General features: G+C 33.4%; 1 long non-coding RNA gene and 1 other non-coding gene across 2 annotated transcripts; one reads left to right on the forward strand and one right to left on the reverse strand.

Annotated features, from left to right (window-relative positions):
* Positions 1-17816: 17816 nt before the first annotated feature.
* Positions 17817-44442, forward strand: LOC108315094. Its single transcript, XR_001829824.1, has 3 exons — positions 17817-18029; positions 42505-42509; positions 44405-44442. It is a non-coding gene; the product is annotated as an uncharacterized LOC108315094 (long non-coding RNA).
* Positions 40068-40171, reverse strand: LOC119473571. The gene has a single exon (XR_005202780.1). It is a non-coding gene; the product is annotated as a U6 spliceosomal RNA (small nuclear RNA).
* Positions 44443-72089: the final 27647 nt, after the last annotated feature.

Below are 72089 nucleotides of genomic sequence, written 5' to 3' on the forward strand. Positions count from 1 at the left end.
AATATCATGTTTCAAGATAACTATTAAGAACACTTATGAAATCTGGAGCTAACTATATTACTAAGTTATCTCTGATTAATAAAACATATATATAGACATAGTTAAACACACTGACATAATCATACCCACACACAAACATACACATATGTGCATATACAGTATCCACTTACCCATGTCTGGGTATATGACCAATCAATCTAGTTTTTTAAGTTACACATTCGTTGTGATAAATATGATTATGCCAATAGATCTGGCAATACCTAGACTTCAGTTTAATTTCAGAATAATATATAATAAAATTGATAAGAATTTAGTAAAATATAGTGAGGTAACTACATTTACTCACTATACTATTACTATTACCTCATTATATTTTTAAATTCTTATCAATTATATTTATTAATCCTTTCGGTCTATGGTAGAAACTCAACCTATTTAAAATGTAGTAAACACAAACTAAATGCTCCTATGGAAGGAAAAGATCTACCGTTTGCTCTTGAGTTTATATAAAAGTTGATGTGTGCAGCATTCTAAATCATTTTCCCTATTTCAATTTCCAACTAAAAACGAAATCTGAAATTAAAAACCAACAACTACAGCAACAAAAACCTGAAAGACACCTAGCCACATCAGAATTTTTAACTGTATGTTGAAGGTTTTATATTCTTTTTGCTGTTCTGAAATGTTCTACAGATTTGAAAATAAATGGCATTTTAGTTAGAAAAATATGTTCTAATGTCAATTTAACTTCTATGTTTTGAAGATATACAAGAATTATTCATGTCCTATCATGTTCCAATAGATTTTAATAGGTTTTCTTCAAAGAACCATTACTACCTCATAAAGAAAACAAATAGATTCTACAAAATACACTTCCAGCATTATTTTGAGGTTATAAACTTACACAAGTAAATGCTTTGTAATTTTTAGACAGAGTGGGTTTTTTTTTGCAAACACTTGTTGATACTTAAATGCTGCATGTCACATGATTTTGCCTCATTACTAATTGCCTTTTTAATAAATTATGTTAATAAAATATATAGACATCTACTTTAGTTTGTTTGGGAAACATTTTTAAAGTGATTTTATTTAGACAATCTCCTCCTCCAAAATATTTCCGCAATACCAAAGAAGAACACTTTCTTTTATCCTAGGTTTGATTAAGAAATAAATGTAAACTAGCCTTACAGCGAAGAAAAACTTTTCTCTCTTGTTTGTTTTTGCTAAGAATTCTATATTAAATATAAATATCATACTCTTGGAATGGATGGATTTCAGCTGAGTATGAGGTATTTTCTTTCTTGGAAATTGTTTTGGGATTCTTTAAGATAAAAGATCTATATAGAAGTTATTATTATTGGTTACCTGTCTTGGTTCTTTGACTCCTATATTGACTATTTCCCAAAGATAATTTTCATTAAGCTACAGGCTGTTATCCTGCTAGACTTTCACCTCTTTGTGTTCAGGTCAGTCAGTACTCTCAGGCTCAGAAATGTATAGGGAAAGAGCCATCTTGCTTTGATTTAGGGAAGCAAGTAGAATATTTTGTGACCTGACTTTTTTTCTTCCCCTGCAAGTCTTCTCTTTCAAGTCCCCCAATCTGATATAAAGGACATGGTAGTCTTTAATCACACTCTAATCTCTATTGGTCTAAATCCAAATAATTTTCTTCTACACCCTGCTCGGTTGAGACTTAAATCCCTTATTATTCAATGATCCTCTTTTTAAACTCTGCTTGGGAAAGCAGTGGTGACTTTTGATGCTAATCCTATTCAGTCCACTGACTCTATCCCCTTCAGGGAAATGGCCAAGGATTTTTAAGGGGGTAAATATACAGCCAGCTGCATAGCAAGAAAGAGAGAAAAGCTAAGTTAGAATTTTCCAAGCTATAGAGGGTGATAAAAATGGAGCAGTCATATTAAAACCCAAGTATATGTATTCTGATGAGTTGTCTATTAATTCCATTGGAAATAGGTAGTTAAATCCTTTAGTCACAGTTTTCATTGCCTAGGACTGAAGGATAAGCATTTGGTTTCATATTCAAGGCAATAGCACTAGCAAATCCTGTCAGATCCTTCAAATAAAAATTGAACCCAACCATATTTCTTGTTCAAAGTATAAATAAATGTATCAATTAATATGATAATTCTTAGGTTGTTTATTTTTGGCTTTCTCTTTGGAAGTTAAAAATGGCCTGAAAAATAAAAACATGTAGCAGAGAAAGCTCTGGGCTGAGAAACAGGACATCTGACTTCGACATTTGAAATTTCCTTGATGGTCAGGCGGGTATTTAAAGTCTAGATTTTAAGCCAATTTTAAATTAAATAAGAGTTCAGATAAATGATCATGATGCCATTTTAGCTTTAAAGGTCTACTAAATTTACCATAGGATAATGCCGTTCTGGACCTAACACAGTTAATGTAGTAACAATCCATTCTGATAATACAACCCGCTCACTTATCTCTTCTTGCCAAGAGAATAGTAATAATGTTGTCCTTTATTTTCTCTTTCATGCTAATGCACCTGTGGGATCTTCCTCATGGTATAACTTCCTGTTCCATATCTATGTTCATTCTCATTGTTTAAGGCCAAGGTCTTAGTAAAATTTTCTCTAACTTTCCCTCTTCAGGAAGAGAGAAACCTTGCCATTCTGTGGTGTTTCTGAGCTTTACACTTAGCTTTGCCATAGCACTAATCATACGGTCTTGCAATTGTGTATTGACTTGCAAATTCACCTTTTATATTACAGTATGAGCTTTATAAGGGTAGTACTCATGGCTTATGGATAATACTAATATGTGAATCATAAAGGTAAATATGTGAGTCATTAATAATAACATTAATACGTGAATCATAAAGCCCCCCAAAGTATTTCAGACTGCCAGTGTAGAGTTAAGTCTGCATTTTCTGATTTCTGGCACTGGCTAAAATGCAGCAAACCCACCATAATCCATTTCCCTCCACTGACAGCAACAAAAAGTCTGAATAGAATACAAAAAGTAACTCCACAAGGACTCTGAAAAATAAACAATAGCAGACAGATTGAAAAGCCAAAACCTAAGGAATGACTGGAAGAGTAGTCAGGTTACTCTTGTTGTTTTCTTTCTTTATTACTTTGCTTTTACCAGATGAATTGCAAAATTGCACAGTGAAAATCTCTTAGGGAAAACCCCTCTGCCTGGCCGGAAGGGTAGAAAAGGCAGATTTTTAGATCCCAGGGGTGTGAGAGAAATCCCCTTTTGTTTTTGTCTTAGTTTTTTCCCTGTCTCACCTGCTCTGAGGCCAGAACCAATCACAGAGCTTTGCTGCTACGGTGCTGGCAGTGGCTTGGGCTCCTGAAACCCCTGAAGAGAGAAAACCTTTATCATTAGCCATAGACACGGGAAAGACACACTTTAGAGGGTAGGTGAGAAATTCCCACTACTTTTCTCTCTCTCTTTTTATTTGACATCTTGCCCCAAAGACAGACTTAGTCTTGTAGAATTGTGTGACAGCACAGCGACTTCAATTCTGGGAGAAGCTATTTTTCCATACACAGGGTCTCAGTGATTGCATACCTCAGAACTGAAAATTGTGGAGAAAATATAGACAAAGACAGCACTAGAGAAGCACATCCCCAATCCTGTGTGTAAACAAACGCATGAACATGGGCTCACTCTCAAGGTCATCATACACGGACCACAGCAAAATAAGGTAGAGCAAAATATTTGAGAATTGAACTGTACTATAAACCACCAACCAAATTGTTCCCAGATGAACTCCTGAGTGGCTCAGAAACAGGCTATATACAAGTCACAGAGCAAAGTTTGAAGGTGCACTGACATTGTAGCTAATCCTCATAGAAGGTGAGATACAAGTTTCAGCCTTAACCTATCCATGTAAATCTCCTTCCAAAACAACAATAACACTGTTCCAACAAATATTCTCCATTGGATTTGACCAGGGCCCAGAATTTCACAACATAATATTCAAAATGCTCTAAGTACAATCCAAAATAATAACATAACATAAAAGAAGCTGATTCAGGAAAAAATCAATTAGATATTAACTTCAAGATTGCCTTGATGATGAATTTATCACACAAAGATTCTGCAGAAAACTTTAATACATACTCCATGAGGTAAAGATGAATATTCTTAAAATTAAAGTAGTTAATGGAAGAGAAATCAGAATAATGGAAAACATCTAAATGAAAGTTTAGAAAGTAAATACATGACATCTGAAATTTAAAAAATACTAGATGACCTCAGTAGCAGAATAGAGATAGCAAAAGAAAGACTTAGTATACCTGCAGGTAGATTAGTAGAAATTATGCGATCTTAAACATAAAGAATAAAAGATTGAAATAAATTGGCCTCTCCAGCTCTCATTCAATATCATGCTGAAAGTCCTAGCCTGTGCAGCAAGGAAATAAAAGGAAATTAACACAATAGCAGATGGGCAAGAGGGATTAAAACTGTCTCTCTTTGCAACATAAACATCTATATGGTAAATTTCATATGGAATCAATGCAAAAGTCTCCTATACCTGATAGATGAGTTTAGCAAGCTGGCAGGATACAAGGTCAGTTATAAAAAATCTATTGTGTTTCTAAATAACAGCACTGAACATTTGGAAATCAAAATTTTAAAACAGTATCAATTACAAGAGCACACAAAAAAGTACTTAGATGTAAACCTTACATGATATGGCCTGGACTGGGATGCTAAAAGGCATAAAACACCAATGAACAAAATCAAAGAAAACATAAATAAATGAAGAGATACACTAATTTTATGATTGGAAGACTTGAGGGTATTACATTTTACACCTCAAATTTCTCTATATATCAATGTAATCCAAATCCAATTCCCAGTATATTTTTTTATTGATATCAAAAAAGATTCTAAAATTTATATCAGAAAAAATGTTAAAGGATTCATACTGTCTGATTTTGAGACTTACTATGAAGCTACAGCAACCAGGGCAGTGTGGTATTATCAAACGAATAGGCATAAAGATCCATCGAATAGAATCAAAAGTTCATATATAACCCAACTGGTATGAACAATTAATGTTTGAGAAAGGTGAAATGGTAATTTAATGGTGAAAGGGCAGTCTTTTCAACAAATATGCTGGAATGATTGGATATCCATGTATAATAAACTGAACTTCCACCCATACCTCATGATTTATGCAAAAATTAACTTAAAACACATGGACACAGGGAGGGGAGCACTACACACTGGGGTCTGTGGGGGGAAATGGAGGAGGAATGGGGGGGTGGGAGGTGGGGAGAGATAGCATGGGGAGAAATGCCAGATATAGGTGAAGGGGAGGAAGGCAGCAAATCACACTGCCATGTGTGTACCTATGCAACAATCTTGCATGTTCTTCACATGTACCCCAAAACCTAAAATGCAATAAAAAATTAACTTAAAATATATCATAGACTTAAATTTAAAACCTAAAGCTTTTAAGAGTGAGTATACACAGGAAAAAATATTTCTGGCAAGCAAAATATACTTAGATGTGACACAAAAAGCATGACCCATTCCTCCAAAATTGATAATTAGAAATTTATCAATAAATTAACATTTATTTTTATCAAAACAAACAAATCAGTAAATATCAAAAAATTAAGTAATACAATAGCAATGGCAAAACTGACAACAGAAATATGAGTGAAGACGCGGAGCAACTCAAACTTTCATACACTGTTAGCGGGAATGCCAAATAGTACAACCTCTTTAGGAAGGAGTTCAGTAGTTTCCTATAATGTTAAACATATACTGACTATATGACTCAGTAATTTTGACTGTGTATGTACACCCTAGAGAAATGAGAAGCTGCATGTGAATGTTTACAATGATTTTATTCTTAATTGCCCAAAATTGATTACCACCCAGTCTTGCTTCAACTGGTGAAACATTAAACACCCTGTGGTACATTCATGTAATAAAACACTACCCAACAATAGAAAGAATGAACCATTATTACACATGACGTACATAAACCACAAATACATTATAACTGAAATTATACTAAAGGGATTACAAGCCATATGAGTCCATTTTTATGCCATTCTAGAAAAAGGCAGAACTCTAAGAATGAAGAACTGTTCTATGATTTGCTAGGAGTGAAGAATGGGGGGACTGAGAAGCCACACAAGGAAATGTCTAGGGCTGATGGCGCTGATCTGTTTTTTTATTATGGTTGTGATTACATAACACTATGCACTTATCAAAATTTATAAAATTACACAAAATTGGTGAATTTCACATTCGACAAATTTTTAAAATTGCATCATCTTAACAGCAGTACCTGCTTTTACATAGGTTTTCTAGCTCTATCTTCTTTTGCATTTATTCATTGAAAAAGCAATTATTAGTGGCTACGAGGGACCAAACATTGGAATTAGGGATAAAGATTAAAAAAAAAAAGATGGAAGTATGTTTGCTATCATAGAGCTTACTTTCTACTGGGAGGGAATAGGAGTTATTAAGCAAAATAACTGATGATACGGGTTAAGGAGAAAAATAATGTAAGGGAAGGGATTAACACAGTGGTTATATCATTACAAAAGGTGGTCATGGAGGATATCACTGGCCAGAAAAAAACCTCACTGAGAACATAATATTTTAATTAATCTTGAATCATCATATACTCTGTATCAGTTGCTTCTTTAGGCAACTGAGATACAGGAGAAAAAAATGTAAGTACATATATATAGATAAAATTCATGATAATAATGTAGAAAAATTCAAGAAACGGTAGAGGATTCAATACCTAATGTTTATAGATAATACTTTCATTACTTTTTTAGAAATCAGACTAAAAATCACTTTGAAATTCATAGCCATACTTTCCGCTAAATTGCTCTGAAAAGTCTCAGATGGTCACATCTCCTGTTATTAGGAAGCAGTGGTGTAGAAAGAAACAAAGTGTTTCAATAAAATATATGGACACTTTGACTGCTGTTATGACATTTACAAGACTAGAAAACAATGTGATATTTTATATTGTTGCATGATAATCCTGGCAATTAACATTAATAATATCAGGCAGTCCTACTAAATCCCTATGAATAAGAAAATGTGTAAATTCAAAATTCAAATAAAAATCAAGTCTTATTTTGAAGCAGCAAGTCTTTTTTAATGTGGTACTTAAAAAAGTCTGTAAATATCAAGGTTCAAAGGCACAAGAAACATGAATCTCTACCCAACAACCAATATAAAAACATATGAATTAATTGTTAATTTTTTAAGTGAAGGCAGTTTGAAGTTGTCAATTTTAAGCAATTTTTTTTGCTATATATACTTGATGTTATTTTATAATACTATATCATAATTTCTGTTATAAATAAAGTATGATAATGAATGTCACCAAATGTATTAAACGTTCATACATCCTATTGACATGTTAAAAATGGTCTTTGTATTTGAGTTTCAAAGTATTAAATTGTTTGTTGAATATAGTAGTATAAGGGTAACCTGGGCAGGATAATTCTCTATAACATATTTGTATTTGTTATTTATAATCTTTTAAACAATAAATCCATTAAGAATATACATATATATTTATGCTTTTAAGATTAAAGCATAAAATTAAATTTACCCTCTTCACAGAAAAACAAACAAACAAACAAACAGAGGCTTCTCTTTTCAGTGGGTATTACACTGGGTCCTATGTCTTAATAGTTGAGTAAAAGGCGCTTTATTGTTTAACTGCCTTAAGGGTGCTTCTGGCTGTATCATTTCTATTCTGTCTGAACTTTGCCTCATTTTAATTTTCACGTTTTTCTACCGAGATTTAATTTAATCTTTTATTATTAGTGCCTATATGTGCATGAATGGAGGCCCATAAACTTCTGGCTCTTATAGTTCAGATATATATATCTCCCTTACTTTGTTCAATTTTAAAAGATCATGTTTATTTCCCTGAGTCATGTATCAACTGGAATATTAAGTTACTTAAAAGGGCAAAGTAATCATACAGATCCCATTTTTATCCATTGTTTTTTTGATCACATAACCCTCTCTTCTTTCAATGTCCATAGCTTTATTCCCTGTACATCTGATTCATAACATGCATGTGCACTATTAATCTCAGTGTGTCAATATGTTAAATTCCCAAATAATTATTACTTAAGAACAGAAGCAATGTCTTATGTTTTCTGACACATTACCCCAAAAATGGGTTAATCGATGTATTTAAAATAGACATGGCAGCATAATGAACATATCCATATTTGCAGATTTCATTTGCCTTAATTCAATAATCATTTATTGAGCACAAATTCTCTTATTTATGTTTGTATTTATAAGTGTTATCTTTATTCATTTTCAGGGATATTATAACCAATTAATAAAAGGAAACATTTAAGACAACACATTCCTCTATGTTTACATCAGCATACATTTTTGTAATTGAGTATGTATATTAATTATACTATAACAAACAATAAGTATACGAAAAATAATTTAACAAGTTGAATTTTTACATTCCATACTGTAAACTCACATTTTCAGAGGTATATAAAGTTTATGTTATGAATATACAGCAGTTACATTTTCCCTACATATGTCTCACATCATTTTAATGTCATTTGCTTTATTACAGTCTGCACTCACTTGTTACTGTGGCTATTACTCTGCTGCTGTTTAATAAAGGTCTTGTTCTTATTAATTTTTATGATATCCTTCACTGAGAGAATTAATTTTCAAACACACACAAATGCACACATAAAGATTCTATACTAGTATTGGCACTTGAATCCTTTAACAAACTTGAATCCTTTACCCAAAGTATTGTACAGTAATATCAGAAATCTTTTGAATGATAATACAATTTTTACTATGCTAACAGAAAATAAAGAATAAATTGTTAAAGAACTGAATTTTGTAGAGAGATCTCAGTTTAAATCCCATTTAAATTATTAATTACCTATACCAGTAGATAAGTCATACTCTGAGCTCCTTCATCTGTAAAATTAGTGTGTTGAATGGGAAAAAGACAGATTACTTAGAAGGAGTTTGAAGATGACTACCTAATTATTTGTGAGAAAATAAACATGGATACCAAACTCCTCAAACCAAAATAAATCCTTGTGCTTAAAGATTTAAATCTAAATACAAAAACCAATAAGTAAGTAAAATTATTTTCCTTTGGTTATTATATATGCATATTTTAGAGTTGAGATCCTTTATAACTACAGCAGAGAACACAAAAGCTACATAGAAAACATGCATTTGATAAATGTGACTATATGATTTGTAAAATATTCTTTAACAAAATGTATACAGTTTTAAAGGACAAACAATAAACTGGATAAAACATACAGAAAATAATATAAGCAATAAAGAACTAATGTCTTCAATACATCAAACACTCTTCAAATCAATAAAACAGGGCCAGGCACGGTGGCTCACGCATATAATCCCAGCACTTTGGGAGGCCGAGGCGGGTGGATCACATGGTCAAGAGATCGAGACCATCCTGGTCAACACGGTGAAACCCCATCTCTACTAAAAATACAAAAATTAGGCAGGCATGGTGGCGTATGCCTGTAGTCCCAGCTACTTGGGAGGCTGAGGCAGTAGAATCTCTTGAACCCAGGAGGCGGAGGTTGCGGTGAGCCGAGATCAAGCCGTTGTGCTCCAGCCTGGGTAACAAGAGCCAAACTCCATNAAAAAAAAAAAAAAAAAAAAAAAAAAAAAAAAAAATCAATAAAACAAAATTTTAAACTCAGTAAAGGAGAACAACATTAATAACAGATATAATATTAATAACATACAGCAAGAAGTAAAAGAAATATATTAAAATATGTTTATTTTAAAAATGAATAAGATGTTTAAAAGATGCTTCTTTATCATTTAAATATAAATCATTTGGCAAAAATTTTGCCCACTAAAAGCATCTGGAAATTGAAGATAAAATTATTTTAGAATCATAACTTAATTCATAAAAAAGAATAAGAGGAGGAGGAAGAAACAGGAAAGAGAAAGGAAACACAAGAATAGAATGGTAGAATGTAAGCAGGTAACTCTCCTTACCCAGGGAAGCATATATTGCCCTAGGGAAACTAAAGCATTAGTTTTGACCTTACACAGGTAGATGAATAGGCCATAAGTGTGTAAAGGATGAGAAGTAGAAATGTGATCAGCCTTGAAGAGCTTGCAAGTAAGCAGATGGCTTGAGAAAAAGCAAAAACAGCAATAACAATCCCCACAGCAGGAGGAAAATACCAAAGAGCCTTGTATCATTTTGTTGAGAATTTGACAATTTTTGACGTGTAGCTCTGCCAGTGACACCCACAGGCAGGACAAAACTTTACAATAATCTTCAAGGTCTAGAAATCTTCAAGTTAAGAAATCAATATAAAATTTTATTCTAGCAGGTGTGATAGTTAATTCTTGAGTCATCTTGGCTAAGTCATGAAACCAAGATACTTGGTCAAACTTCACAATGTGTCTGTAAAGGTATTTTTTTTTTTTTTTGAATGGGATTAATATATAAGATAGCAGAGTTTGAGTAAAGCCAATTGCTCTCCATAATATAGATAGGTCTCATCTAATTAGTTGAAGGCCTTAAGAAAAAGACCAATCTGCCTCAAAGAGGGGAGAATTCTGCCTAGAGACTGCTTTGGATGTGAACTGCAACTCATCCCTGGCCTGTGTTCCAGCCTGCTAGCCTACCCTGCAGTTTATGTACTTTCCAGCCTCCACAATATTAGTCAATGCCTTAAATTTCTCTCTATATACATGTCTTATTGGTTCTGTTTCTCAGGCGAACTTGACTAATACAGCAGATGATATATTTGGCAACACAGGGAAAAACATGCAAAACCGCTCTGAGGTGATTATCCAAGAAACGGACACTCAGAAAAAAAAACAAAAAATCAAACAGCAATGACAAAAAAGTACTCTAAAAAATTCTGCTCATACTGGAAAAAAAAACCCACAAAAACAAAAGCCAACAAACAGGCTAATAAGAAAAAATGTGCTTTTAAATATAAATAACATCATGATAAGTATGATAATATATTCTATGTAACATTATAGTAATCTGAAAAAGAACATAAAAGAAGTATATTTAATATTATTACAGTCATAAAAAATACTTCAATGCTTAAGAGGAATAAAAACTACCAGGAAGATTTGAAAAGGACCCAAATTGAACAATTATAAATAAAAATATATGGATGGTGAAATTAAAAAAAAAAACAACTTAAATGTATGTTTGCAATATGTAAATAATAAACAGTTGAAAGAGAATTGGATAACTGGGTCATTGCACTAATCAGCTAGAATGCAACAGAGAGAGATAGAAGATACTACAGAATAGTGAAAAAACATTGAGGCTAAAATGAGATAATTCAACAAAACAATTTCTGAAGGAAAGTATGAAAAAGAGGCCAAATGCGAAAATAACACAAAAGGCCCACACATTTCTTATTACATTATATTCTTTGTCACACCACAGTGAAACTACATAATAATAAAACATACAAAATGCTATTGAAGCCACGAGAGAATAAGACCACTTATTTGATTTTTAAAAAATCACACTTAGATTCAAACTTGAACCTCAATTACAACATTAAAAGATGAAGACAAAAAAAATCTTCTACTAACTAAGTGAAAAAAAAATGTAAATCGAGAAGTCTGTAATCTGGGAAACCCACTAAAAATCTGAGATTGAAATGTAGTTTCAAATGGTAACTGTGTAATATTTACCGTTTCTGGATCCTGGCCTGCTATTCAACAGGTACATATCAGAAAAATTGTATACTTGTTAGAATACTGAAAAAATCCCATATTAGTTGGAAATCTACTGATGCTCCAATCTTGTGATGGTTTCTATGTGAATAAAAGAATGAGACAGGAGAAAAAAGTTAATTTTATAAATTGTCAAGCATTTAGTTAAAAATAAATCTGTAACTGACTGAATAAAGCAGGAATATTATAATAACAAATATTTCGATTCTAAAAAGAAGATGAAATTAAAACATGGGTCAAGAGTAACATGTAAGATTGAAGAAGAATTAACATCATTATAATATCCTTGTATTTTTGAGTTAATTTTAGAGATTCTAAGCTTATTCTTTGCTAAATCAAGTATTCCACTTAAAAAGTAATAAAAATTGACTGCCAAAACCCACATCTCAATAAATGGTAAAGAATCATCAAATAGACCTCATTATCGGACACCAGAAAATTAAGAAATCAATAACAATAATACTGATAATGCTAAATAATTCTATGATAATTTATCTTAATGTACGTTAAAAATACTCAGAACTCAATCATGAAATCTCTACACATCAATGCCTATAAAATGCAAATAAAGAATACATGGAAAGCTATGGTAGGAATGGTTCAGAAATAATATTGGCTTAAAACCAAATGGTTTATAAATACAAATAAAATAGGGCTTATAAAAAGCAAGTACAAATAACGTTGGAAATAGCAGAAGTTAATGATTTCCTGAACAAAATAGAATTATCCACAACTTACTTAAAAAGCTATAGGGAACTCTCAGCAGCCCTGTGCCATTAAAAAACTCAAGTCATTGTTTACAATTCTTCATCCTTTCTTATATATCTTCTACAATAAATATTTCAAAAATATCTAAATGCAGCCATTTTACAAGGAAGTATCTTAAATTCTTTTAGAAAAATATATTTGTCTTATTCAAACTGCCTCAGACATTAGAAAACAAAAGGAAATATACCCAACTAATTCTTGCTTTGATATGAAAACTAGATAAGGACATTTTAAGAAAAATCGCAGATGAGTTTTATGTAAAAATACAGGTATAAAACTTTTATGCAGATATAATATAAACCAATAAATATTAGCAAATTGTCACTAAGAATTATTTGAGGAATACATTATTTTATATTAAAAATATTTAAGAGACAAAGAGTACTATTGACTCATAAGAGGGCAACTCTTCTGTTTTATAATAGTCAACATTTCTTTTTGATTAACAAAAAATATTTTATAAACGTAATTGTGGTAGATCAAATAATAGTTCCAAAGTTATTCACATCCTCATTTCTGGAATCTATGAATTATACCTTTTATGGAAGAAAAAATTTTGCAAAAGTGATTAATTGACACATTTTGAGATGGGGAAATGATCAAGATTATCAAGTGGGTCTTATATGTAAACAGAACTATCCTCGTAAGAGGGAAGCAGAAGACTTTATTACCATAAAAAGGAAGATAATATGATGATGAAAGTAGCAACTGGAATGTTGTATTTTGGCGATGGAGATGGAGAAAGATACCACAAGCCAAAGAATACAGGCAGTCACTTAAAGCTAAAAGAAAGGCAAGGAAATGGACTCTCCTACCAGAGCTTCCAAGAGAAACCAGCCTGCCATTACTCTGACTTTAGATGGTGAAACTGATTTAGCACTTCTGTTTGTGGAGCTTTCAGACAGTGTGTATTCTTTAAAACTCTAGGATTTGTGGTATTCTGTTGCCATATCAGTGAGTAACTAATTCAGAAATATGTGGGTGCTTTGTATGTAATCTTGGGAGCATTACAGATCAGATGACAAGATGGATTGATCCGTGAACATTCTAGGACAGATGAAGAAACTGTCAGATCTTCATCTTCTTCAGGTACCTCTTCACTTTGTTTATGAAAATAAGGGAGATGTACATTTATCAATAATAAAGGTTTATTGCAAGCATATAAAACTTTTTAGATGAAAATAAAGCAAGACATTTATGTCCTTGGGCAAGAAAAAATAAATAGCTTTAAAAAAGAAAAGAGAAAATTCTGAAAAATGATCATTTTGCGTCGAATGTTCTATCACCAATAAAGACTATTTCTAGATAGAGGAATAGTATGCAATACACACACACACACATGCACACACGTATACGCATATATTTACTATATGTGATATATTTTCACTTAGGAAGGAAAAGAAAATGATGTGGGGAAAGAAGACAAGAAATATAAACGGGCACCTAAAAATAACAGTGTATCCAAATGACCAATACAAATTTGAAAGACCCTCAATCTGACAGCGAATTAAGAAAAAAAATAATACTTATGTGCAGTTCAGTCTCACTAGTTTGGCACAATTTGGATTAAAAGAGTTGATGAAGATACAGAGGCACGCAAATTCTGTAAGGATATAAATTGATACAAAAACAATAAAGAAGAATGAGCACTACTAGTGTAATTATTCTATGGCTTGGCAATTGTTTATTGGCTATCTCATTTATAAGTCAAAAATTAAGTAACAACCTAAATAGAAATACCGAACTACTCCTTAATATGGAAATGAATAAATCATTCTAATGAGAATAAATATTGTAATAGTAACTAAAATTTTATATGAATTAACTATATGAAAAAGTATTAACACAGCTAGGTTTCAAAAACCTAACATCAAAAAATTTTGCAAAAATAAGCATACAGTATGATTACATTTATAATTTTGTGTAGAATATACAAAATATTATTGTTACAGATACTTATGTTTCTGGTAAAAGTACATGAGTACGAATACATACCTCCATTAAAGCATTAATTATTCTTTTGACATTTATTTACTGAGTATCTACAATATGCCATTCTCATCCTAGGTACTGGGGATTCAAAGTGAGCATGAATCACTGCCATAATGGTGCTCACATACTAGTGGAGAATGAAGACAAAAAGATAACTGTAAGATACATATGTGTTAACAAGAAAAAAAAAAAATTCAGGATAACGTTTACCTGTAGCAAAAAGAAAGTAGAAAATGTATGGTGAGAATTAAGCTGCACATGGAAATTCTATTTTTCAAAGGACATTAAATTAAAAAAAAAAAACTAGAGACCTAAAACAGCAATCGTTAACTATTAGAATCATTTCAAGCTTATCAGTACCTACATGTATTTCATATAATTTTTTGTATATTTAAAATATTTCATAGTTTAAAAATGTAAAACAAAAGTGGTGCTCAAACTCTTTATAACAATAAATATATACTTAAATGAATTATCATTTTTTAAAATATCTAGTGTTGATGTGAATGTGGAAGAGAATAAACTCTTATGCTTTTTGGCTATTCCTTTAGTAGCAATGGTAAAATAGTGCATATTCTTTGACTAAGCAATCCTTCCTCGAGTAATCTACATTAGAGAAATAATACAAGGAAAAATAAATAAACTTCTGTGAGTAAGGATGTTCACTTTTGCATTACTCATTATAGCAAAAACTGGAAATCACCTAAATCAAAAAGTGATTATTTAAATAAATTATGCCTCACAAAAACAGTAGAATATTATGTCGCTGTAGAATGAGATAGATCTTTAAGTGCTAGCATGGAGTTTGTGCCTGTGATATATTGCTGAGTGAAAAAAGTAAGTACCAGAACAATATGAATAGTGTGAAGCAATATTTGGCCTAAAAAAACTACCTGTTTATGTATTCATAGAAAATGTCTAGAAGGATAGACACAAAACTATTTATAGTGGCTTCCTCTGAATCCTGGAATTAGAATGGGTTTTAATGTGAATTTGTTTATTCTACCTTATAGCCCTTTATAGTGCTGAATTTCACTATGAATACTATTTAAAGAATAATAATACTAGAATGAACAGTGCTGAGTGGATAAGTTATGCATGTGGAAAATTGATCACTGACCTTTCATTCTCTATTCCTGCTATTACTCATCATACTCACTTAGTAAAACTCCACCTCTAGTTAAACACAACTCCCTGTTTATTCTATGTCCGTATTAATACAGTTGAATATGCCTGGAGAAAAATAGCCAATCATAATGCTGGGCTCACTGTAAATTCATAATCACTAAACTTCCAGTGTGCACTTTAGCGGGCTAAACAATCAAGCCACATTTTCCTAAATCCAATTAAAACTCCATGCTCTCAGAAAGCTAGGTTTTTATTTTTTGTTTTTTTTNTTTTTTTCATTTTCTCTTCAGATGTCTAGCTCTATATCCCAGTCATCACTCCCAGCTGATAACCTTCTTTCCTATTTCACTGAGAAGGAAAAGAGCAATCAGGAAAGAATTTCCACCAGTGGCAGGCAACCAACCCACCTGCTCCATGCTCCTTCCCTTCTACTATTATGTGTGAATTATGTTCTGAGATCAATCCTTCCCACACATATTTCACTCTATTCTTTCTCATCCACAAAAAGGCATGACTTTAGCAATTCTTTTCTCCTTCTGTAACAAAATTATTTATTAATATATATTGAATTACCTTCAACACATGTCAATTATCTGTAAATCTCCCTATTTCAAAAAATAAAATCAAAATACAAACATCTTGGCTCCATAACTCTTTGTGACAATACTCCACTTTCCTGCTGTATTTTTCCAGCCAAAAATCTCAATGTTAGTTCCCTTTACTGTTTCTCTACTTTTGTTTTCTTCCATTTTCTCTGGAATTCATTGTGTTCAGCCAGTTGTCTGCACCACTTCATTTAAGATTATTTTTATGAAAGTCAGCTACCTATCACCAGTTCTCGATTCTCTTATGGTCTGGCCTATCTTAACATGCTTTTGGCTTTGCTTCCAAGTTGACTTTGCTTCTTAACGTTTTCTCCTACCTCCCTGGCTATTTTGTTTTCTTCTTGAGTACTTACTTCTTCATTCTCTCACCTTGCCATTGGAGGGCTTTATAAATTAATTTTTTCTCCTCTTTAATTCTCTGTCTTCACTGGCTTGTTAATTTTATTCAGTGTCATTTCCTTAAGACCTACTCCATGCTGACAACTCCCATACATGCATCACTGCTTCAGACTTCTCTTCTGAACTCATATTGAGTTCTGGTTATCAATTCAATATTTCCATTTAGAAGTCTCATAGTCATCTCCCATGGCCCTTCCCCTTTCTCCAGTCTTTGCTTTGGGTGTGTGTTTGTGTTTGTTTTTTTTTAATGGAAACTACCTGTAGATCTCAGTGATTAAGCTAAAATATTTTTGTCATACCCCACAGCCAGTCTGTCAGAAAATATTGTTGTCTCTATTTTCAAACATGCCCAGAAACTGACCATTTCACATTGTCTCTGCCATGAATACCCTGGTTCCAACCATTGTTACTGCTTATCTGGATGACTGAAATAGATTCCAATTTGTCTTTCTAGTTGTCTTTTCTCCTCTACTGCCTATTGTCAACAATGTTCAAATTGTTTTCATATAAGTCAGATAAAGTTATTTCTCTGCACCAAGCCCTCCAATGGCTTCCCATCTCACAGTAACAGCCAAAGCCAAGTTTTTATTGTTGCTTGTTTGATTTTTGTTTGTTTATTTGTTTGGAAACGCCCTACAGGGCCCACATGATCTATTTTCCTTTTTATCTCTGTTCTGATCTGTTCCCCAACTACTCCTCCCCTTACACAGTTCATACCTGCTGCTGTTTGAGAACACTGGACAAATTTCCTCCTGGGTGACTTTGTCCTTTCTTATCTTCTCCGTGGAAATATTCTTCCACTACAGAGACATACAGATGCTTGTTTTCTTATCTATTCCAGCACTTTGCTCAAATTCTACCTTCTAATTGACAACTTCCCCAGCAATTCTACTTAGCATTGTACCCTACTCTGGAACTTCCTTGTCCTCTTCTCTGCTTTATCTTTTTCCAAAATATTTATCACTATCAGAAATACCAGAGTTATTAGATTACTTCTTTATAATCCAATTCTGTAACATGCAAAATACTCACTTTATAATATAATGACTTTATTTTATTTCCCATTCTATGCTCAGCATTTAGGATATGCTTGGAAATCATAGATTTTTAATAAATATTTCTTGAATTAATGTACAGGTATTGATCGGCTTACGACCTATGCAACTTACGACCATTTGACTTTACGACCACAATCGCTAGCCATGACTGCTCCGCGTCTGGCAGCGCAAACGTTGCCCAGCTGGGCGTACGACAGTGTGGACCAGCTTCTAGCAGCACTACCATCTCTGCGTGCACCACTTCAACTGTTATCCCAAACTCAGTATAGCAATTTGTGTTTTGTGTCTTGGATATTTTTCATCAAACCCCTCCCATGATGTCTACCAAGAGGAAATTGTCTTTGTCTATGCCTCAGCCTGCCAAGAAGGAAAGAAAGGCTATCGATCTCGACACGAAAATTAAGGTAATTAAGCAGTACGAAGGAGGAAAGAAAGTGAATGTGATCGCATGTGATACGAAGTTATCACACTCGACTGTGTCGGCGATTTTGAAAGATAAAGAAAGAATTCGTGAAGCTGTGAAAGGTTCTGCACCCATGCGATCAACAGTTATAACAAAGCAACGAAGCGGGCCCATCCAAGAAGTGGAGAAATTGCTATATATTTGGATGGAAGATCAAATTCAAAAACTGCCAATAAAATGTTTCATACATGTTTACATATTTTGATATGTTTTGCAATTGGGAAAATGTTTCCTATGGTATTTTTTACACCTGTATTTTGTATTTTTGTATGCACCTGTATTTTGTAATTTTGTATGTTTTGCAAATATTAAACCAGTTATACTGGTAATGCAGTGTTTTACTTAAACCTGACGAATGTAAAAATAAGAAAGAAAATGGTGTAGAGATGATACAAACGGCATAAAATGAACAAAGAAAATTATGATATATAAAAATAATGAAAGAAAATTATGATAAAATATGACTTAAAAATTTTTATAACATCATTTCACAGCACTGTACATATAGCCTACTCAACTTATGACCAAATCATGTTACGACCGGTCTGTTGGAACCAATCGTGGTCGTAAGTCAAGCACTAGCTGTATAAATTGATCCCGTTCTATCAGACCCGAGACAAACTTTTTCAACTGTATTAAAGGGCAAACAAAGTAGGTAACCAACTTATTATTTTAGACAGCCAAGCTAAAGAAAAATATAAACCAGTCACAGATACTCGTATATGTAATAAAATAATCTTAGTTATTAAAAGATTCTGTTTTATTATTAATATCAATAGTTTAAATTCAAAAGCATTAGTTTGCTCAATCAATGATAAGTAGATTTGGGACTTCATGTTCTGCTGAGGATCTAATATTTGTTTTTAGGTCATTTAATGATACTTATTAAGTTATACAACATAAAACCAGATATATTACAGACATATTACCATTTAATTTTATGTTTGTTCTTGGCACAAACATAAAAACACTTTAAATGAACATCGAGAAAATCTCCTACCTATGCAGTAAATATCCATATTAACAGCAGGTAGTAATATTAAAAGTTTAAAAAAATGGGAATTATTATTATTATTATTTTATTTATTTTTTTTTTTTTGAGACGGAGTTTTGCTCTTGTTCCGCACGCTGGAGTGCAATGGCGCGATCTCGGCTCACCGCAACCTCCGCCTCCTGGGTTCAGACAATTCTCCTGCCTCAGCCTCCTGAGTAGCTGGGATTACAGGCACGCGCCACCATGCCCAGCTGATTTTTTGTATTTTTAGTAGAGACGGTGTTTCACCATGTTGACCAGGATGGTCTTGATCTCTTGACCTCGTGATCCACCCGCCTCGGCCTCCCAAAGTGCTGGGATTACAGGCCTGAGCCACCGCGCCCGGCCGGGAATTATTTTTTAAGTGGTCTTTATATGTGATCCTGTAGAAAAATAAAGAGGTAGCTTAGTCAAAACATTGTAAAACTCTGCATTATATAGACTCCTATTCAAAAGACACAAAACAAATTATAATAATATGAGAATAAAGATATTCAGTATTTATCTATTTAATGGGGTTTAATTTATAATTTCCTGAAAACATTTGAACCTGGAACTTTTTTACTTTCATAAAACTAGTTGATATACCATAGACTTAAAAGCCTATTGAACACACAGGGATATATTATTGATTTGTTTCCTACATTGAGAAATTTGTATTCAGTATAAACTTCAAGAAACAGCTGGATGAGAAAATTATTTTAGAGCGGAATGTGCCATCAATATCATGTTCAGGGAGTCATAATTTTTGTAATAGTTAGCATTTTATCGTGGAGACTGTGAATTTGTTAATATGTTAGTTATTAATGATATGGACAGGAAGCAGGGAAATACTTGGTAGAAGAGGCCACTTGCCTGGCAGAAGCCCCACCCTCAAACCTAGAAACCCATAGCCCTCAATGAGAATAGGTATTCTTGTTTTTATGCCCAAAATTTGCCTGTTGGCCCGCCACACCCCCTTATCCTTTACCCATGCAAACGCCAGTCCCTTGGCTCCTGCACCTGCTCATCTGAGTGCTACCCCTCCTGTAAGGGGTGTGAGCACTCACGGTTGCCTAACAGAGGAGACACACCAATGTCTCACCTCCTGCAAGCCGGGTCAGGGAACTCTCCCGTTTTCAATAACATACATAACAGTTTCTGAATAACTTTTTTTTTTTTTTTTTTTGTATTTGGGATCTGGGGTTCATGTGCACTTCCTGCACACTGCAGGATTGTTGCATAGGTACATACATTCCCCCCCCCCCGCCGTCGCCTATGTCAGGCATTTCTCCCGGTGTTATCCCTCCTCATCCTCCCCGCCCCCACTCAACTGTCCCTCCCCTTCCCTCCACCCCCCACCTAACCCTGTAAGTGTTGTTCCCTTCCCTGTGCCCAAGTGTTCTCATTGTTCATCACCCGACTGTGAGTGAGGACATGCCACATTTGGTTTTCTGCTCTTGTGTCAGTTTGCTTAGAATGATGGTTTCTAGGTTCATCCATGTCTCTACAAAGGACACAAACTCATCATTTTTTATGGCTGCATAGTATTCCACGGTATATGTGTGCCACATTTTCCTTGTCCAGTCTATATCATCCATGGGTATTTAGGTTGGTTCCAGGTCTTTGCTATCATAAACAGTGCCACAATGAACATATGTGTGCATGTGTCTTTATAATAGAATTATTTATAATCCTTTGGGTATATACTCAGTAATGGGATTGCTGGGTCAAATGGGATTTCTATTTCTAGGTCCTTGAAGAATTGCCACACTGTCTTACATAATGGTTGAACTAATTTACACTCCCACCAACAGTGTAAATGTGTTCCTATTTCTCCACATCCTCTCCAGCATCTGTTGTCTCCAGATTTTTTAATGATCGCCATTCTAACTGGCATGAGATGGTATCTCAGTGTGGTTTTGATTTGCATTTCTCTAATGACCAATAATGATGAGCATTTTTTCATGTTTGTTGGCTACATATTTGTCTTCTTTTGGAAAGTATCTGTTTATATGCTTTGCCCACTTTTGAATGGATTTGTTTGTTTTTTTAAAAGGAAAAGGAAATCAATATATCATTTCTGAGTGGATGTGTACCAAGTTAAATTTATGCTCACATATATGTGCACACAAAAAATATGTCAATATTTAGCAAGAGAATTCTATCTAGTAGCTGCTACTGAATCATTTTCTAGACCTCTTTTTCCACAAGCAAATACGCTGTATATAATCAAGTATAATAAATTTATAAATTTTACTGAGAGTAGGGTTGATAACCAATTTTTTAAGTACTCAGCAAGAACCAGAAATTTGAAAAAAGAGCTACACAAATCTTTACTAAAAAACTGTGTTTAACATGGAAAAAATAAGTGCTCCCAGTCATATATATTCAAGTGAATATTGTTTTCTCAAAATAGAGTGACTGCAGACTCATTCAAATTTCACTGCTCTGCTGATCATGCTCAGTACTGAAGTGAGCATTTTCGTTTTTTAAAGATAATTTGTTAACAAAAGTTTGGGGATTATAAATAATGGAATTTATCTTCTCTCACAACTGTAAGCCATTTTAAAGGCAATTCTACAAAAAAAAGGATATAATAATGTGGCTTGAATAACAGTATTTAATGGTGCTACTCTCCCATGGTGAATCAGCTAACAACTACTTGGATATTTAAATTATGTATTATCCATCAAATATATCATGAGTTTAGAATTATGTTTCTTACATATATGTGCAAACTCTATCTACATTCACAGGCAATTCTCTTCTTAAAACTAAAAGCTGACTTTGTAAACCTCCAAGGACTTTAAATGACTCCTTGTTGTCACTCAGATATCATAGAAAGAGTCTAGTGTAGGGCCCAGCAGCATTGCCCATGCAGGAGCATCTGCAAACTAAGTCACAGGAAATTCAAAGCTTCCCTATTATATTTTACAAATATTCTGTTTTCATTTTGATATAATCTACATGATTTAATAAATCTGGACCTTCCTAGTAATTGCTTATACAGCCAAGAACCAACTGAAATGTTCGTTGCTTGAATTTGTTAAAAATCACACTGACGCCTTATTGAACTATTATAACTTGCAGATAACTGATTAAATAAAAGTGGTGACTCCATATAGAAAAAATCCATTCTTGCCTAGAAAGAACAAATGATATCACTATGAGGTTTACTAGCAGCCATGTAGTAGTTTAAATCAGTATGTTCCAGATGTTGAAATGAAAGGAACATGCTCGGAGAAGCCAAGTTTTTATTCATGCTTCAAATACTGGTTAAGTTTAAGCTAAACATATTCATCATGTCAAATGTAAGATTATAGGCACGTAAGTGTTTTTATACAAGTGTGCACTTGTGTGGTTCTCATAAACGTATAAGAGCTACAAGATTGAGAAATGTGCAACTAGGTTTATGCCACACATATTTAATAATGTACATAAAATTAATCAAATCTAAAAATAATTTGTCCAAATGGGGGACTCCAGAGAATATTTTTTCTTTTATTTATTTAAACACTTATACACATTTATAGGGTACATGAGAAATTTTGTTACATGTATATGATGTTTTTTCTGTTAAAATGGATCGCTATGCTATCTTAATTAAGGGACTATGTCATGTACTATTAACAGAACTGCCCAATGAGGCAATCATTAAAACCACGTCTAAAGGGCACGGAAATACAGCTGGGCAGAATCAAGATGTGCTGTAAATAGAAACTACAGTCAGATTTCAAAGACTGAAATCCAAAAAGTGCATTTTGTTTCATTAATAATTTGTGTATTGACTCTGTTGAAATGACAATATTTTGGGAATATCGGGTGAATGAAATATATTCTTAAAATGAAATTTATTGGTTTTACTTTTTACATATGGCTTCTAGTTAACACATACCTGTGTGGCTTGCGTTACGTTTCTATTGGGCAGCATTGCTTACAGTTATATCCAGCCTCTGTGCCAAATGTACAGCTTACCCCAGTTACAGCAAACGTTAGCTCATCTTTAACATATCGTTGTATTTTTTTTTCATTCCTTTGTGGTTTTTTTTGTTTGTTTGTTTGTTTGTTTTGAGACAGAGTCTTACTCTGTCACCTAGGCTGGAGTGCAATGGTTGAATCTCAGTTCATTGCAACCTCTGCCTCCTGAGTTCAAGCCATTCTCCTGCCTCAGCCTTCCAAGTAGCTGAAACTACAGGCACGTGCCACCACGCCCGGCTAATTTTTTTTTTTTTTTTTGTAGAGATGAGGTTTCACTGTGTTAACTAGGTTATGGTCTTGATCTCCTGATCTCATGATCCACTGGCCTTGGCCTCCCAAAGTGCTGGGATTACAGGCATGAGCCACCGTGCCGGGCTCCTTTGTGTTTTTGCCCGACATTTCTTCTTCTTGAATTGCCCCTCCTGTATTATATTCTTAAAGAATCCCTGCTAATTCTTCATTACCAAACTCAAAAGCTAATACCTTAATAAAAACTCTGATTTTTTCCAAATTATAAATTTTCAGAGCTTCTCTGACCCTCAGGCATGTCCATAATTTAGCACCTGTCACAACTGTCACTATCTTTCCACATGCTTCTTCCTTGTTGAGATGTGGAGGATAAGATACTGTTTTCATTAGCTTTTCATTCACAGGCTTTAGCAGACAGCAATGTTCTGTAGACATTTGTTGAATGAATTATTAATTATTATTTTAAAAGGACAAGTATTTACAGTTGAAAATGTATTCTTTATTTTGATGTATAACTCTGATGTCAGCTGGGTTATCTCCGCCCTTCAGATCTGTGAAAGGTAGGCTAAATCTGAAAAATTTACAACCCTCTTTATGAGAGATATGAATTTCCATGTTGCCTAAATTTTTGATATTCTGCTTTGTATTATCCCACTTAATAGACTGCCTCTCCTTTTTATGAATGCTAATCCTATTCCTAATTTTGTCTATACATGAAATGTGCCCCATTTCCTAAATTAAAAAAACACACACACACACACACAAAATGACACAAAACACTTGTGTTTGTAATAGATCTTGTTTTGGGCTTATGTCAATGAAATGAGTTTAGAATACAAAAATGAAACAGCTTTGAAAAAATAGAAATAACCACTTAAACATCTTTTTAGATATTCCAACACTGGAATATATGTATGTGTGTGTGTATATATATGCATAGGGTACATGATAAATTTTGTTACATGTATATGAGGATTTTTCTGTTAAAATGGATCTCTATGCTATCTTAATTAAGGGACTATGTAATGTACTATTATGTATATATATGTGTATATATATATTCATATATATGTATATATATGCATATACATATAAATTATATATATAATTTATATATATAAAATATATATAATTTTATAAATATATATATAAATATAAATTATATATAAACATAAATTTACATATATATAATTATATACATATAAAATTATATATATAAATTTATATATACTTACATACATATATTTATACGTATCTAAATATACATACGTATATATGTATGTATAGATATAGGTATATATATACACATGTATATGTACATACAGATATACATATAAATTTTTTTTCCCACAGAGTCCCAATCACATATCTTTTTTTTCTTTTTGGCTCCTTGTATCCCTTCTCTCTAAAACACTTTTCTTCTTTTTTTCATTCTTAAATATCCAGGCATTTTCTTTGACTTTTTTGACATTCATTTACATTTCCTGACCTTACTTTCAAGCTCAGCTCAGATGTGTCATAACTACTAGGAGAATACAAATAATAGAAAGATCTTTAGTGTATCTCTAATCATTATTTATTGGATGCACATGCTTGTGTTTCAGAATACCAAGTTTTGTATGCTACAACACATAGAACATGGAGTGGTTAATACTAATCTTTTGTTGTTGAATTGAAAACTTTCAAGTGAATTCAGTATTTGTAAAAGCAGTTGTCTAGGAAGAATACTGTAAATTTCCATATTATTTTCCTGGATTCTAAAACTAATTGTTGTATTCACTTTAATGCTTTTTGGGATAAATGTGAACTATTCCAGATTTAGATTTTGTATCAGTCTGCAAAGAATTTAGAGTTTGTAGCAACTAGTGAATGTACTATTGAATAGTACGCAAATTCTGGTAAGTGAATCAACAACAGGGTGAAACAGTAGCTATTTTCATAAAGTAATTGGCATGAAAAATTCTAGAATCTTCATATGTAAATACATATTTAGAGTCCACATAAAATAATCAAGAGTTTAAAAGAGCAAGTAAATACATTGACTATGTCCACTTAGTGTTAGCTATATATTTAGAACAGATAAATATAACATTTATTCAGAGGAAATTAAACATCTATTATTCTATTGCAAATTAATTGCTGTCAAGAAAAAAAATATATATATATATATTAAAATATTTTTTTTTGCTTTTACTCCATTCTGTTGAGCATCAGAATTAACTCAATTTTATTTTTTTTTATTTATTAATTTATTTTTGAGATCCAAGGTCTCACTTTGTCACAATGGATGGAGTGCAGTGGCATGAACATGGCTCACTGAAGCCTCAACCTCCTTAGCTAATGTGATCCTCACACGTTAGCCTCCCAGAGTAGCTGGGACTGCAGGCACACAACACCATACCTGACTAATTTTTTTAACATTCTGTAGAGAAACGGCCTTGCTCTGTGGCTCAGGCTAGTCTCAAACGCCTACCTTCAAGTAACCCTCCTGCCTCAGCCTCCCAAAGTGCTGGAATTACGGGCATGAGTCTGGCCTAATCCAATTTTGTTTTAAAGTCCATGCTTCATTAATACTGTCCAACAGTAATATGGGGCTTCACTAAGTCAATAGTAAGATGTTTCAAAGAGAAAAAAGTATTTATGATATACTTAGACAGTAGAGTTGGTATGACATTAAAACAAATTGAAGTATGACTCATCAAAAGATGAGTCTCACCTTTTGAGGTGCATACAAATAAAAGATAGATATGAACGGCAGGAAACATTCTCTGTATTTCTCTTTTACATGAAAATTAGAAAGTGAAGTCATGTGTTTTGAGACATGGAGGATCTGGTGGGACAGGGTGTGAACCAGCCCAGTCTGCTATAACAACATATCTTAGCTTGGGTGGCTGAAACAACAGAAATTTTTATCTCACAGTTCCAGATGGTGGAAGTGCAAGATCAAGGTGTTAGCCAATTTGGTTCCTGTGAGAACTATCTTCCTGGCTTGCCAATGGCTACTTTTTTACTGTGTCCTTACATGGCAGAGATACAGAAAGAGCTCTGATCTCTTAGCTTGTTATAAGGACACTGATCCATGGGGACTCCCATGTCATGGCTTCATTTAAACAGAATTGCCACTCAAAGTATCTACTTCTAATATCATCACAATCACATTGGGGATCAGAGCTTCAACACATACATTTTGTGGAAAAGCAAATATTCAGTCACAACATAGAGTAAAAAAAAAGTGCTCAGAAGAGATAAAACAGTGGCAGACATTAGTTTTGAAGACATGGTAGAAAGCACCTCCACAGGCAGCAGATCTGTGGCTGTGGCCAGTGAGGAGGGCTCTGAGAGCTCACCCCAGAAGCTGGAGTCTGGGTTAGGAGGAACAGCGAGACCTTTCTCAGGTCAGGATTGTCTTGCAGCCTTGGACAGATATTTAACTAAAAATCAAAGAAGCTGGAGAAACCTCTACGATTTATCCCCCTCCCACCTCTTTCTCCTTGAGCTTCCCTTGCTCTTTCTTCTCCCTTATTTTTGCTACCTACTTATCACTCTTCATCCTGTCTTTTTCTTTCTCCCTTCATTACCTTTTTACTACTTTTCTCTTTTCCTCTCTTCCTCGGCTTTTCCTGTTTCTCCTTTTCCTTTTTCTGTTTTTTTCTCTCCAGCCCACCTCCTTTTCTATTTTTATTTAATTAACGTTTTAAGATTTTCTTCATTCTCTCTTCTAGGACATTGCTGACCACCTCCCATAAAAAAAGGAAGAGCTGTGCTCCATGTTTTCAGCCTGTTCTGGTCCAAGGAGCAATATGCTGCTCAGAAGTTCTCTACATGCACTATTTAAAAATCTTTATTTCCAATAACTGCTGATTGGCTTTAATTCATGTGACTATGCTGAGATACTGGTCAGTAGGTGGAAGAACACTGACGTGTTATGACCTGGTTCATAATTTATTGCTGAGTCCCAATTTAAGAGAATGATAGTACAAGTGACAGTGTTAGAACCTTAATAATTAAATCTGTAATGTGAATTCCTCTAGATCATTGATCTGTATTAATTTTTCTTTTGGCAACTGAGTTTCTGACACTAATGTACAACCTGAAACCACATTTCTTTTCATTAAGATCCTTACTCCTACTTTAATGCATATTTCAGAATAGGCACCTTCATATTATTCGATCTACTCAGAACACGACCCCTCTAAACAATGCTGTAATGACCACTGAAGTGTGAAATAATACAAAATGTACATTGTCGTGCAATAAAATATCCAATACTGTTCCCCAAAAATCTTGTTGAAAACTTCAATGTTTATGGGTTTTCTTGTATTTTGTCAATTAATTTTTTTATGTTTACTTAGGGAAAAAGAGAAAAAGACCCCAAAGTGAATTCACTTAAAACAGTAAAACTCATCCAATTTAGGGTTTTAAGTTTGGATTATTAAATGTTGGTGTATGTTTTATTAGATTTTTTTTTTAGTACTTCCTATTTAAGTTAATCAAGTAACATAATGCCCCCAAGTTTTCACTGCAAAAAAGGGGCATATGAAATTAGAAGAAAAAATAAGTTTCACAAACGATTGGAATTTTTCTCAGTGCTCTTTTATTTCTAGTTTGGGGCAGAGATTCAGGCCAGTTCTTATACATATATATACATATTTTTTTTGAGATGGAGTTTCGCTCTTGTTACCCAGGCTGGAGTGCAATGGCACGATCTCGGCTCACCGCAACCTCCGCCTCCCGGGCTCAGGCAATTCTCCTGCCTCAGCCTCCTGTGTAGCTGGGACTACAGGCACGCGCCACCATGTCCAGCTAATTTGCGTATTTTTAGTAGAGACGGGGTTTCACCATGTTGACCAGGATGGTCTCGATCTCCATCTCGGCCTCCCAAAGTGCTGGGATCATAGGCGTGGGCCACCGCGCCCGGCCTGCCAGTTCTTATTTTATCCAAACTAGTGCATCCCCAATCATAGCGCTAGCAACTAGCTGTGTTGATTCACTTGCGTTTAGTACATGTTTTATTGGGTTGCAGAGGAAAATAATTTGATTTTATTATGTGCTCAAACAAGGATATTTTTCAGTCAAAAACAACATAGAACAATCTCTGATTTTTGGCACACTTCATATGACAGTAATGAATGATCACACAATTTGCATCTTTTATGATAGTCCAAAACCAATTTGAAATAGACATTTTTCCTTACTAGAATATAAAAATACAAGCCTTTAATCTGTTTTATTATGTAATAATTTAAAATATCAAATTAACAGCCTCTTCCTTAAGTCATTGGTTAGAAGAATAGGTTGAAAGATGCCCAAAACAGCATTATATTCTATTATAAAGTCATCTAGCCCTTTATATTTATTTATGTGCATTAAAGAAACAATAATGAAAATGTGGAGATTGACAACATATGAGTTCACATATATAAATACACACAGGCACAGGTACACACACACAATTCAGCATTAGTTAAGTATCAGTCAATTTGTTTCCACATTATTGAAAATAGATATCATTTTTAAATTGACTTTATACATAAGTTCAGCTGACTTTGATTCATTTATAAATAAAATGTAAAGTAGAGGGAGCTAAATAACTGACAATACCCCAGAATATTTTACCTCACCACATTATTTTAAGATACAAATTTAAATATGTATGACCATGGACAAATTACCTGCTCAATTAGATGCTCCATACACACATCATATTTGAGACTAGGTCCAATTAACTTTTAATTAAATGCAATAAAATTATATTGTATTCTTCAGATACTCCAGGATTGAAAATTAGGAGAATTGTTTCTAAAAATGAATGCAAATATATCTATAGATAGAGGGTTTCCATGATATAATCTAAATAAAGTAGACAACATATTCAGTTAGAATCTATACTTTGTAGTACTTCAAAATGTTATATATTGTGTTGATTTAAAAAGTTATTTTAATTCTCTTGATATATAGAACTAGACTGCATAAAATATTATGTTCCTCCAGAATTGTTTTATGTAAATACATTTCTGAAACATCAAGGAATACATATTATATTCCCATTTTATTTTTATAACTAAAGCATGCATACCTGTTTGATGAGCAAATGATATATATTGTATAATGCATAATTCAGCATTTTAATATCAAAATAAGACTCTTTACATGGTGCAATTAGGACTCAGAATCTAAGAATATAAAATGATAAAACCAGTGTCTCTTGTTACTATGCAGTCTCAAACTACGAAATTATTCATCTCGTCAAATTACTCACATACTGAATAAGCCAATATTAAGAAAACAGTTTTGTCCGTGCATGTACATAATTCTAATTTATTTTCTTCACATTTTTCAAGTCTCTGTCCTAGGAATCCGGTCAGTGAAGGGCAATTCCAGTAGGTGGAGTAATAGTAAAGCAAATCCTCTGTGTGTCTATAACTCTGCTCCTGTTGTCATCTTGGGCAAAAATTAGCATAAATCAGATGAGGTTAATATAGAATAGAAGCAAAAAGGATATGTATAGATAAACACATTCCTTTGCAGAGCAAATGTATTGCTGTAGAACAAAACATATTCCCTTTAGTCTTCAATTTTCTCTGTATTTTTCCTGTGCACTTTCAAAAGTTTCCTGGAGAACTTGCATTTAATACAAAAGTCTGAGAGACTGGCACATTATTGGCAGCACCAAATTTGACAGAGAGCTCCTATGTAATGTGTTGGGGGAAATCAGAAAGGACAGGCTCAGGCAAATTCAACCTTGGTATTAGGGTCATTTGAGACTTCAGAGAGAGGCGTTTCTAATAAGGTCATGGCCTTGCCAAGCCACACTTATTTAGCCTGGTCAGAGCCTTCACTGTCCTACACAAAAGCATGACAGGGAGATCTTTGCCAAGGAGAGTGGAGAGAGAGAGAGAGACACACACACACACGTACAGAGAGGATAGGGATGGATGCTCTCTATGCATCGCATTCTATTTCTCCTAGGAAGCATATTGAGCTTCACCAGAAGTTTATTTACCAAGCAAATATCAATAAAGATAAAAATATTAATTCACTTTATATCTGTTTTCAAAGCTGAAGAATATAAACTTTTATACTTGACTGCCATCTTCCATGATTCAGAACAGAAGTCCCCCCACCGCACACCTAAACTCTAGTCATGAAATCTTACACAGAGCTCCACTTGACCAAGGAAATGTGTGTCTGGTGCCAAAAGGAAGGCCTGGCATCACTCCTGGAATGGACAGCAATTTACAGAATCTCCTGTGTGCCTTTTAGCTCTTGTAGATAAATGTAGAGAATACTTCCCAGTATTCCAGAATATTCTGGCTTAGAATCATAAAGGTCTGATGGCTAGCTTGTTTTTATGTTTTATCTTTAGCCTGGGAAGCAGAGTATGTTAGTTAATGTCTTGAATTCTAAATTACATATACTTCTGTAGTGATACACAGAAACATGAAGCACCTTCAGTCCTTTTATATCGTCAAAGTACTACAAATAAATAATTGAGATGAATTGAGAAAACATACATTTCATTAGACTAAATGTTGCTTTTTTGTGTTATGTCAGAAATTGTCCATTAACTGGATAAATGCATGTAGGCATTATTTTACCAGCTATGCGTGTTTGGGAAAACATTACTATAAACAATGGATCCCATACTCTATAATAATTGTTTGTTATCAATTATTTTCCTTTAAGATAGTCTAGTAACATTATAATTCTGTATCATCATAGAAATAAAAAAGATAATGAAATAGTTAACTAATATTCTACTGAAATTACTCAAAATAAAACACAAATACTTAAATTCATCTTTTCAGTTTTATTCTCTTTATCTTTCTGTATGTAGGTTCACAAATTTAGGGGAAAATATATAGGATGTGGTTTGTACGCTTCTACAATCTGTCTGAATTTACCTCAGTGAGAATCATTACACAAATGAGCACAGGATTCCAAAAATCCCAAAGCACCTCATAATGGGGATTTTCATTAGCATAATTAAATAGCACAGAAGTTAACAAAAAATGTTTTAAGATCTAAACAAAAGTAAGCCTTTAATCAAGACACTCTTGATTCCTTTTATAAACGTTAAACAGAGAGAAAAATCAGTGCTTTCATGTAAATATTTTTCACATCATAATCAACTCAATTTTTTGCTAATTTCTCTTGTCTGTGTAATTCCATATCCCTCACAAGCACGTAACCATTTTTGAACAGCAGAGCTGTAGAATCCCTGAAAACACATTGACATTTTTTTCCTCATGTTGAGGGGATAAAAATTTTATGAGTTACTACCAGGAGGATAAAAGTATCTTATCAGGGAATAGCCAATCAATTAAGTGAAAAAGTTTTATTGGAATATATTGTGGTGTTTGGAACACTCCCTCTCCCTGATTTCATATGAAGGTGCTTGTGTTAGAACACTGCCCCTTATGACTCTCCCCAGCTTTTATTTCTCTATTTACTGATTACTTCACTGGTGGATCACAAGTTCCAGTCATTCACTGATGGGTTCCTATTTCTTGAATTTGTAGAATTAAGCGTTGAAAGTTTTCAATTGCAGACCCTTTGCTTTTTTTTTTTTTTTCCCACCTCAACCAGATGAGGCAGCTGCCTTGAAAACTTGAATTGTTTTGCAGAGTCTTTTCCTCAGATAGACGGGTAGTTCCAAGGTATTCACAAGTGTAGAAATGGGGACAATGTAGGAAAAGGAAAGAATAATACTCAACCTCTTTGAAATATAAATCTAAAGTGACTTATACATTTTTGTATTTATACATTTATACCTATCTAACTGGTTCTTGCATCTTATTTCTCAATTAGTCTTTTATTTAGAAAGGAAGGAAAGAAGTGCTGTATATAGACTGACACCCTCAATCCCTAGAGCGCTTGAAGACATTTTGGTAACTGCTCTGCCGCTAAGTATGGTATCAATTTGAAATAATTTGTTTGAAATACCTCATTTTGAGTAAATCAAAATATCAGAGAAAATTTACATGTTATCAAATTATTTAACTAGTAGCTTGTTATAAAATTATCTTTAACCAGGAGATAGTTCTAAAATAACAGTACAGTCAGCTGATATGACAAGTTTTTCCTTGATGAAGGAGCTATTTAAATGTTAAGGCCTTCTTATTAGGCCAATGTAACATTAGCATGTTGAATCTTTTCTAATAAATTTTAGTTACTAGATCATGAAATGAATCTTTTGATAACATATTTCAGTTTAGGCTATGCAAATAGAAGAATTCATTTTGTCAAAAGATGTCATACTGTGGCTTCCTGCAGACGAGGCTTTAATTTACGAAAAAGCTTCAATGAAAGCATTAATAAAATAATATTATTTAAAATTATATAAAGGAGTGATACTCTCAGCACAATTAGAAGTATAATTTTGTAAATAATTTGGTCAAATTTCTCTAATGTCTTTCACTTCAAACTGATATGCTACATTATCTTACAATCTCCTCTAGAAAAAAGTGGGTAGTTCTGAAGACTTTTATAATCTCTACTTAAAGATAGCACCAGCAGTTTAACTGGCAAAAAATTTGGTCTTATGGTCCTATTAATATATGAAGTTATAAAACTCAACAGAATTAGCTTACAGTAATTGCACATCTATATGCAGACTATTGTTCAAGAATAGAAAGCAGACTTTTTTCCCTTACAAATAAATGTAAAAGATTAATGTGTTTGTAGATAGGAAAGAAATTCTAGAGACTCTCTTCCTAATCTCTCTGGCATATAGACACACACTTGTACAATTTTAAAGGAATAACATGGTTTAAAGTAGAAGATTATATATGGCACATTGTGACTTGAAAATGATGTTTCCAGTAGCAATGTAATGCTAGCACAAATAAAGTACATTCTGGAGAAGGGAAACAAATCATTATGTAGTGAGTTCCATCTTATCTAGATGGCAAAAGAGGTCATGTCAGTCATGAAGGACAATTCCAAACTAGCGGCTGAGCAAAATTCCATTATGAATCATCTCAATATAACATCTCAATATACATAGAATCAATTTTACAAAGTCATCAAATCGTGACCTCATTTTGATAGCAATATATAAAGTAACTGTAGACCTGGTTTTACTGCTGACTAGTTGTACAATCAGGGATTGATGCTTCCCCTTTTTGAGTATTATTTTTCCCAACTGTAAAATATGAGCATTAGAATAGGCGATCTCTAAAGGCCCCTGTAGAGTGAACATTCTGTGCTTGTTTTCCTAAAAGCACAGAGAATGCAACCAAAATGTTATTCTTGTTTCTCAATATCTGCACTCTTGAATGTGATTATATTGTATTTTAAAGGAAGAATAAACAAACTGTAGGTTTAGTTAAGCTACATACATCAATTATCTAGAAATATGAGTGAATTCTCCACCTGCCTAGAAAAAAAAAGTCATTTATGAACTTATTTATTAAAAAAGGCAATTATTTTTGCTATTTGGAGGCTTCTAATTCAAAGCTATATGAGTCACTAGTTCTCAACATATATACATTATATACCAAAAGTATGGATATATAATAACCTCAAATCATTAAATGGTTTAAGTTATAAAAGTAACTTGCATGCTTATAAAATAATCTATTGTTGGATTTCTCAATGTCAACACTATTGACATACTGGGCTGGATAATTCTTTGCGGTGGAAAAGTGTCTTGAGTATTGTAGAATGATTAGCAACATCCTTGGCCTCTAGATGCTACTATCAACCCCTCCCAATAGGTTGTGGCTACCAAATATGTCTCCACGGAAGCAAATATCTTCTAGGAAATAAATGGTCCCTGACTGAGACCCATTGGTCCTTGGAAATGCTGTCTATGTATGTATGCTATCAGGAAAGCGTCCCTTAAAATGCTGTCATCCTAATGGACTTAAAAAGTAGAATAATAGACATTGCCAACTTAAAAAGGTTGAGAGGTATCAGGGGAGAGATCAGAAATTACTTAATGGGTCCATTGTACACCATTTGGGTGGTGACTACATTGAAGCCCAGACTTCACCTTTAAACAATATATCCATGTAACAAAACTGTACTTTTATCCCCTAAATCTATTATTTAAAATAACTTTTTAAAAATTCTCATCCTAATTTTCCAGTATATATACTTCAATCAATTGTAAATGTTTATCACATTTTGTGTGGAATTCTAGCAGTATAACAGTTAAGAAACAAAACAAAACAAAACAAAAAAAACCACAAAGATTATTTCATCTTGATTTTCCTAAAACTTTAAGTAAAATTATAATGAAGCATATAAAAAGCCAAATAGGGCTTCTGCTGAAGAACTGAATTCAACAGAGTACTTCCCTTTACACAAAATCTCCTCATTACTGAACAAACACTCTTATGTTCCTGTGTCCTGTATAACTGAGAGCAGCTGATTGAATTCTATGCCCTTCTTCATGACCTCTGCACTCAAAATATTTTATTATGCTAAAGAAAGTCATCCTTTTTACTACTGGTTTTGAGCCGGCAAGTTCTTTGGTTTCTAATGAAAATGCTTTATCTACCAAAGTTTTGCTTTGTTTTGCCCTCCTTGTGAATCTCTGACATCTCATTATTATTTATTTGCATATATGGAGGCTTATTTCATATATATTAATATTTTAAAAGTAAGCCAGATTACACCTACCATGCATCTATGCCCTGGGGAATTCTACTGAGGCAAAGTCATAACTGGTATTAAACCTAGAGAGAATTACCCAAGTCCATAGAGAGAATGTTATTCACTCAGAGCATGGCCACATGGTGACTTCAATCAGGTTTACTTTTCAAGTGTTAAATGGACTGAGTGACGCTAAAGGCTTTTGGATCCCGTCCAAAACTGGAGTTGTTTAGTTTCTGTTGTAAGTTCAAGCTCTGTGGTTAAATTGGAAGAATATTTAATATGAAGAATGTAGGTCTAATTCCTAAAAGAAAATGTATTAAGCGACATTAGATTGTAATTTATTTATATGCTAATTAGTAAAACATGTTGCAAATCCAAAGAAGGTCATGGAGTTTTTTTCTTCTAAGCATAAAGAATACAACCAATGGTACTTATGCGCTAATAAGGTTTATTTTCTTTAATAGTAATCATCTTTATTCCTACATGCCTCACTCATCTATTGTGAAGCATCTCAAATAGCACATTTTCCTATCAAACGCATAATTTCTAAAACTTACCTGCCATATTCATTCTTATAAGAAACCAACCAAACAAAGAGAACGTTTAAAACTATAATTGCGATAGATCTAAATACAGCTTAAAAGAGTGAACTGAAACGTTCCTCTGCAGTTTTAACCTTTATTCTCCCCACTGTCCAATCAGATAGTGAATTGAAATCACCACTGATACATTATTTCAGCTACTATTTATGCTAAAATTCCACATATATTTCATAAGCTGTTTTCTACTCTCCCAGAATCCAAATAAAACATATGTCTGATAGTGGACTAAAACGATAAAATAATCTAAAACGTTATTTTCCTAATTTCATAAGCTGTTTTCTATTTGTCATTCAGATATGTAATTTTTACCAAATATTGTAAAAATAAGGCAAAGTTAATATTTAATGTTTTTTGTTCTGCTTTAACCTAGAGGGGAATAAAAAGTTTATTTTAAAGACTTCTTCTGAGTTCACATAATTTAAGGTATACGAAGAAAAGGGTTAATAGAATATTTGCAACAATTGGTTAATGTAGATAAATAATGAAGAGAATTCAAGTTTTGAAAGCTGACATTGCCTAGTTATAAGGATAATTACTCACTTTTTTCTATAAATATTTTTAGAAAAGGTGGCAGTATTTCAATGGGCTAGCAGGTCTGAATCAGACTGCCTGCATTTATCTTCCCACTTCTATTTCCTTGCTTTCGATCACAGGCAATTTAATTAAACTCTCTGTCCCTCGGTTTCTCTACCTTCTTTATTCTTCTTTTTCTCTAACACATATGTGTGTCATTTGAATCAAATCAGACAGTACGTGTATAGTATTTTGAACAGATAAGCATAGTAAGCACTCAATAAACGTTAGCCCTATTACCATGTAATTCTCACTTTTGCTGAAAATTATGAAACTGTTAATTCATCTTCAAACACCCAAATCTCAACTTAAATTTCAGGTGGGAGGTAATTGAATCGTGAGGGCAGGTATTTCCTGTGCTGTTCTTGTGTTGGTGAATAAGTCTTGCAAGGTCTAATGGTTTTAAAAAGGGGAATTTACCTCACAAGCTCTCTTTCCTTGCCTGCTGCCAAGTGAGAGGTGCCTTCACCTTTTGCCACTATTGTGAGGCCTCCTCAACCACGTGGAACTGGGAATCCATTAAACCTCTTACTTTTGTAAATTGCCCAGTGTTGTGTATGTCTTTCTTTATAAGCAGCGTGAGAACGAATTAATACAGACAATGAAATATATTATGTAAGGGCAATCATGCAAATTATTGCGCATTTCATCATAATATATATATTTATTTGTATATGTCGACACAACTTTGATATTTAATGCATACTTTTGCTCTGCAAAGAGTAATAGATTCTAAAAATGAAAATCAGTTATTCTAACTTCGTTTTTATTTCTAGTTGTTTATAAATCATGAAAATAAATGTTTATCTTATAACCACTTCTGAATGAATAGTAGCCGAATATGCCACCCAAAGCATACCTTTTGGCATAAGATAAAGCATACCTTTTGAGCTGAAGATAATTGAAAAGAAGCAGATACAAAAAAAAAAAAAAAAAAAAAAAAAAAAAAAAAAAAAAAAAAAAAAAAAAAAAAAAAAAAAAAAAAAAAAAAGCTCTTCTCCCTCAACCCCATTTGCCTAAAAGAAAGGCACAAATTTACAATGGTGTCCCTTCTTCCCTTTATACTAAGAAGGACAAAATTTCATCAGCAAAGACAATCCTAGACCCTTATTATCCTGAAGACTTATTTAACCAGAGGAATCTGTGGAACAAATCTGATTATCCTTTACCTGCCATTAGTTCTCCTTATATAGGTCTTGCCACAATTTGTTGCCCCTAAAGCTCAAGGTCGTTTGCCTTTGTCTTGTCACATCTCTAAAATTGAATTGTCTTTTGTTGAAGATGGTATATATGCTGATATTCTAAGCCAGGTCTTTGAGAATTGCTTATTGCCTGGGTATCTCCCATATATATAAAAAATTATTGTCAACAAAACTCTTGTTTTTCCCTTGTTAATTTGTCCTTTGTTGTAAGGGTCCCAGATAAAAGCTCAGAAGAGTAAACGACAGTTTATTTTTCCCCCTATTTATATATAGGTATAATCTCCCCACCTTACTTTAAACTATAATATACACTTAAAATTGATGGCATCTCTTGCATTGTTTCCACTTGCCTGGAAACTTCTATCTATTTTATAATTCAATCCTCATGATGACCTCATAATTTAAATATTATTATCTTAATTTATAGTATAAAAAAAACAGAACCCACAAGTTCTAGGAGGAAAACTATGATTCAAAATCAAATCCGTGTGATTCCTAACGTGTCATAGCTTGAGTGAAATGACAGCCCTAAGCTTCCAGGAGCCCTCTCACTTGAATGCATGTATTTGCTTGGAGACATGATCCCCGGGAAGAAGATAGAGAAAGATAAATACCACTTAAAATAAAAAGGTAACTATCCCCAGTTTTTCTGCCACGTAGAAGCAAAGTAAAATTAGCCTGGGGTGACTTACTGACTTTTTTCACCTATTTTTAACTCACTACTCCAATTTATTAGTCTGTAAAATATTCCTGTCTGAAATAAAGATGTGGGGGGAATGAAATCTTTGAAAGTAGCTGAGACACGTGCCAGGGGCTGTGCTAGGAATAATATCATTAACTACGTGTTATAAAAAGGAAATCTTAGGGGAGACAGGGAGACTGAGGCTTAAAAAGATGAGGAAAGTTACCCAAAGGCTTTGCAAGTTGGGTTGAGATTTGAAAGTGATTCTGTGTAACACTAAAACCCAAACTTTGGAAGCGAAAATTCCTTCTTTTCAGTAAACGAATTTAAGGATTTTCTGACCCTTTGCACATAGATCCTTATTTTAAAAGAGAAACGGTCAATGAAAATGATTGTATTTATCCTCCGTAACTCGCAGTCACGTCCCTTCATTAGCCAATGGTGGAATTATATACATTGATTTCTGAGTTAAACTTTGATGTCTTGAATGAAAATTCATACATAATAAATATTTTTTACACTATTTGCACAGCAACTTTATGCTATTTAACTCAACTTCAAAATACTAACACATAGGAGTATTAAATATCTTTAAGCATGATAATTTCCAATTTTTAATGCACCAATAAAATTATGAATCATTGCTTTGCTTAGTGCAATTCTTCAAAAATATCAAAGATATTTCAAAAGATGAAATAAGTGTTACTTTTTTAAAAGATAAGCTAAAATATTATCAATGAAACAAATTCACAGTAAGAACAGCTTACAGTGGGAGGCTGAAGATTAAAATTGCTCTCATTATAAAGGATTCTCAATAGGAAATTGGGTTATTTCTGAGCTTAGTACAATAGAAACACAGCCTGACATGAACCTATAAGCATTAGCAAAAATGACTTTGGGTAAGTTTTAACTTTGCAGCAATTTTCAACTACCAGCTCAATACTTCAAGGAAGCCATTGAATTCTGCTTAACCTACTCCTGGTTTCCAAAAAAATCTAAATATGAGAGTTTAAAAACATAGAATACCATTATATATACATTTACAACTATTTCCCCAACTGTAGGTATTTTCCAAGTAATTGCTTTATATTATAGTCATGTAATAAAACTATCATTTTCTTTACTTTTTTTTCCTTAATTGAAGGTGATTCTCTATTATAATTATGGCTCATCTCTTCAGTAGGTGTCAAGAAATCCAAGAAAGCAGTCATAGATTCATAGTCTACATCATGTAATTAATACACACTTACTCAATAAATGAATGAGTGCATGAACTGGTCCCAGGATTTTAAGACAGTGTTTTGAAATGGAGATGTTGTTTTCAAGGTGAAATTTGAACTACAAATCTGTGAATAATTTGATGAAATTACTTAAAAACTTTTTCTGTAACATAATCTTACCTGTTTCCCCAAAGTAGGAGAAGTAAGAATTAAGTTAGTACTAACAAGCCAGAAACACCTCCTGTATGCTCACAGGAAAAGCAGTAATCTTTTTCTGTATTTTGTTACTATTTGTCCTATCTTGCTTGCATTGTAAAATGGCTTAGCACCTGCTCAAACTTGAGAGTTCATTAATATTTAATTTAGAAGACTAAAAAGGGGAAAACATTCTTCTTATGCAAAATTATCTTTGTTTTCTCCAAAATGATTTCCTTGTTTTATATAAATGCCACAAAAATTCCACAAAGATTTTCTTTACCTAGCACTGATAAGATACATATTTTTAAAAAACAAGTTTTATATATTTTTCAACTTTGTTCAGGTGTGATTGATAAAAAACTTAATTAGGTTGTACAATGATGTATTTTGATATAAGTATATCTTGTATAATGATTCCCAAAATCGGAGTGATTAACATCTACATCACTTGACATACATAGATTTTTGGTGGGGGAAGGGACGTTTGTTTCTTTGTTTGTTTTTTGCTTATTTTTTGGCTGAGCATACTTAATATGTACCTATTCCTTTAATAAATTTTAAATATATAAAATATACAGAATGCTTCATGAATTTGCACATCATCTTTCTAGAGGGGTCGTACTAATCTTTGTATCATCTTAATTTTAATATATGTGCTTTTAAAGCGAGCAGTAAGCCTCTTTTTTGTGAGAGGAATTACTCCTTCTTTAGAACATTTGTTTTTATTTGAAATATTGAGATTTCAATAATATTGACTAAAACCTATTGCCTATGAAAATCTTATAAATAGAATCCTAGAATTGAGGAGATATAAACTTGCTGAGGCCATAATCTCTATGAAACATTATAATATATAATAATAAAATTACAAGAGACATTTGATGGAAAAAAGAGCCCAGTAGTAGCAATAAAGATGGCGTCACAGACAAACAGATCAGCAGCAAAGCTGTCGTCAGTAGCAATGGAAGCCAAAGACAGTGGAGTGATTTCTTCAGAATGATAGGAAAAAAAAACAAAAACAAAAACAAACAGCTATCAACCTAGATTCCCTGGCACAGCAAAACTATCTACTAATAATGAAACTAAAATAATGATATTTTGCAATAAATTAGGGTTCATTTTACTACAAATATTTCTTACCCAAATAAATTTCTAAATGATATATTTCAGGAAGGAAAAAAATTCCAGGATGGTCTGTGTTGCAAGAAAGAGCAGTGAAAAAAGCAGTGTAGTAAAGACCTGAAAATACAGGCGTTTTAGATGAACATGAAGATGCCATCTACACACCTAGAAGCCTAGAGCAGATTCTTCCCCGGAAGCCCTCAGAAGTAAACAACTTGCTGACATGTGGTTTCTACTTCTAAGTTCTGATTGTGAGATAATAGATTTATGTTGCTTAAGCCACAAAAAAAGGTATGAATATATGAAAATCAAAATAAGTTATTTTTATACAATAATAAAATAAAAATAATGTAAAAAATGTTAGACTAAAAAGAAGGAATTAAAATAATAAAATCTAGTCTGTGAAACAGACTAGGGTTGATCAGTTTGAAAGAGTTCAGACCTCTTTCAATCATTCAGATGGTTCAGGTCAATACTAAAGGATGAATTGAAAATAAGAGCCAGAACTCAAAACTTTCATATTTTATGAAGTAAAAATCAATGAAAAATAGTGGATAACAGAAACATTTCATTGATGTATAAAAGGAAAGGAAGGAGGAAACCTGGTCATAAAAAGGTAGAAAAAGCATAGAAACCTAAATAAAATAGAAGCGTGTTAAAATGTATCAATCATGAAAAGGACCGTACTTGTCAGTTAAACAAAAACATAGATTGTTTGTGGAAAATCAAACAACATTCCACAATATGCTAATTACAAGCAGTATACAGAAAACATAAAGAAATTGTTTAAATGCAGATTAGAACAAGAAACCAGAGTGGCTATATTAATATCAGGAAGGAAGACTTTAGTGCAAATACATATAAAGGAAGGTGAGGTGAGGGTCACTACATAATGATAAATGTTTAATTAAAGGGAATCCTATGGCAGTTCTATATTTGTTTACAGCTATTAAAATAGCAGTGTTAGGATTAGGCAAAGCCAGGTGTTCTAAAATTTAAGTAATAATGGCTAAGTAGTTTATTTTCCTCTTATTTATTTAAAGTAGAAGAGCAAACTATCCAATGCTGGTGAGAGAAATTTGCACCTCAATTCTTCAGGGATTAGACTTCTTATACCTCATTCATTGGTCACACTTCGGTATAGTTTTCATCATCATGGTCTAAGAAGGTGGAATTTTGTGTCCTATGCTGTAAGCTAGAAGGGACAATAAAGAAGACAAAAGATCTCTGCCAACTATCTTTTAATCACTTCCAAAAGGTACCATATTACACTGCTTATATTCCATTGGCCATTAGCCATATCTTAGTGATAACATCAGGTGTTAAGTGCAAAGGAGGCTGGCAATAGTAATCTGTACAGCTCCTGTCACTACTGAAGTAGAGAACAGACTGCGGGGGACAACCGGTAGCCTCTGCTTCAATCATCTCAAAATATATTAAGCAAAAGTTGATAAAACTGCAGGGAAAAATGGACAACCACTACCTTAATGAAAGATTTTCACTTTCTTCTCTCAAACACTGAGAAGTTAAAATCACAAAAATATTAGTATGTATATAATACTATATAGATAGTATTATACTATATGCTATGTACACAGTATTATATATATAATTATCATCTGGTAGTTATATATAGATATGTGTATAATAATTATGCTAGATTTATATATATATATATATATATATATATATTTATCACTCTGAAACTATTTAAAAATATTTTTCCTCAAGAAGGAAGTCCACTCACAAAGTTGGTCAAATACTAGGTTATGAATGAGATAGATATTAACAAAATTTCAAAGTCTGTCAGTTAGATAATGAGTAAAATATAAATGAATTATGTAGTAATTAAATTTACTAATAATGTAAATATGTATACTTAGAAACTGTCTTCTAATTATTAATATTTAATAGATCAAAAAGTCTCTATAGAAATTTTTAAATAAGTATGTGTGTGTGTATCAGGCCTTGATAAACAAAGTGAAAACAAGTCGTCTGTTGTTTTGAAAATGGAAATTCTTAGAAATTCAATGGTATCGCAATTAAAAAGAAATGAAGCTCAAATATTCCTGAAAAAAAAAAAAGGCAATTGAATTGTTTTTTTAAATGTTTCAAAAAGTAAAATTCTTGGACCTAAATGTTTTCTGAATAAATTATAACTTTAAAAAAAAGATTAAGTCTTACGTAAATTTTACTAAAGAATTAAAATGAAGGAATACAATGCAAGTTATTATGTGAAGTTAGTGTAACCTTGTTATCAACTCCAGGCAAGGATATAATGAGAAAGGTAAACTGAAGATCAATTCTCTTTCTAAATATAGATGCAAAAATTCTATATTTAGTTAACAAAATTTTAGTTAACTGAATCTAGCAAAATGTACTACAGCATGTCTATGCTTGGTTTATCACAGAGTTGCAAGGGTACTTTCTAAGAAAAATTTTAAAAAAGTAAGTATGATCATCACATTAAGGGGCCAAAGGAATAATTAATTTAGTAAATGCAGATTTATTTAGTTCTTAATTCAGTTTTTAAAAATAGAGACATGGTCTCACCCTGTCACCTAGGCTGGAGTGCAGTCACACTAGCATAGCTCACTGCAGCCTCAAAACCCTGGGCTCAAATGCTCCTCCTGCTCCAGTCTCCCAAATAGTTAGGATTACAGGTAAGCACCACTGTGCCTGTATTTTTTTTAAAAATTCTTTGTAGACATATTCAATACAATAAGACGTGAGAACTATAATGTATATGGATTAAAATGGAAGAAATAAAATCATCATTATGCAGGGATTATATGGTTGCATAGAAAATCTAAAATCATATTTATTAGAATTGTTGTCATAAAAACAGATATTAAGAAAGTTGCTGCATATAATAGTAATGTAAGATATTAATTGCATTTCTGGAGAACTAAGGCAATACTTGGAAAATATATTCTAAGGAAAAATATTGGACATCATTCACCAAGGTAGTTAAAACATGTCATCTCTAGATAACCTAAATTATAGTAATATGTGTTTGCAAAAAATTAAACATGATTGTAAGACATTTAAAAAGACACAAATAAATAAAAATATATAGTATTTGTGGATCAAAAAGATCTATTCAGTCACGTTTCTCCAAATTGACTATAGGTTCAATGAAATTACTCAAAACATTTTCAACAGATGTTTGTAAATCTTTTTGGATTTGCAAGGCACAGGATTAGCCAAAAGACTCCTGAGGAAAAGAAGCAATTTTAAGGGATCCTCTTTTATCATATATCAAGATGTTTTAAAAGTCTAAAGTGTTTAAATTAATATTGTGTTAGATTAGGAATTCGAAAAACAGCTCCAAAATAAATACATAACTCCATGAATTAAAGGACATTTAACATATTATAGAAGACTCACTCTAGTCATTAATAAATGATTGGTGAAAAGGAAAGACTGTTTAATTAGTGACACTGAAACAACTAATTATGCATTAAAAAGAAAAAAAAAGAGAGAAATAAAATTGTGTCCCTACTTTACAAGTTCCACGGCAATCTACTTCAAATAAACAAGTATAAAATAATAATGATACAACCTTTAAAAGATGAGATGAAAGAATTTCTTATTAACTTTGGGATAGAAATAATATCCCATAACAATAAGTATTTACTAATTGAAATATATTAAAATTTGAACATAAGTTCACCAAAAAATGTGAAAAGGGAAAACAAAAATTTGGAGAAGATATTTACAGCACCTATAGTTTAAAAGGTATTATTATCAAGTATATTTTTCAATGTATGAAACATTAAGTCTTATAGATTGTCTCTAAACGAGAACCAAACAAGAAAAGCTAATGAATAAACGCTGACATGGCATTACTAATTAGGTACATGCAAACTAAGAGTATAGTGAAGGGTTTTACATTCATATGACTGCCAATATTTAACAATTCCACACATGATGGAGTTAATATCCCATTTCGCTTGATCCAAGACTGGCTATCAAGTTAGATATACTGCTAGTGGGATAAACTGATATAACCATATAAGAAACAAACGCCATTATTTTATAGAATCATACAAGTAAATTCTTAAACTAGCAACTGCACTTATAGGCTTAGATAAACTTATGCAAATTTGCACTAGAAAACATGTACAAGAATATTTAGAGCAGCATTATTTGTATGAGCAAAAAAATTGAAACAACCCCAAAATATTGGAAAACATAAATAAATCATAATATATTTGCATGACATATTGTAAGATATTGGCATTAAATGAAAAAAAAGTTGTAGCAATAACAAGGATGAAACTTAAGAATGTTGAATAATGAAACATAAAATCAAAGTATCAAACTACATAAAATGTGAAAACACTTTTAAATGCTCCAAAGAAGTAAAATTAATAATACATTGTGTAAGAATGAATACATACAGTAGTTATACACATAAAGCATACAAACAAAATCCTGAATTTTAAAAAATTTAGTTTGAACTACAATGAGAGGCATGGCAATGAAATTGGAAATCAGTAATGACTTTGGTTCTATTAATATCTATTTTCATTATGTGTCGTAATTTAGAAATTTGTTACATATATTTTATGTTTAAAATAATACATAATTGCTCTAGGATGAGCAAAAGCAAAAAACTACTGATAACAATTATAGCTACTTTATTTTTCTTTTGTAAAAATGACAGAGCTTAATTATAGTTACAAAACCACAATTATGAAAATATTTAATGATTTTTCTTTACTGTGTTATCAATAATTGATGATAGTTCATGTACTTTGTATGAATTAAAATAAAGACTTTAGTTAATAATACCCTTACATAGAGGAAAAAAAGAGAGTGCATAAAGGCCTTGAAATTAAATATTAGCTTCAAATTATATTTCCTGAGTTAATATTCCATGTCACTCAATCCAAGTCTGGCTATCAAGTTAGAAGCAAGAAGAACATTTCTTTCCAAACAAAAATTTCCTGAGTGTCAGCAAAATGTCCAAATCATCTATTTCACATTGATGTGCTTTTTAAAACTTTTCTCTTCAAATCAAGGGCACTTCTTTTTTCCAGATTTAAGGAGCAGATGAAATATATTCTAATAGATTCATATCATAAATCTCTTGTGTCTAAGCAGACCTGAAGAAACATCTATCTGTCCTGATCAGTATCTCCAGAGGCTATTATATTCCCATTAAAAAAAAAAAAAATGTCATCTGTGTGGAGCCCATCTCAGTCTCCAGCTTGTCAGTTCAAGAATATTAGAATACTTCTTCAGTTTTGCTCATTAAGATGTATATCTTTTATGCTTCATGATAAGCATTAATATTCAAAAAATCCAGGGAAATGCCATACGGCAAGTGCTTAAGCTAGGGACTACTCCTATGCCAAACATTTGGTGCTCCGCAATTACTACTGGACCCTATTTTTGTCTGGCAACTGCTGTGTTATAAAACAAGTGCCATTTTGAGGCTCCAGCCAGCAGCGTCAATCTAACTGTTAGTTCAAGATGACTTTGTAGCCCTCAAGGATTGCAAGATGTGGATGATTGCTCCTTAGAGGAATAACTGTTGACAGGGCTGGTGAAACAACTCATGAATGATGAACTGAGAAAGCATCCAACTGTTCATGCAGACCTGTAAATGTGCCATACCACAACCTCAGAAAGGATTATAGCAATTTCCCCACGTCTTATTATTTGCCTCTGACCAAGAATGACAGAGATGCACAGACATCGCTAGGTATATCCTGGATATATATCACACTTCTGATCCCTTAACTTCTTTGTATTAAGCAAAGGTATCAAACTCTTAAAGCTATTACATATTGAACACACATCCAATTCCTTGTTGTAAAATTAATGTCCAAAACAACTCTAGCAATGTGTAAAATGAAGGAAAGACTCACCAAGAGTTCACCAATGTACTTCAGCTTCTATCTCTAAGACTAGTAGCATGTACCATTACTTTTATTAGAACCAATCAAAATTGATAACATTTTTAATCAATATGATGCTTTATAAATTTATGTAAATAAAAGCACATAATAGGCATGTTTTGAGTAGCTTTAATAGTGGGAAAACATTTACATATCAATCTAAGAAGAATATATACTGTGAAAAAGGAAGCATAATTTATTTTTCTGCTGTTAGTGGTCTCATTCTAGTAACAATAGCTATAGTATTTACAAAAGGGATAATGTATTTATGGTATTTAAAAATTTGTTTCAGCAATTAAAAAGAGTATTAGTATACATACAAGAAACAGGGTGATTTACTATTTGACACAGAGATCCCATTCTATGATGTGTCTGATATAAACACCACTTTAAACTGCTCATATTTTCTCAAATATCACAATATACCCTTTAGCAGTTTAAAATTTAGCAGTTGAATAACACAATCAATATGTAAGCAAACTTTTATTTTCTTCACCAACCTACATATTGTGTCATTCATCTCATTTATTTTGTATTTGCTGGCGACCTCTTTGTTAGCCATTAATGAGCTACCTTATCGCAGCCTGTATCCCTTATTGCCTTCAATTTCTCATATACTTTGTCTTCTCTGCTTCCCAGGGAAGACACTCTGCTGCCCTTGCATTTACCAACTGCTTTGTTCCTTTATGTTCCTTTGTTCCTCGCTAAATTCATTTGACGTTTTCTTACTTTTATTACAAAATTTCAAATAAAGAGCCAATTCTACATGTGAACAATATTTGAATTGCCAAAAGACCTAAGCTGTTAAAAGAAAACCTCGTCTAGTGAAGGTTTTGTTTGTGAAATAATTTATCTAATAATAAATACTTTACAGTATCAGTATTTTGTTATGAGAACCTCTCTACTACGGAGGAAAAAATAGTCTGTGATATCTAAATATAGTTCTTGACATCCAATCAGTTAAAATTATGCTTTGTATCTCAATGAAATTTTTGACTGTTGTTTTTGCATATTTATTTCTAAATTTTTTCATCCCCTCCCATTAATTCAGTCACTTAAATTAAATAGAAATGTTTTCTAACTAGAAATGTCGAATTTAGCATTTAAATGTAAACTTGGTCTCCAGTACGATGAGGTAACAAAACAAGAATTACACTACTGCTGTTCTGGAGGGAGTAATTGAAATGATCTACTTTCGTTTTGTTTTTATTATTTATCATAGTTTAAAACCAAGGGGAAGAACAATTTTGCTCTATTGCTCAATCAGTGGGTTGATGGTGGTTTGGATGAATATAATTAATTAATATTTATCCTAAGTTGTTATAAAATTTTTTCAGCAGCTGCTATGTGAGAATGCATATTTAGTTATATTTAAAATATACTTGAAAATAAAAAATAGCATATAACTTAAAAGTATGGAATACTGTATAGAGGTTATTTTTACTTATTTTCAAAAAGAGGTACAATCCTTATGTGTTACTGAATCCCTTGCGTGAAAAATGAAAACGTGCAGCAAATATCTGTCTGATCCATCTGCCAATTTGAGAGAAATATTGAATCACACACATTTGAAAATTAAAGGTCCTAGTAGAGATAGAAAACATCATTTCCTCAAGAAAATTATTCTTAAATGTCAGCTTCTAGGTTACCTTTTTTACCTTTTGAGAAATATCCTCTCTTCACTGATATTCTATTTTGACATGACCTTCTAAGGAAATAGGCTATTCATGCTAAGTAACTTTATTAGAAAGTAATTTACAATGAAAATACATAAGCTTCTACAGCTTTATATGTGGATCACATTCTAATATCTCCGCTTAGAAATCCACGTTAATCAGTATTTAGTAAATATGTATTTTCCAGTGGATTATAATTTGTGATCTATTTAAGAATTATAAGTGATGAGTCTTTGCTCAATCACTGCTCATGTATTCAGTTGGTTAACTTATGATATCTGTTTATACAAGTAATGAATTTATCAAAAAGGCTTTCCTCTATGACTTTCTAAGCTTGCATTGTATATGCTTCTAGTAGACATGAAGTGCTAAATTAAATAACTCATATTACCTATAGTATTCTTGTATCTGTTATAATAACAATGACCTTTGAATACATGTAATTAAAATAAATTTAAGTATGCTCATTTTATTTTAGTTTTGTAATTGAGAAATTTTGTAAAATTACTTAGAACATGGGATAGACATAAAACTGAAAACATAAATAAACTGTGATTATGTCTTTGCTTGTGACAATTCAGGAGGTCATAACACTAATTTATTATGACCATAACCATTTTACCTGTAAAAGGAACATTTCAGTTAAAGAAAACTCTTTTATTGTTTGAACATGGGAAAATATATATCCCTTTAAGATTGTCAAAGGGTGCTTAAAATGAGCATAAATATTGGAGACAGAAACATTTTATTAAATCTTGAATTTGCTAATTACATAAAATGTAACTGTGGGTCAAAGTGTGAGTCATAACATCATCTTACACTAAAAAAAGTGTTCAAAATATATAGCATAGACTTATGTGTATTATATGAAAAAAATTATATAAAGAACACAGACAGTATCTAGATATCTCAACAAATATTAGCAAATGTTTCTGTTTCCTTTATCAGCACTGCAGACAAAGATTGGACTGTATTTCCCATACTTTTTCAAAAAGTTTTGTGAAATATACATAGCAAAATGTACTAATGTACAATTTCTATGTGTACAATGAAGTAGCATTTAATATATTCTCATTATTGTGCTACTATGATCACCGTCAATTTCAGAACACTTTCCTCATTCCAAATTGTCATTCTTCCCATTAAACAGTAATTTTTCTCCCTACAATCCCTGGTAAACACTATTCTATTTCTGTTTCTACAAATTTGATTATTCTATATAACTTGTATAAGTGGAATAATAAATATTTGTCTTTATATCTGGCATATTTCTCTTAAAATAACATTTAAAAAGTTCATCCATGTTGTAGGATGTATTAGAATTTAATTCTTTTAAAAAGCTGAATAATATGCCATTGTATGTACATACCATCTCTTGTTTATCCATTCATTTTTGTATAGATATTTGGGTTGTTTCCATCTTTTGAGCATTACAAAAAATGCCACTATAAGCATGGGTAGACAAAAATTTGTTGGAGGCATAGCTTTAAATTATTTTGGATGGTTACCTGGAATTGAAATTGCTGAACCGTATGGTAATTTCAGGTTTAATCCTTGGAAGAAACACCATATGATTTTTCACAGTAGTTTCACCCCTTTAAATTCCCAAAAGTGTGCACAAGGTTCCAGTATTTCCATATCCTTTCCAATATATTGTTCTGTTTGTATAATAGCCATTCCAATGGGTATGAAGTAGTATCTCACTATGCTTTTGATTGACATTTCCCTAGTAACAAGTGACATTAATTAGTGATGTGGATCTTTTTTTTTCCCCCATTTATTTATTTTATTGCATTTTAGGTTTTGGGGTACATGTGAAGAACATGCAAAATTGTTGCATAGGAACACACGTGGCAGTGTGATTTGCTGCCTTCCTCCCCATCACCTACATCTGGCATTTCTCCCCTTGCTATCTCTCCCCAGCTTCCCACCCCACACCATCCCTCCCCTTTTTCCCCCCAACTGACCCCAGTGTGTAGTGCTCCCCTCCCTGTGTCCATGTGTTCTCATTGTTCAACACCCGCCTATGAGTGAGAACATGCGGTGTTTGATTTTCTGCTCTTGTGTCAATTTGCTGAGAATGATGGTTTCCAGTTTCATCCATGTCCCTACAAAGGACCCAAACTCATCGTTTTTGATGGCTGCATAATATTCCATGGTGTATATGTGCCACATTTTCCCTATCCAGTCTATCGTCGATGGGCATTTGGGTGGATCTTGTTATGTGTCCATTGGCTATCTGTATATCTTCTTTGGAAAAATCTATATTTAAGTATTTTGCTTATTTTTAATTGGGTTGTTTATTTCATTTTCAGTTGTTGAGTTTTAGGAGTTCTTCACATAGTCTAGATATTAATCTGTTTTCAAATTTATTATACACAGTATTTTCTTTTTTGTGAATTGCCTTTTCACTCTTACTATTATTATGGGTTTTGAGCCTGATGTTACAAAAACTTTTCGTTTTGATGAAGTCTATTTTATTCTATTCTTTTCTTTGTTGCCTGTACCTTTGGCCACATCCAACAAATCATTGCCAAATTTAGCATAGTGAAGATTTTATCTTATATATTCTAATAGTTTTGCAGTTAAATTTCTTATATTTAGATTTTTTTTACATTTCAAGTTAATTTTTTCATATAATGTAAGGTAAGTGTTCCATTATTTTCCATGCGGATATCCAGTTTTCCTAGAAACATTTGTTGACAAAGTTGTTTTCCCCATGGAATTGTCTTGTCATTGTCAGAGATCATTTGACCATATATGTGAGAGTTTATTTCTGGGCTTTATTCTATTCTGTTGGTCTATGTTTATATTTATGCAAATACTACATTGTTTTGATTTTGTAGATTTAAAGCAAGTTTTAGAATTAGGGGATGGGAATCTTCCAATTTTCTTTTTTTCCTAAGATTGTATTTGACTATTTAAATTTATATGAGATTTCATATTAATTTTAGGATAGTGTTTTTTCTATTTCAGCAAAAATACACTTGGACTTTAAAAGGTATTGCACTGAATTTGTAGATCTCTTTGGGTCATATTGAAATCTGAACAATATTAATTCTTTCAGTCTATGGACAGAGTATATCTTTACATGTATTTATGGTTTAAAAAATTCTTTCAGCAATATTTTGTAATTCACAATAAACCAATCCTTTACCTTCTTGTCTATTTCTGAGTTTTATTCTTTTTGATGTTATTGTAAATACAATTGTTTTCTTAATATCCTTTATAAATTCTTTATTGTTAATGTATAGAAATATCACTGAATTTTATATGTTCACTTTATATTCTGCTACTTTGCTGAATTTATGGGTAAGTTTCAGCAGTTTGTGTGGGTGTGTGTGCATGTGAAATTTTTAGAGTTTTATATATATGTAGGATTATATCACCTGCCAGCATAGATAATTTTACTTCTTCCTGTCCAATTTGGATGTCTTTTATTTCTTTTTATTGCTTAATTGGTCTGGCTAGAACTTCCAATACTAGATTATATAGAAATGGAGAAATCAGGCTTTCTTGTATTAGTCTTGGACATAGATGAAAAATTTTCAGTCCTTCATCATGGTATATGCTATTAGCTGCAGGTTTTTCTCATATATAACATTTATTATGTTAAGAAAGAGTCTTTCTATTTCTAGTTTGTTAAGTTTCTATTATTAAAAAATGTGTCAAATTTTACTAGATGCTTTTTCTACATCAACTGAGATGATCACATGTTTTGGTTTATTTTCTTTTATTCTGCTAATGTGGTATTTTATACTGATTGATGTTTGTTTGTTGAATTATGCTTGCATTCCAGAGATAAATCCCACTTGGTCTTGATATACAATTCTTTTAATACTCTGCTGAATTTGCTTTGTTAATATTTTGCTGAAGATGTTTCCATCAATATTTATAAGACATATTGGTCTGTGGTCATTCTTGTTTATTTGGTGTCCTCATCTGGCTTTGGTACCAGTGTAATTTCATGGAATGAATTAGAAAGCATTCCCTCCTCTTTAGTTTTTATAGAAGAGTGTGAGAAGTTACTCACTTGATTGTTTTTGGGATATTTCATAAAATTCACTGAAGCTATCTGATCCAGGCCTTTTTGTAAAGAAAATTCTGATTACGGATTCAATCTTGTTACTAGTCATAAGTCAATTCCTATTTCCTATTCTTTATGTATACTTGTATGAATAATTTGTTTAGCTAATGAACAAACTAAGCTGTGGATGCAGGGAAATCAAAACTTGCTTCTAGACAATTTACCCTCTGCTTTATGTACTTTTGTATTAGAACCACAGCAAGGGAGGGGACAATTAAAAATGTTATATGCATTATTTCATTTGAGTTGTCATGTTTATTACTATTATTCTATATTATATATGTGCTATATGCTCTTCAGAATTTATCACATACTTGTCTTTTAAGACATGTGGTTTTTGGAGCCTCATTATTTCAAAATAGAAGTGTGTCTTCACCACATTTGATTATTTTACAGATTTAATGGCATATTATATTTCAAAGCCTCTAACACAATCTCTAATAAATAGTAATGTGACTTAAGAAATTTGGTTATAGTTATTTCGTCTTGTTTTCTTCATATCTTAAAAGACAAAGCAAGAATTAAAATACCTAAAACCTAAAAGTAAGTAAGTAGTGAGTGACAGCTTTATTTTCCTTTCCATAGTCAACCTCCTATATATATCTTGTTTTTTTCGCGCTCTATCAAATCAGACATTTTTATTTAAAGAACGCTTTGAAAAAATATTTCACTTTGTCTATTAATTCCTCCTCAGTGTTATCACACTGAAATTTTGTGATAAATCTCACTCCTCTTCCTGACAGATATTCCTCTTTAATGGCCTATAAGTTACCTGTGGAAGATGTCCACCCTCTGTTTCAGGCCTTTTTCAATTAGAGGTAGGTAAGTTTGGGTATATATAAGTAAGACTTTATGTATTCTTTGCATATTTTCATGTAGAATATATGTACTTTCAAATAGAACAAATAAATAATCGATCAAAATTTGGAAAATCCCTACCAGAACAGTCTTAACAATCTCAAAGAAAATGAAATGGTGGTCCACTTCCTCTCTCCTTTTCTCTTTTTTTTTCAGTTATATCTTCTCTGTGAAATATATTTTAATTTCAATGCCATATGTTTGAGGTTTTAGGCATGAAAATTGGTAGAGATGGGGGTATGTTCTAGCTTCTACTCGGTATCCCATCAGAAGTCTTCTTAATTAGAAGTTAAGGAGTTTGCAAAGTGTTTTGTGTGTGCTAAATCCAAACCTTAAAACAATTCATAAGAATAACAAAGTACATATAATATATTTAAATACTCACTTCAATCGTTTAATTTATAATGACAAATACTACCTTACTCGTTGTAAAGTACCTCAGTACCCAACAACTAAGACAACAGCCAGTGTGTATTGGTGCTGAAAATGAACAAAAACTAAGCTTAAAGTTCAAAATTTGGGCAGGCCAGTGTTCATGTTAGACCTTCCCCCTTCCCTGTTAAATCTTAAGAAGTTTGATTGGAGTGATATAACATACTTGCTTACAATCCATCAAAGACATATTGGGTCATTGAAAATAAACTTCAAATGGCCAAATGAAACAAAGTCACTGTATGACTTTCAGACAGAGTCTGAAAGCCCACTGTGGGGGCTTCAGACAAAGACCTCAAGAGATTTAAGTTACACTGCAAGTTATACAACTCTCAACTACAATCATTTATTCATGATGGTTATAAAATCCTTTCCCACTAAAGAGCTTATGGAGCCTGCAGAAATGCCTCTTTAAGTAAAGAATATAAGACACACATTGATTTATAAAATATTCTTTTTTTCATTGACTAGGTGGCAAGGAAATTTTTTGTTTGAAGGAAATAAACAGACTTTCATTTTTAAGGATAACGAGACACTCTACACTAGTGTAAAATTCCCTATCCAACTGACATTAACATGATCAGAACCAAGAATGTGCACTAAGTTCAAATGTAGAGTTATTTACTACTAAATCCAACGAATTTCACATTACAGTACTTCCTCAGTTTCTGCAGGGGATTGATTCCAGGAACCCCCAACAGATACCAAAGTCCATAGATGCTAAAGCCTCTTTTATAAAATGGCATCACATTTGAATATAACCTACCCACATCCTCCCATATATGTACTCTAAATCACCTCTAGAAACTCAAGATACCGAATACAATGTAAATGCTACATGTATAATTGTTATGCTGTATTGTTTCTTATTTGTATTATTTTTATTGGTTTGTAATTTTATTTTTAAGGTGTTTTTATTCACAGTTGGCTGAATCTGAGGTTTCACAACCAGTGGATACAGAGGGTCAATTGTACATGTTTGTTATATTTTCTAAGGTAAGTGGAAATCTATTTAAAATTTTGTCATCAATTTTATTTATATTTCATCACAATCTGTTAAAAATACATTATATAAATCATTGAAATAGATCTAGTTATTGTGCTGATTTTTTAACCATCTGTCACTTGTGTTTTGTGAGTTTCTTTGTGTGAATATAATTTTTTATACCTCAAAGAAAAATTTCACTTGAGTAGCTTATCTCTCCACCCTTACCCCTTCTAGAATTAATGTCTGCATTGCAAAAGAAATATCTTCTTGAGGTGTTTTGTGAAACTATGAATTAAATTTAGAAAGCCATCAGGAAATCTATCTCCACCAAAATTAATGAGACATAAGCTCATCGTTGAGATTGTTTGCTCATATCTCATCCTCACTTAACTTAGCTGGAATTTCCAGTTTCTACATACTTACATTTCAGGTCAAACAGAACCTCAAAAACGTTTGTGACCCAATTCTCACTCTGAGAAATCCAAGTTACTTCCCAATTATAGAATCTTATTATCCTGAACTTCTTGGCATTTAATTTATCTAGAATAAGGAGAGAAGCAAAAATAGAGTGTAAACAAATTATTGTACTGGGCCTCATTTTGTTTGCCAGAAGAAGGAGTGAATGAGAAATGTACCCCTTTGGAATGGGCTCAGAGAATAAGGATATTCATGTTCCTTTTAAAAGCCTATTAAGAATCACCTCAATATCAGAGATTCTTAATAATCAAATGGATAAAATGATCTCCTCCATGAATGAAAAATCAGTACTCTTGCCATCCAGCTCAGTGCATGTTTTATGAGCTCGTAAAAATGTCCAAGATGGCAGAGATGTAGGCTTTTAAGGGATTTCTACTCACTGGGACTGACCTGACTACTCTGATTTACAGTGTATATTTCCAGCAGTGAAAAATAGGTAAAAACAACAACAACAAAAAACTTCCAGTCTCAATATGGCACCATGCCTTCAAGAGACCATTCCTGAAGGCAAGCAACCATCCTAAATATTAATACCTTTTCTGTTAAAAGTTGAAGTTAGTTTTCCTTCCTAAGATAGACCTTATTCTGGCAATGATGTGCTCCATCTTTCTCTAAATGCTTTTGTTAGCACTTCTACTAATGAATTTACCAGGAAACCTCATATGCTATCCTGTTTTCTTATATAATTTTGACTTTATTCAGCTAGCTTTTCCAATGGAAAAAACTAAAGCAACACCCTTATGCCCTTTGGATTCTCTAGTACTTTCTACTTTATCATCTAAAAATAGTTAATCCATTAGTCTGTTCTCACAAATAAAACATACCTGAGACTGGGCAATTATAAAGAAAAGAGGTTTAATTGACTCACAGTTCATCATGGCTGGGGAGGCCTCAGGAAACTTACATTGTTGGTGGAAGGGGAAGCAAACATGTCCTTCACATGGCAGCAGCAATGAGAAGCACCAAGCAGAAGGAGGAAACACCCCTTATAAAACCATCAGATCTTGTGAGAACTCACTATCACAAGAACAGTAGCACAGGGGTAACTGTCCCATGATTCAATTACTCTCTCACAACACAGGATTATGGGAGCAACAGTTCTCTTTAGGTAGAATGTATGGATCCCAGGACCAGTGTTTGGTGTTGGTGATGACTTCAGGTTTATACTCAAATACATACTTCCATAACATTTTTAATTTTTCCAAGGACTTTGGATTCTATACATTTTTACATTTGTATTGTCCAAGAGATAAAGACTTTCTACTAGTGGACTCAACAATAGTTCAAATGGTTAAGAATCTAGCAGCTGGTCACTACATGCTATGCACAACACTAAAAATTAGGGAGAAAAAGATGTTTCAGTGTTGGTTGGTGATATGGTTTGGCTGCGTCCCCACCCAAATCTCATTTAGAATTGTAGTTCTCATAATCCCCACATGTCATGGGAGGAACCAGGCGGAGATACTTTAATCATGTGGGCAGTTCTCCCATCCGGTTCTCATCATAGTGAATTTGTTCTCATAAGATATGATGGTTTTATAAAAGGCTTCCCCCTTCACTGGGCTCTCATTCTTCTCCTTGCTGCCACCATGTCAAGAAAGACGTGTTTACTTCCTCTTCTGCCATGCTTGTAAGTTCCTTGAGGCCTCCCAGTCATGCTTACCTGTGAATTAATTGAACCTCTTCTCTTTATAAAGTGTCAGGTATGTCTTTATTAGCAGCATGAGAATGGACTAATACAGATGGTGTATTTCATAGTAATAAAACAGTAATAAAGAACAATAAGATAACTACTATTAGACAGAAACCCAGAAAAGTACAGTTGGAATCCATGTGACTGGAATGCTGTCTTTTCTGTACAACCTCCAGTGTTATAGTTAGATTACTAAGATTACTTTGAAAAGGTTTTGTCCATACTCTCAGTGAAAAAGCGAAATAACCTTATAGATCAGGCTTAGAAAGTTGCTTCATTTGCCACAATCAGCAAGGTGGGGAAATTAAGAAACAGCATTTGAGATAATTATATTCAAGAAGATAGGATCCTTAACTTCAATTTAGATAAACAGAAACTAATATCATTCCTGCAGTTATTGATGCAACAGCAATGTCAACTGCTGAATCCACGAGGGTAGTCAATCCAAGGACACACGAACCACCCCTTTGCATGTTGACACTAGAAAACCCAGCATCTTCATGACTGACGTGAACAACATGTCAGGAGAACAAGTGGAAAGGCATTTTCAACTCAATTTTATCTTTTAAATTTCATGCAAGATAGCATTTCACACAAGTGGTACAATTGGTGGAAATTAAATCATAACCCAAAACCTAGTTACTAGGTCATCTGATAAGTGAATTTTGTTTGTTAGTTGGTTGTTTGAATGTTTGTTGGGTGGGTTTTTATTTTTTTTCCTATTCTGGAAGAAGCTGACACCCAAAAGTGGTTTAATGATTGTGTTGATCTACACCATATGGAAAAAAAATCAGTTATAGCTTGGGAACTAATTGCAGAAAAAAGATTCATACCTTTACTTCATATTCCAAATATATTTTAAAGCATAAGTGTCACTGATTTTCAACTAATGTTTCTTCCACTAATATATAAAGTGTTAGGTAGGTAAATTTATGTCCATAGTTTATAGACGATTACATCATATTATGGCATACCATAAGCAAATCACGTAAGGCATCACCCAAGGTAAAGGAATTGTCAATGGATTTAGGCTATCACCTTGTAGAAATAAGATAAGCAGAGTGTGTGTGTGTGTGTGTGTGTGTGTGTGTGTGTGTGTGCATGTGTACACATGCAGGTACAATGAAACGATTATATAAATTGGGGAGAGTGGGAGCTTTTAAAAATCATAGTGAGAAAAAGTTATTTGCATGTGAATGTATTCTTTTTTATTTTTAAACAAACAAGGGATAAATATAGTAGATATCTGTTTTCCAACCAGTCTCTCATATCCCTGTTCCTTAATAAAATATTCTTTTCTTTTGTGTAGTAATTTTCACACTCCATGTATTATTTATGGAACTGTGTATCAGAGATCTATCAGTCTGCATGCACCTTCCCTTTTCCCTTGCAGATAACGTATGACCCAAGTGGACCAATCATACCCTTCCTCTCAGAAGCTTGAATCTTGGGCAGAATAATATGTACATGAATGGCAGATGAAATATTCAAAAGAGATTGCCATTTTTCTGAAAAATATTAAGAAACGTCTGTGGATTCCATGATTCCTATGTGTTTCTCCACAGCCTTCTCTTTCTCTTTATTTATTTATCAAAGTATTCTTCTAATATACTCATTTTTTTTCAGTTTTCAGATTGATTCATACAATAATGGAATCTCATTGATCAATTAATCATTGTTTTAATCAGACATATATCCTAAGAAGTATGTTGACAATGTCATATGTTTCCTCACGTTTAATGTTTAAAATAATGTTTAAAATAAATATTATAATCTTACAGATTGGGAAATGAAACTTTAGAGAATCTAAATAATGTGAGTGAAATATCAAACTAGACATTATCAGAGACAAGATACAAGCCTATGGCTTTGTGACATAAAAACTGTGCTCTTAAGTAATCACACACACACGCACATACACACACACACACACACGGTCATATTAGAGCTGCCTTGCCCTTTTTTGCTATAACAAAACTGCTATAAAAATACCATAGAGTGGGTAGCTTGTACACAAACAAACAAATAAACAATGTTTCTTATAGTTCTAAAGGTTGAGAAGACCAACACCAACCTTATATTAAATGTTGAACCAGAGTTAGAATTGGGCCATTTGATAGGGAAAACTAAAGGCAAAGTTCAAAGAATATTTTCACCTTCTACTTTCTATGAAAGGGTGCCTAGACATCTATAGTTTGGGATTTCAGGAAAAGATCAGCCAGACATGTTTAATACTTTTCTCATTGGAAATGTTAATATTCAGGAAAAGGTAAACACACGTTTATAAAATGTATCTATGACACACTAAGATTTTTCTAATGAGTATCAGGCTTCTTAGCAGCAATATGTGTGCTGAGGAAAAGCTGTAAGAATAGGAAATTATTGACTGTCAAGTGATGAAATGAGAATTCTATGCCATGTATAACATGCCCTAAGGACAGATGAAACTATCCTAAACAAAATCTATTTCACCAAATAAGATTAACATCCTGTGACCTATTGTGACCACATTAAACAAGCTCGAATATTAAACAGTTCTTTCCTAAGCTGTCTATGTGTCATAAACAGAGGTGACTTTGTCACTCTACAGGGCTACTGAATAGAATGCAAGAGACTGGCATTCTGACATTTGTGTTCCGAGGAATAAAAATGAGATTCAGATGATCAATTAGTATTGATATGTGTTACATGATATTGATGAGTGAAGAGTCAGATTTGATGCTAGTTCTGAATGTGCTTGCTCAAAGAAAACTGTGTGATCTAAAGTCAGTTGTTAAAATTGTTCAGGCTATGTTGGTAAAATTGGGTAGCATGGGTAAATATTCACCAAAACTACATTTTACCTTTCTCATAGTAAATTATTGAATTATGGCAAGTCTGCTATAGCACTAGTATACCAAAAATAATTTTTAAGGTTGCCATAGAGATAACAACATCCATATTTATTTGGTTAGCATGTTTTCTTGTTTCGGTTTATTTTTTTTAAGGCACCTTATTTTCTTCAGAATTCATGTGAGTGAACTTGTATTTGTGTTCATAAATGTAATAATAATATCTATTCTAAAACATACCATCTAGATAATATCATTGAGTTTAGGGGATAAATTATAAGGCAAGTGCCAAAATATTAATTTAGATGTGTCTCAGCCTTATGTTGCTCACTTAACAGTTAGATAATATTATAGAATTAGACCTTGCTTGAACTTTAGTTTTATTTTATTTATTTGCTACAGCAAAGTGCAAATGCCAAAAGCATCATTTGGAAAGCACAGCAGGGGTCAGTGAGAGTGGGTGGCTGCATTGTCTTTCTTCTATCATACTGACAAACTTATTTGGAAATGCTGATGGAAAAATTCAAATTGTGGTTTGCCAGAAAAAATAAATAAATAAACTGTATTTTCACAAAAGTCTCTATACTTTACAGAGAAAAATCATTTTTGTTATGAAACTAATAATGCAGGCTAAATTCCCTAGCTGAATATAGGATAACTTTGTGGGGGGTTTTGTTTCTGGAAAATAAAATGACAGCTTTTATAGTATTCTGAATGTAGGAACTGAGAGACTTATATACATTAAAATACAATAACAACTATATAATATTTATTATAAAAGGCAGTATGACCTTTTTTGGTTTTATTTGAATTAATCGTTTTTATATGCTTGTGATGTGTACTTGGATAGAATGCCAACTTATTTGCAGAACAATGAAATCTGTGTAGAAAATGTAACATTTGTTGATTACTTTTCTGTGGAAAACAAATAATGGTTAGACTTCTAATAATTAAATTAAGAAGCTCCCTAGAAGTTTGGTTAATTGTTTATCTATGCCCATATTTCACAACTAAAAATGCAAATTACTCGCAACAGCTGTAAGCAAAATGTGCCCTTAAAATAGTCACATGGAATTTGGGGAATTGAAGAATGCTTAGAGAGTCTGTAAAACAAGCTTATTAAACAGGTGAGTAACTTCTTCAAAGGGACACAATAGATGTTATAAAATCTGAATCTGGAATATTACTTTCAGGTTTATTTCAATTCAGTGTCAACTACTGATTGATTTCCGTTACTCTTGGCCTATTATTAAAGAATAAAACAAGAGGAAACAGATGTTGGGAAACAAAGGGCAATAAATGCAACCAAAGAAAATAATTTAGATGAAAATATACATCAAAGGCTGAATTTGCTTTCACCATATGGAGATTAGACAAAATAGCCAGACTTTCCTTCTCCAGAAAAGGATATGCAGAATGCTCATATGGATAATGTAAATAATATTGTCATCATCATCAAATTGATCTCAGCTTTCTATTTTTTTTTTCAGGTTTACAATTTTAGTTCTGACTTTTCTGTTCTCTCTTCAACTCATTGCAGTTTGGCTTTAGCCTACCATTCACAGAAATTTCTTTCATTAGGTTTTGAATGATCTCGATGCCTTTAAAATGAATGACAAGTTTTATCCTTATCTTATCTGACAACATAACTGTGGATATATGTAGCTGTTACCTTCTTATGGAAATATTATTTTCTTTAGCATTTGTTTATGATTTGCCTCCAATATGTCTGGCCTCTCTTCTGTGTTCTTTATTGATGCCTATCCTATTCCCAGGCCTTTACATAATGGAGTGTATTAAAGTTTAACCTTAATCTATTTTTGATTTCCCTATACTGTCTCTTTAGGAGATGCAATCCATTCCATGGTTTCAGTTTTATTCTCTACATAAAACACAGACACGGTCTGGTGTGGTGGCTCATGCTTCTAATCCCAGCACTTTGGGAGGCCAAGGCCGGTGGACCACAAGGTCAAGAGATCGAGACCATCCTGGCCAATATGGCGAAACCCTGTCTCTACTAAAAATACAAAAATTAGCTAGGCATGGTGGTGCGTGCCTGTAGTCCCAGCTATTTGGGAGGCTGAGGCAGGAGGATTACTTGAACCTGGGAAGTGGAGGTTGCAGTGAGCCAAGATCGTGCCACTGCACACCAGCCTGAGTGACAGAGGGAGATTCCACCTCAAAACAAAAACACCACCACCAACAAAAACATAAAAACATGTTACATTGCACAAAGAAATCTAATATCTAATGTTCATTTGTTATATACATGTAGATGTCTCCAAGGCCCTTTGATGTTCACTGTCCAAAAGTTAACTTATGATCTTCTTCCTTGGACATACATTGCAAAATGACATTCAGTTGGTATGCCCTTAGCATTGTTCAAAAGAAACTGTATCCAACACAAATGCAATTCGTATGAGCTCCATGAAAGTTGTATTTCAGGAAAAGTTTCTCTCCATCAATACTCTTTAACAAATCTCTATTACAAGCCACCACCAATCTTATATTGGTTTCTCCAAAAGCCTTGTGTGCAAATAAAGAAATAATCCCCTTTATTGTAAGTATAACATTGTATAACATTGGTTATATATCACTTATAACTAATTAATGGCTAACTCGTTCTTTATTTGACAAATCCTGAATTTATAGCAATGAAATATAGATTAGGCCCGTGTCTCATGCAATTTATAGTTTAATGGGAGGAAGCTATGAGTAGTTTTGTTAGTTTTGTGTGCAACTAAGATGATGCGACATAGCAATTAAATTTTATGAGGAAATTTTAATCAGACAAATGTATACAGGTTGCCACAAAACTGGGTTCTTCTTTAGCCTGAATGTGGGAAGGGCTCTTTAAGGAAGCAATGTTTCTGTCAAGACTAGAAGAAGGAAAAGATCCGTGAAAGCAAAAACCAGTGAGAAGAACAACTGAAGCTAAGATGTAGAAGTTACAATTACCCAGTGGAGCTGAACATAGCTGAGTGTGCATGTTCAAAAAAAATAGTAATAATAAGAGTGAACAGAATGTGGTCAGGAGAGAGTGGGGGAGGGTAGTACGCTAGATACAGTAGAGGGGGTTGAAAGAAGCAATAGCTCCCATGAAGTCTTTACCTGTGAAAAGTTTGTATTTATTCTAAGCATAATGCAAAGCCATTGAAAGTGAGGATTTTAAGGTCAATGATATGACTTGATTTACCAATATAAATGTTCATTCCAGTCAGTTAGAGAAAGAATGTCTGCCTTTCTCTGATGCCAAAAGCTATAAGATATAGACAGTGACCTCCACCTTATGAAGAAGCCAAGCTACAATACAAATTAAACCACTAGTCAGAGAGAAGAAAAATGGAAGAGAGTAATGGCTCTGCATGAGTTGTCTTTAGGTGCATAAAAAATTATCTCAAATCTTAACAACTTAAAAAAACACATTTGTTATTCATAATTTCTCTTCATCAAGAATCTGACAAATTTATCTTGAATCTCTCCTCCAGGGTCTCTCACAGGCTGCAAACAAGTTGTCGGCCGGGTTTTGGCCATCACAAATCTCAACTGGGTAAAGATTTGCTTCCAATATCACTTGGTTAATGGCAGGGTTCCATTCTTCACGGGTCATGGAACTGAAAGCCTCAATTTCTTGCTGGCTATTGGCCACAGGCTGCCCTTGGTTTATTGCCACATGGGCTTCTCCAGCAAGGCAGATTTCTTTATCAAAACACACACACTAAGAACGCAATACAGAGAGCTTACTAGCTAGACAGAAGTCTTTTAAAACCTAATAATGGAAAATGACATTCCACAACTGGTGCTGCATTCTGTTTATTAGAGAAGAGGCAGAAATATCAGGAGGTAGGGATCATTGGAAGTGATATTAAATGACTATCAAAATTCACCCTCTGGCCGCTAATGATTTTTATATTTCCCTCCCAAATGGAAAGTAACTCCTCTCAAGGTTCTCAGAAGTCTCATCTCTTCATAACATCAACTTAACGTATAGAATCCCCATCATTAAACTCAGTTCTCGCTCTTGGTTCAGTGTCTCTCAATCTGTGACCTGTACTGTTCACACTTGCCCCATGACACCTGTTTATGCCATGTGAAGAAAAGCACCACCTAGAAAAGCCTTCCCAAACTCCTGAACCTCAGTTGTGCTGAATTTAAAAAAATGGTGGTTATTTAAGTAGCTAGGTTTTGTGGCATTTTGTGATATAGGAATAGAAAACCAGAACAATTTCCTAGGTGTTCCAGTCCCTAGAATACAGAAATGCAGAACCACAGAATACACTTCACAATAGGAAAGTGGTGAAATTCTTGAAGCAAGGTATTCTTATATTTCATGATCAGATGTCTATAGCACTTACTCTGGGGAGTAGATTTTATAGGCCAAACAGCTACAGCACAGCACACTGTGCAGGTATCACTGACATTGCTCACAGAAGGCTGCTCAATATGGGACACACAGGCAAAGCTATTCAGAGGCTGAAAAGAGAGTAACTCTAACAGCCACTCATATGAAATGCATCATTTCTGTACAATCAAGGTACTGGGAGATACATCGCTTTCTCTTTTCCCATTGTCCCCAATCTTCTCATGTAGAGTGGGTAGTAAGGAAATAATATTAAGCCGCTTATTGTTTCTGAAGTCAATCACAGGGCCCTGGATGTTACTGAAATTCCTGTGGGTGACATGGTTTCTAAGACATGGATATGTCTTAGAAAGGCCACATCACTAGTCCACCAAGTCTGCACACACACAAATACTCAACGTTTATTTATGAAGCTTTGCCTGAGCAAGAACTAGCTGTTCGTTTTGGTTATGCATTTGGTTTTTGTTTGATTCAGGAAAAAAAAAAATCCTTGGACTGTCAGTTGAGTAAAATTTGCTTTAGTTAAGAAAACAAAATATACCACTGAAGGTTAGGAGGTAGGAGCAGTAGGATTATCAGACTGGTGCTAGGGAAATGTAACAATGTTCATGGTTGTGGCAGAGATTTTTATGGCAGGATTTTGACTCACAGGTAAGGTCTTCACCATAGATGTTTCTACGTTAAGGGCTTAGTCAGGAAACCACCCCCTGAAACACATACACTCTCTCGCTCTCTCTCCCACTCTCTCTCCCTGTTTGTCTCTCTCTCTCTCCCGCTGTCTCTGTCTATACTCACTCTCTATCTGCCATCGTACAGCCTTATTATTCTAAATACCTTTCTACTGATAAAACCAGATTTCGCTTTCTAGTTTCTACCTATTGAATAATGTTATATTCATATTTCAACCTCCTTACATCTCTCTTGGATTTCCAATTCTCATCTCAATTTTACATATCTAAAACAAAATGTTTTAGTTTTCTTCCTCCTAACTCATATCCTCTTATTGATCGCCAACTTTTTATAAGATGACTCTATTTACTCACCCAGCTGCATAGATAAAAAGTTGAAATTATATTGGCCTCTCCATTTTCTCATGTCACATGTCCATCCATCAGACAATCATGTTCAGTACACCTTCAAATTTATCCTAAATCTGTTACTTGACTTCATCCACCGCAACACCTCTACTGCATGCCACCACATTCTTCAAATGAATATTGGAGTCGCCTTCTCACTTGTCACCCTCCTATTCTTGCAGCCTTGTACTCTAAACTACTGTGACACTTTAAATGTAAATCTGATTATGTTAAATTTTGGAATTCAAACATGTATGCTTTCTATTCCTAAAAAATTAGGCAAATAATCTGTCACCTGTAGATGCTGTCTCTCGTCTTCTTTCCTGCTTTAGCTGCACTGCTGGTATTCATCTCCAGTTAAACCACTGTGATAAGTCTTATCTTCATCATGATCTTATGCATTGTTTGAATGCAGATGCATTGTCAAAGATACTTTCTAGTCATTTCTAAAGCTATTGATAATTGTTAGTTAAAACCTACTATTCAATGCCGTGACACTATGCATCCCTTCCCTCTAGATCTCTTTATGCTGTAACCCATTACTTCTCTTATCTCCAGAGGTAAATCTGAAACCTCCCTTAATACCAATTTTGCCAACAATCATAGGAATGGTACACTAGGTTGGACTGAGCAGCTAGCCTAGCATGTCCTATTAGACCTATGATTTGCACATGTGAGCAATATTAACTTATGTGAAATTATTTATGTCCTTGTTCAGAGCTTTCATTTAGTTCCCACATATTTCCCTTTATGTCAACTCCCCGACTTGTACCCCCTCCACTATGGGCACGTTGCACCTGAGTTTCAGGTTTCTTGAAAAGTCTTTTGGTAATAACAGAAGGCAAGTATAGTTCAATAAATTGTCAGGGGAATTGGTGCTATATTTTATTAACAACATACTCAGACTGGGAAGGTTTGCCTGCTTTGAAGAGAAATATGAAAGGTAATGTGATGAACTGACTTCCTACTGCCGAGTTTACAAAGCTCCTTTTGTTTGTAACTTATTGTTACTTTCAGTCTTTATGTTTCAAAGGTTTTAGATTGCTTCTTACAGTTTGGAATTTATCTGTTCAGAACATTACAATGTCATAAAAAAAGGGGAAATATCCCCAAGTTCAAACTTTTATTTTCTATAATAAAGGCATAAAAATCCCACAGAACTCATTCTTCATGGTAGAATTGTGTGCCCCACAAGCTGAGACTAAGGACAAAGAAGTGCACACATCTCCTCTCCCTCCATTCCCAGCAGTTTTCATTTTCAAGCAACCACTACAAAGTTCTTTTTCTAGTTGCCAGAATGAATACAGAAAAGATTTAATGCTCTAGGGCATTTCTGTATAAAAAAGAAATCATATCACCTGAATAACTAATGCAGACTTTAAGGTGATATTCAACTTTATGATTCTAGTATAGACAGAAAGAAAACAGATAAATTACACTTGAATACGTACCAAAATGTTTTTGACACCTCAACCTATAAAGCAATTTTTCAAATGAAAACAAAAACGGTATATGCCTTTTCATATGTCAGGGGGTGGCTGATTTATGACAATGTCTATGTTTATTCACACCAAAATAACACTAACAAAAAAATCTCACAAAATATACCACCACCACCAAGTCTCATGTGCCATAGCTACAGCTCCAGGTTTTTACCTGTATTTTCAAATAATTATACTGCTCACTAATTAGAAAACAATTATAAAACATCAGTTTCTACAGTTCAGGAATCAAAAATATTTGAAAACTTTGGATGCATATAGTCCATGTGAGCACTTAACTAATACCAGGGTGCTTTATGGAGTCATTGCTTCCAGTAAATTCCCTTTGTTTAAGAATACCCATCTTTTCAGAGGACTCTCTGTAATAGTTATTTCAAAAGAAAAAGAAAAGAAACTTTCTTTAATTGCATTTAAAAAGCAGCTATTTAATTTTATTATTTTATACATGTCCAAGATGTTAAAAATCTAACAACTCTAAAGACAAGAAAATGATATGAGCATGTGTATGTAAAAGAGACCCAGCAATCCCATTACTGGGTATATATCCAAAGGATTATAAATCATTCTATTATAAGGACACATAAACATGTATGTTCATTGCAGCACTGTTAACAATAGCAAAGACTTGGAACCAACCCAAATGCCCATCCATGATAGACTGGACAGGGAAAATGTGGCACATATACACCATGGAATAATACACAGCCATAAAAAATGAAGAGTTCGTGTCCTTTGTAGGGACATGGGTGAACCTGGAAACCATCATTCTCAGCAAACTGACACAAGAGCAGAAAATCAAACACCGCATGTTCTCACTCATAGGTGGGTATTGAACAATGAGAACACGTGAACACAGGGAGGGGAGCATCACACACTGGGGTCTATTGGGGGAATTAGGGGGGGATAGCAGAGGGGGTGGGGAGTTGTGGACGGATAGCATGGGGAGAAATGTCAGATATAGGTGATGAGGAGGAAGGCAGCAAACCACATTGCCATGTATGTACCTATGCAACGATTCTGCATGTTCTTCACATGTACCCTACAACCTAAAATGCAATTATATATATATATATATATATATATATATATCGACACTAAGTGAAAGAAGCCAAACACACACACACACACACACACACACACGCACAAACAGCCACTATGTATAATCACTTTCTTTAAAACTTCTCATCCTATAGTTAGATCATGATTTCTCAATTGCAAAAGGTAAAATAATACATAGATACACATCTTAACTTCTCTGTTTTTTGTTGATGACAGCAGTAGCGTTGTGGAAAGACTCTAATTTGAGAAACTGAGTTTGAAATCTGCTTTGCAGCTTACTTCTCAATGATACTGGGCAATCTAGTCGGCCAATTTCAGTCTCAGTTGCAGTACAGAAACAATTTATTTTAAAAATACACCATGGGAAGGAAAACACTTAAATATGCATCTCTGGGCTTCAATTGTTATGACAGGATTAACATGTACAAACATTAATTTCAAGTGAAAATGTTCTATAAGTTAGAGGTACTGAATTAGTCAGGGTTCTCTAGAGGGACAGAATTAACAGTATAGATGTGTGTGTATATATATATATATATATATATATATACACACACACACACACACACAAAGTGGAGTTTATTAAGGACTACTAACTCACACTAACACAAGGTAGGGTCCCACAGTAGCCTGCCTGCAAGCTGAGGAGAAAGAAAGCTGATCCCAAAGCTGAAGAACTTGGAGACTGATGTTCAAGGGCAGGAAGCATCCAGAAAAGGAGAACGATGTAGGCTTGGAGGCTAAGCCAGCCTAGTCTTTTCATGTTTTCCGGCCTGCTTTTATTCTGGCTGAGACGGTAGCTGATTAGATTGTGCCCACACACATTAAGGGTGGGTCTGCCTTTCCCAGTCCACTGACTGTAATGTTAATCTCCTTTGGCAACACACTCACAGACACACCCAGGCACAATACTTTGCATGCTTCAATCCAATCAAGTTGACAGTATTAACCATCACAGGTAACCAAAGGTGGTATGGGATGTCTCAAGAGGCAGTCAGGGTACGTATCCGATTTTAGCTGATACTGGTGATCCTTTGGTAGAAATCTGGGACAGTAGATACAAGCACTGCAAGGTACACTGGACTGTAACTTTAACTAACCCTAAGATTTATGACTTTCTCAATTCTAATCTTCCTCAAATATCATTTCCATCAGAACACTTCCTTTTGCAAAAGCTCATTACTTTAAACCATATTGAATCAAGTTCCTTTGAGTGATTGATATAGCTCATGATCTCTATTTAAATGTATTATCTCTCAAAAATGCTTTCTCCTCTAGCCAGAACAGGCTTGTTCCCCAGATACACCATAGTCATGTCTACCTGCCTCCATTCTTTTGTTTTTTACGTGCTTTCACTTTAAATGCCTTCCTACTATTTAGTTCTGGCTAATTCCTACATTCTTCAAGAACTAGTTTTGTGTTTTAAACACCGTATTCATTTGTTCTCAGGCTGCTAATGAAGACATACCTGAGACTGGCCAATTGATAAAGGAAAAAAGGTTTAATGGACTTACAGTTCCACATGGCTGAGGAGGCCTCACAATCATGGCTGAAGGCAAAGGAGGAGCAAAGTCACCTTTTACATGAGAGCGTGTGTAGGGAAGCTGCTCTTTATAAAACCATCAGAGCTTGTGAGGCTTATTCACTATCATGAGAACAGCATGGCAAAGGCCTGCCCCCATGATTCAATTACCTTTCACTGGGTTCCTCCCATGACACATGGGAATTATGGGAACTATAATTCAAGATTTTGGTGGAGTCACAGCAAAGCCATATCAAATACCTCCTATTTACCCCATTGGTGAAGGAAGATTCTTGCCCTAGGGTTATAGGAATGGCTGAACACATAATAGCCAACTTGGACAGATGAGTTTGACAGCAGTTTACTAGTCACAGATACTTACAGCCTGTGGGAGGGGATCACATGCCAAGCAATGCCACATGGAGGTTGTACTCAGAAACAGGGTGAACAAACAGAGGCTGAAAAAGGCCAGCACTGTAGCATCAAGAGGGCGAGCTGTTTCCTGGTTCCTGAAGAAGGATGTGATTGGCTTGTCTGAATATTTCCACGGACTGGCAGGGAAGTGAACCTGCTACTTTGGAATAAGCAAGAAACTTATCTTGTCTGTTTGAAAAGGAACTTTGATTGTCTAAGGTACCTGTATCTATGCAGGAGCAGAGCGGAGAAAAGAACTTGGCTTTTGAGGCTCTCCAGGCATCAAGGCAGTACATAATACTGAACTTCTATTTTAGGCCTTATACTGCAAGTATGTCTTCTCTCCCCGATATATCCTTTTGATCAAATGAGACAAAGTACATGGATATAAATTTTAAATTACTAAACAAGCTTGTTTGGTAACTTAAGTTATAAGTTACAAGATGGAATAAATTACTTAATTTCCTTAATATAGCTTTCATTTATGTCCCCCACCAAATAAATAGCAAGAATGCAAAATATTCTTTACATATTCATTCTTATTACTAATATGTTACTTTGGTCTTGTCATCTAGATTTTACATCTTTTATGCTTTTATGTATAAAAGCCATACTTTTGCCTTGCGTTCTCTACGGTACATCATTCAGGAGATAGCAGTCATTTGACTGATTTAATAATTCTATCTAAGGGAAAAAAAACCTGACTAATAATTTTTAATATACCCATTGTATTGTAATAAACTTGTTCACTCATCCACACTTAACAGAATAGATGCACTTCAAGAAATCTAATTATAATATAGTTTCCCTCTCCTAGTGCCTACAGTTATAAGATTGGAGATTTCTTTTCACATAAAACTAGGTTGTAAAAGACTGTGTTAAACATCTCTAACGTGGAAATGATTAAAATAATAGTCACATGAAATGCTGAAATATGAAGAATTATTAAACAAAGTTTATGAACATTTAGAAAATAAAATTAATTAAAAATCAGCAAGAATTTATCACCAACAAGTTGCATCAAAATTGACTAGCTTGCTTTTTAGCAGGTTTGCTGGTATTATTGATTTGGAAAATGCCATATAGTATATTTTAATTTTGGTGAGGTATTTGACACAACTTTCTTAATATCCTTGAGGATCAGGAATAAATTTATAACTGGCAGAAGAGTACATAGAGCATATTGATTGATGTCAACTTGATTACAGACCTTCCAGTTTGATGAAAGATTCTGCCTTTGGTCCTGTTCTCTACAGAAAAGCTTAATGATTAGAATAAGAAACAGAAGGTATAATCATCACATTTTTAATGACATATAGTTGGGAGAGATGATAGATGAAAGTATCACATGCAAATCTACCTCAATAGGCTAGAAAACTTTGTCCAAACCAGATTAACAGGAATATTACAAATATATTTAGTTTAAGTTGAATTTAAATTCAGTCAAGTAATAGTTGTGAAAGTACGGTATGGGTATACCTGGAATAATACACATATTTAGCCAGAAGGTTAATATGAAAGTTCAGTGCTATGAAGTTAATGTGATCAAAATTGGTGAAGCACAGGACCTGGATCAATGGGGCAAGACGGCGAGGCACACCACTGTGCGAGGCTGCCCTGGCCACTTTTAGAGGCCTCTTCTCTGTTCTGAATGTCCAGAGAAAAATATGCTATATCAACAATCTGACAAGGTAAAATATATTATTTGATTTAAAGTGAGGGAAGTTAGAAGAAAGAGCAAACACAGTATTTTTTTTTTTTTTTAATAAAATGTTATGCTCCCAGCACTTTGGGAGGCCAAGGCGGGTGGATCATGAGGTCAAGAGATCGAGACCATCCTGATCAACATGGTGAAACCCCGTCTCTACTAAAAATACAAAAAAATTAGCTGGGCATGGTGGCACACGCATGTAGTCCCAGCTACTCGGGAGACTGAGGCAGGAGAATTGCTTGAACCCAGGAGGTGGAGGTTGCAGTGAGCCAGGATCACGCCATTGCACTCCAGCCTGGGTAACGAGAGTGAAACTCCATCTCCAAAAAAAAAAAAAAAAAAAAAAAATGTTAGGCCGGAATTTTGAAATAATAGTTTAAGATTTTATTTATGTATTTTTATTTCATACTTCATCTAAGTGCAAGAGTGGGAAATTATTATCAGTTGTAAGAGGTCATAGGAGAATAATGTATACATATCCTGGCACATGTACCAAAAGAGACAAAATTGTCTATGAACCCAAACTTTATCAATATTCACCTATGAAGTTTTCAAACGCTCTTCCCTGGATCACCAGGCTAAGGAAACAAAAGTATATTCCTGAAGTCAAAACCCACTCAGAGGTCACCCGCAAACACACCTTCTCCCAGATAGCTAACAAAAAGGTAATAGAAAGAAGCTGCAGGAAAGGAAAGATAAGAGATAAGATAATAATAGTGCGTTTCAAAGCTGTGAACTTCGAAAAGAGAAAGGTTGAAGGAGAAAGGAAAGCAAAGAGAGGGTTGATATGAATAGGAGGAGGGCCAGAGAACAAAGAACTTATTAAAATGACTTTAGGTTTACTGCCTCTACTTTTTAAAAAAATTTTTC

The sequence above is a fragment of the Cebus imitator genome, unplaced genomic scaffold (genome assembly GCF_001604975.1).
Source record: "Cebus imitator isolate Cc_AM_T3 unplaced genomic scaffold, Cebus_imitator-1.0 Scaffold168, whole genome shotgun sequence".
Classification (NCBI taxonomy): Eukaryota; Metazoa; Chordata; class Mammalia; order Primates; family Cebidae; genus Cebus; species Cebus imitator.